The 71,080-nt window shown below is 44.4% G+C and overlaps 2 protein-coding genes across 6 annotated transcripts; one reads left to right on the plus strand and one right to left on the minus strand.

Moving 5' to 3' along the window:
* Positions 1 to 7,746: 7,746 nt before the first annotated feature.
* On the plus strand, positions 7,747 to 28,587 carry AKAP14 (A-kinase anchoring protein 14). Its single transcript, XM_032330031.1, has 6 exons — positions 7,747 to 7,849; positions 10,860 to 11,026; positions 11,610 to 11,701; positions 25,452 to 25,631; positions 27,873 to 27,925; positions 28,488 to 28,587. Exons 2-6 carry the CDS (start codon positions 10,870 to 10,872, stop codon positions 28,570 to 28,572), a joined length of 567 nt encoding a protein of 188 aa, XP_032185922.1. The 5' UTR covers positions 7,747 to 7,849; positions 10,860 to 10,869; the 3' UTR covers positions 28,573 to 28,587.
* NKAP (NFKB activating protein) lies at positions 8,357 to 54,230 on the minus strand. 5 transcript variants are annotated; one of them, XM_032330027.1, is made up of 13 exons: positions 53,706 to 54,230; positions 50,975 to 51,055; positions 40,818 to 40,888; positions 40,485 to 40,625; positions 38,355 to 38,418; positions 36,613 to 36,722; positions 36,440 to 36,515; positions 35,310 to 35,459; positions 31,506 to 31,644; positions 24,087 to 24,199; positions 12,838 to 12,917; positions 11,595 to 12,523; positions 8,357 to 9,987 (listed from the first exon to the last, which is right to left on the minus strand). In XM_032330027.1, exons 1-10 carry the CDS (start codon positions 54,089 to 54,091, stop codon positions 24,158 to 24,160), a joined length of 1,260 nt encoding a protein of 419 aa, XP_032185918.1. In that variant the 5' UTR covers positions 54,092 to 54,230; the 3' UTR covers positions 8,357 to 9,987; positions 11,595 to 12,523; positions 12,838 to 12,917; positions 24,087 to 24,157. The 5 variants fall into 5 exon arrangements, with proteins under 5 accessions (XP_032185918.1, XP_032185916.1, XP_032185917.1 ...); XM_032330025.1 differs by having other exon boundaries at positions 8,357 to 9,360; positions 9,781 to 9,987; positions 11,595 to 12,917; XM_032330026.1 differs by having other exon boundaries at positions 12,438 to 12,917.
* Between the last annotated feature and the right edge of the window lie 16,850 nt (positions 54,231 to 71,080).

Raw genomic sequence — 71,080 nt, forward strand, 5'->3', positions numbered from 1 at the left:
GCCTGTGGAAGACGGGGCGACTGAGCCACGGCTAAGGCTCTGGGGTTGTGGGTCTGTCACCTGTCTGCTGTGCCTCTAGCCGGGCATCAGCCACTAAGCTTACCTCCTCAGCTGGATTCAGGCCTGGCTCTGAAGGGCCCCAACCCGGCAGGTGGGGATCGGTCGGTCAGGCTCTGCCCCTGAGGCCCAATCCTTCACCTCCCGATTCTGTGGCGCCTGCTGTGAAATTCAGCCTCATTATTACCCCCCGCTGCCAGCGAGTGAACCCGATGAAAACCCTGCAGCTAGGAGACTGTAGTGGTGCTTTGTAGCCTGCATTTCTCTTGACTTTTTGCAAGTGCTGTCAGCCAGAAGGATTTTCTTAGAGCAGCTCTGACGGAGGTGGTCTGGCCACTGACCCCTCCCACCCACCCGTGATGCACAGGTCACTTGCTCTTAGACTGAAATGCTGTGGGACGCCTGGATGGCCCAGTCAGTTGACTCCAACTCTTGATTTTGTCTCAGATCCTGATCGCAGGGACTTGGGAACGAGCCCCGCATCACACTCCCAACTCAGTGGGGAGTCTCCTGGAGATTTGTTCTCCCTCTCACTGCCCCCCACCCCCAAATAATATATCTTTGGGGGGAAAAGATTGAAGTGATGATTGGGAAACAACACCACTCACGTGGCTTTATTCACCATCTTTTTTTTTTTTAAGATTTTATTTATTTGTCAGAGAGAGCACAAGCAGAGGGAACAGCAGGCAGAGGGAGAAGCAGGCTCCCCACTGAGCAAGAAGCCCCTTGCCAGACTCGATCCCAGGACTCTGGGATCATGACTTGAGCCGAAGGCAGCCGCTTAACTGACTGAGCCTCCCAGGCATCTATAGACACTCTCGTTAATTGTCTATTTTTTTAAATCAAGATTTTATTTATTCATTTGACAGACAGAGATCACAGGTAGGCAGAGAGGCAGGCAGAGAGAGGAAGGGAAGCAGGCTCCCTGCTGAGCAGAGAGCCCGATGCGGGGCTCGATCCCAGGACCCTGGGATCATGACCTGAGCTGAAGACAGAGGCTTTAACCCACTGAGCCACCCAGGCGCTCCCCCTTTTTTTTTTTAATTGTTTAAATACTGTATTCACATAGCTCTAACATCGAACAATATATGGTATTGAGTGAAAAGCCTTGCTCTGATCCCTGGCCCAGCACCTCCCCATGGTCACATCATCCCGAAGGGGCCCTTCGTGGGTGCATAAACAAACACAAACACTTGTTCTTCTGTCTTCCATCAAGGTAATGTGACACAGTTTTTGTCACTTGTTTCAAAGAATGGTTCTTGTTTGGAACAATATCTACAAGGCTGCTGCAGTTATTTCTAGGGTCCAGTGAAATAGTTAATAGGAAAAGCCTTTGAAAAGGATTAGAGGAAAGTCATACACATTCAAAAGGGGGAGGAAGACGATGGCCCTGCCCTTTTGGAAGCATTTTTAAAAAAGATTTTATTTATTCATTTGAGAGAGAGAGAGAGCACAAGCAGGGGGGAGTGAGAAAGGGAAGAAGCAGACTCCTCACTGAGCAGGGAGCCCGATCAATCAATCAATCAGTGGAGCCCAGCTCAATCCCAGGACTTGGCGATCATGATCTGAGCCGAAAGCAAATGTCCAACCATCTGAGCCTCCCAGGCGCCCTTGGGAAGCAGTTTTAAGTGGACTATTTATGAAAAAACATTCTGGACTCAGCAATCCAGTTTCTGAGGACCCTTAGGCATTCAGTCCAAATTCTGATTCCCCAGATGAGGAAACACAGGTTCAGAGATGGGAAGCGTTCACTTAGCTAGCTAGTGGCAGAAGTGGGACTAGTCTCCTGGTGTTTTGACTCCCAACCCAGTGTACGTTTTTTTTTTTTTTTTCCCCAACCCAGTGTACTTTTAACTGTTCTCTGGGGCTCAGTAAACACTGTTGAGTAAATGCTACCCGCCAGGGGCGCCTGGGGAGCTTAGGTCAGAATCCTGGGGTCCTGGAGCCTACTTCTCCCTCTCCCCCTGCTTGTGTGCTCTCTCGCTCTCAAATAAACAAATCTTTAAAAAAAAAAAAAAAAAGAAGAAGAAGAAGAAAAAAAAAAAGGCTACACACCAGGCGCTGTGCCTCGAATTTGAATAAGACCCAGCCTTGCCCTTCAGGAACTCACAGCAGGGGTGAAACAGGCATGTCGAGATGGGGTGCGGAGTGCTAGGAACAGAAGTTTGCAGGAGGTGCGGGGAGCAAGACGGAGGGGCTGACTCAGTGGGGGCGCGGGGGGGCGGGGGCACTGGGGTGGAGGAGGCAGGGAAAAAGGTTTAGGATAAGCTCCCAGGTGATGCCCACACCAAGCGGAGTCTCGGAGGTTGGGTAGGATTTACTAACTCAACCACCGAGGGGGGACCCCGCACGCAGAAAAACGGCCCGGCTGGGGGCACAGCCTAGCACGGCTGTGCGGGAGAGACCTACGAGCAGGGGTGGCGAACTAGAGCCAAGGGGGAGGCGGCAAGGAGGGGGGAAGAGTGACCGGAGAGGCCGGCAGGACCCAGAACCTGAAGGGCCTGGTCTGTCACCCTCAGGGCGCGGGACTCGCTCCTCCGGCAGCAGCGAGCCTCCGCAGGGCAGGAAGGGGGCGTGCGACGTTGACAGGCACACCCCTGCCGCGCTGCTCGGAGGAGCACGGACCGGAAGCCAGGACTACGCAGTAGTCTAGCCACTTTTCATGGGGTGCTACTGCCACCTAGTGGGTAGAGGCTGGCAATGCTTCTGATGCCCACGACCACCCCCTCTCTCCCCCTGACCCATGACAGTTTGTTTTCGGAAGGAAGAGGGGATGTGTGATGCAGAGACTCAGGGTGCCGGGAGGCCCACCTGGGGGCTGTGTGACCTTAGGCAAGTCGCTGCACTGCTCTGAGCCTCAGGTCTCCCGTCTCTCAAGTGAGGCAGGTATGTGCCCTGCACGGGTCCCTGAGGCTCAGAGACGGCCAGGAAGTCATGTCCGGGAGGTGGTCTGTAACTACAGCCCCTGCTCGTGGGAGGGACCGTTGCTGACACTGCAAGCACCCCCTGAAGAGCCGTCCAGTCTACTCCTCGGTTCCCAGAGGGATGTCGGGGCACCCTCAGGCCCAGCGCATGACCAAGTGCAGCGGCCCGGGGTTCCCTCCTGGGATGAATGATCACAATCAAGGTATCCCCAGAGCACTGTGATCCAAGACAACAGACACCGATTGCTCTGAAGGTGTTTTCCCTGAGAGCAGAGAGCACAATCTAGCCGAATGCCGCTGTGAGAACCGAGTGCCCCCTTGCCCCTCCAGGCAGCTGCCACCTGCCCCCTTCTATGGGAAGGTGATGAGTGGACGGGATTGAAGCCGGCCACCTCAGCAGGAAGCTTCTGGATGAGGACAGGGAGTAGGGGCTGAGAGCTGGGCGTCACTTGCTTTTCAAGATTTCCTCTCACCCTGATAACTTTTGTGATAACTTTTGTGACCCGAGAAAAATTACTATACTTTTGTGGGCACAAGACACATGAAACAGAGTTTCTTCTTCCTAAGTATGTCAATGTGGACTTTCAGGGTGTGCTCTTCCTTTCCTTTTTAGTTTTGTTTATTAGAGAGAGAACCTGAGCAGGGCATGGGGAGAGGGAGAAGCAGACTCCTTGCTGAGCAGGGAGCCCGATGCGGGGCTTGGGATCAGGACCTGAGCCGAAGGCAGACGCTTAACCGACTAAGCCACCCAGGTATCCCACTGGAACACATTTCATGCCGATTCTGTTGCCTTGTTTCTTGACAGATCTTCCTCAGGTCCAGAAACCGTGAAGAAACCAGTTATTACCTATGGGCCAGGTAATAAAGCTTACAAACAAGTAAGCAATTTCAGTGGTGATCCCAAAGAACTACAATCCCAAAGACAACAGGAAAAGGGAAAGACAGCAGAAACACTGAGCATTACGGCCCCAAGAAAACAAAAATCTTTCCCGTGTATTTAAGGGTTTCTTTAGTACCCCTTGCCCAGGCTGCTGCCTGTGCGCCACCTACACATTGCTGGGAATATCTGTTTCATTCCACAGAAAATTTTCCTTCTGGGCCTAATACCCTTGGCTTCCGGAGGCCAGAAAACAGGGCGTCTCCCAGAAGCCCCCCTCTCCTCTCTTACCTGTAAGAGCCCCGTCTTGGGGGTGGGGTGGCTCAGGTCTCCTGGGCAACCCCGGAGTTTGCATCTGGGGCCTAGAAGTGCTTATGAGTGGGGACAAGGATCAGGGCAGCACTGGCAAAAGTCCAGCTGTCCGGGAACAGCTCTGCCACTGGGCTTTTGTTCTGAGTGACACAGTGTTCAACGAGGCACTTGCCCTGTGGCAGATGTGTGTGCTCAGGGATGCCTGGAACATTCTGAGAGGACTTCAGGACAGTATGACTTTCAGGAACCTGCCAACCTGGGACGGACCAGCATTGGACTCCGGGTCCTGGGCCTTTACTGCTGGAAGACAGGCCTCAGCCTGGGAGAGTCCCCGGGCTCCTGCCTCCTCAAGCCCCTTCCTGGGACAGCCTGGTGGCCTCTCAGACCTAGAGAGCCATCATACAGCTCTGCTTGCTTAGAGCCTGCCCGAATCTGACAGGCCTTGCTACCTCTGACTTGCTCATTCTCTCTTCGGGGGGCTTTCCTTAGCTTCCCAACGAGGCCAAGTGCGTGGAGGGAGGCTGGGGGCCTTGTCCTTCCTGCACCCTCACTTGCCCACAGTGCCGGCTGCCCGTGCGCATCGCGGGGCCTTAAAAGCTCCGCGCAGGCTCTGCCTCACCTGACCGGACAGGGTCAGCGCTCAGCCCGGGCTCCGGGGAGGAGAACTGAGCGCCTTGCCAGGGAGGGAGGAGGGCAGGGTGAGCAGATAGACCAGGTGGGCTGCAGGGGAGGGAGAGGGAGTAAAAATGACTGAGGGGACATGGAAGGCAAGAGTCCGGTTCCAGGCCCAGGGTGTGGGCTCCCCCAGAGCGAGGTGCCTTCCCCTCTCCCCCCGGCGGCATGGCCAGCGAGGCCGCCTCAGGAAGGCTGCATGCACACGGCGCGGCCTGTCCCTCCTGCTCTGCCCATTGGTCTCCATGGACGTGGATGTGGACGAGGAGTGGCGGCCTGGCCCGCCGCTGGCCCAGGAGCCTCTCTCAGCATGACCTGAAGGCCCAGGCCGCGCTGTGGCAGCAGGCCAGGCTCCCCATTTCTCGGGCAAACAGAGGGGCATCACTGGACTACAAGCTGGTGTCCAAGTGGGGGCCTAGGGCCCGGGGGGCTCCGAGGAGGCAGGACGCCCTAGGTGCGGAGAGGCTCATGGTGGACTGGGGGCGGGCAGCAAGGTGGGGACTTGGGTTTGGGGCTTCCTGGCCCGCTGCATCTACTTCCTCCCTGGAACGAGGGGCTGGGCCGGGCTCCTCCTCCACTGTCCCACCTGCTCCTCTCTTCTCCCCCCCACCCCGCCCCCATCCCGGGGCCACACTCACCTGCTGGGCGGGGGGAGCAAAAGCAGAAGGACCCGCCCTCAGCTCCGCCTGGCATCAGAGGCCGCTCCATCAGGAGGGCCCAGGGCCAGGATCCGTCACTTGGGGAAGAGGCTTGGCTGGGGGGTGGGAGGGGAAGGTCAAGTTCTGGCCACAGAGTTTAAGCTCCTCATTCAAAGAGGCACCTTCTTGCCCAGCTTCCCCCATGAACGCATCTTGCCTCCAAGGAGCTTCTTGTCACTTGCCTGCACGTCCTTCTCCTCTGGGCGATTCAGAATCCCGGTGCCAGGTCCTCGGCCCACACCCCTCACCCCTCACCAGTAACCCCATAGCTTCTTGGGAAAGGTCCTGCTGCCTCTGCCCACCAAAGCCTGACACAAAGGAAGCTGGAGCTTGGCCCTTTTGGAATGCAGCTGCTGTGGGGCCCAGCAGCTCCCACTTCCCCACTGTCCCCCAGGGAGTCCGGAAGGGCAGGCCTGCTGCAGCACTAGAAGGTTTGGAGCCGCTGGTCTGATGGGCTGTGTAGGAGGAGCACTGAGGCCGGTTGTCATCACTGAGAGTACTGGCAGCTCTGGAGCCCGCGTGCTCACCAGTGAGCGTGTCACACAAGTCCTCTTCCTGGCTCGGCGCCTGGGCACCGGGCCTGCACAGCGACAGCTCAAGACACACGGGTCCCTCCTGTCTTGGGCACGTGCGCCCTGCTTTGTGGCAGCGGTGGACCCTTTCTGACCCCTCTACGTTTTGATTCTGCCCGTGGTGGCTCGTCTCCACCACGCTGACCATGGGAACTAGTGTTCATTGCACACTTCGGGTGTCTTTCCTTGTTCTGACGGCTCCCCACGGACCACCTCGTTTCACTTTATCAGGGGTCTGAAGGGACAGTAAGATCCGCATGCTCAGAGACGTGACACAACCTAAAGTCACAAAGCCAGCCTGTGGCAGAGCTGGGGTGTGAGCGCCTTGTGTAAGATCAGAGGCTCCTGCGAGCCGCACCATTCCCTCCCACAATTCTCCCCAGCCCCCATGTCACTGAGCCATCGCACTAGCAGGCTCTGTGCGCAGGACCCTCTCCCAGGCACAGCTCAGCGTTCGTCCTGGGTGAGGAGGACACTTAGCAAGTCGCTCTCTTTCTTCCCTGGGATGGAGACTGTCACAGGGTGAGAAGCCAAGCACTCCGGACACAAAGCATGGTGGTCAAAAGCAGGGCTTGTGAGACGGAGGGATTTCACAGAAAATTAGTAAAATAAAACTGGGTCTTAACACAGGGCCAACAACTTTTTTCCAAGATTTTATTTATTTGACAGAGAGAGAGAGAGAGAGAGCACAGGCGCCCAAGCAGGGGGAGCTGCAGAGGGAGGGGAGTGGGAGAGGGAGCGCAGGGAGCCTGAGGATGACAACGACAACAACTACTATGACAATGACGCTGACAATGACGAGGACACAGGGCTCGATTCCAGGGTCCCAGGATTATAACCTAAGCCCAAGGCAGACGCTTAACCAACTGAGCCACCCAGGCGCCCCAGGGCCCACAACTTTTCATTTTACCATTTAAAAAGAACACTCTATAGTACTACTGCTCTTAGTGATAATACTAGAAAAACGATCCCATCGGTGTGAAGACCGCTTCTGATGCAGCAGGCACTGTTCCCAGTCTTGACAGGAATCGCGGGATCCGGTCCTCCTGCGAACCCCTATTCCACAGGCACTATGATCCCCACTTTGCAGACAAGGAAACTATGAAACGTGCAGTAAACTGTTCCTGGGTCTAGGCTGGTAACCATTATGTCGGAAGCTCATCTGTGATTCACAAAAGACACCCCTGAAAACAATCAAGCACACAGGGAGGTCCAAGCCTGGGAATGTGGGTCTCGAGAAGTAAGAAGTTCCGTCAGTGAGGCCAGCGGCCCTGGGTCTGACACCCTGGGTGTCTCGCTGTGTTTCCCTGTAATGCAAACACTACTGGTGGCCAGCAGGCTGCCAGGAGGAGACGGAGACCACACACACACACACACACAGACACACACACACACGGCGCTGCACACAGTGGCCCAGAGAACAGACCGCCATCATCCCCACCACATGCCGGGCCGGCCATCCCTGCTCCTCCGGCAAAAGCCCTTCGAGCTCCCCCGCCGGAGGAAGCTGGCCACGAGTGCCACAGGGCAGAGGTCACAAGGTTGCTGGGATGGACTGTCCCCGCCTTCACTGGCAGAAGCGGGTGGCCACTCAGGGCTTTGGCTCCCATTGGTGGGAATGGGTGTTGCCCGGGGAGCACATGTAAACATTCTGTCTGGCAGGCCTGGGCCCGAGCGGCCGGGAAGTCTGGGGCTGACCTGGCCGGAACTGCTCCAAACAAGGATCTGCTCACTCAGGTACGGGGGTGGCGGGCTGGTGGGGGGTGGTGGGGTGCTGCAGAGAGGCCTCACACTGGTTCTCCGCAGCTGTCACCTGACCCCGGGCTCCACCACACACCTGGCCTTTCCTGCCCATCTGGCCTCTCTCCTTAGGAAGGGAGGGGAGACGAAGCATGAGGACAAGTCAGTCGGAGGGTCGCTTATGAAGGATTTGTGCCCTGGACATGCAAGGGCACGATGTGAGCCCCGCTCCCCTTTCTCCCTCCTGCCGGAGTACAGGGCTCCCTAGAGAAGGTCTTAAGGAGGTTCTTCCATTCCATGGATGAGAACCCCCCCACCTCCTCTGCCTGGTTTTGGAGGTCACATAGTTGGCTTCTGTTCAATTCATCAAGAAGCAGTTTGCTGAAACCCGAGTCACTGAGTGACCGAGTCGCCGCGTGCGCCATTCTTTAAAGGATCAAGCTGCTGTATGGTTAACTCACCGAAGCCTCCTAAATTTACCAGTTTACCAAAAAAACTCCACTGTTGTCTTTAACTACAAAGTTTATAGCAAATTGCTGTGGCCTAATTGGCCCAATTCTTAGGCTGGGGACAGCCAGTTCCCTAGGCTCGAGGGCCTTCGGACTCCCTCACTGGCCACCCGTCAGGCTCTCCTCGCTGTCTGGGACGGGCAGCCTGGGAAGACTCCGTCCTCCCCCAGTAGACGGCCTTGTCCACCCCCAGAGAGCAGCCACAGGAAACTGAGGCACATGCAAACCGAGCCACAGATGCTAATATGAAGACCCAAATGAACACAAGTCAGCATTTTCCAAGGCTTGAAAGGCTGTTCAGACCATCCCTGGACTGAGGGCCCCAAGAACTGGGCTGCCCTGGACAGCCCCCAGCCCACCCTGGAACTAACAATGAGAAAGGGGGCAGAGGGTACCTCTCCTCGAAGAGGCTCACAGAAAGCGAGTGAGCGCATTCTGGACTTCAGGAGGGCTTCGGACTCTGGAGTCCTGGGGGGAGCAGAGTGGGGTAGTTGAGTGCATCAGCCGCCGAGCCAGACAGTCTGGCCGTGAGCCTGGCCTCCTCCTTTCATGTGGTGACAAGAGTCTCTCCGTGTCGCAGGGTCCCACCAGGAAACCTGGCACACTATGAGCAGTGCAGGTAGAGAAGGGTTAAGCGAACGGAGTGTTTACAAAGGTGTGGGCGGACAGGAGGGCAACAAGGGCAAGTGCAGCTCCCCTGGGGCTAGAACAGTCGGGCTGTTCTAGAACAGGGCTGAGGGGAGAGCAGAACTGCCCTTATGGGGCTGAGAAGTGAGACTCCCTGCCCTGGGACAAGCAGGATCCGCTCCAGCCACAGGGGACCCTGAAGGCGGACTGCTCCCCAGGGAACACATCACTTGCCCTCATTCTCCTCCCTCAGCCTGGTCTCCGCATTGTGCAGAACCTTCTGGAAGCCAGAGGGAAGGGGGGAGCCCACTGACGCAGTCCAGCCAGGTCGGCCTTCCAGGACAGAGAGCAGGGGACACGGGAGGAGTGGGTCTGCAAAGGCAAATGGAAGGTGTCTAGTGCACGATTTCACGGAGTAGGGCTGAGTCAAATGAAACAAGGCACATTAAACACCCCAAAATTGGAAGCGGTAACTACAGAAGAATAATAAGCTCCTTTTGGAGAGAGACACCCACTTGGCTATTGCACCCCTCATGCAACTGACCGCAGGGATGCATAGCTGTGCTAGAAGGAAGTGATTTCTCAAAAGTGAAGAGACTTAAGTAGTAGCCAGGAAAGAAAGAGAATCCAAGACTCAAGAGGAAAGGATGGAAAAAAGACAGAAAAGGGGGCAGAGTCTTAGCACTGTGACGAACCTTGTCCACAGCCCGAAGAATGATTAAGTTTCACCATCTCCGTAGATGTTAAAAACATCTGGAAAATTTTAGTGATCATTTATGATAAACCTCTTACCAGAACCGGAGCAGAGAGTTTCCCGATGTGACACATCTGTCACCCTAAACCAGGAGCACACGTTATGATGGAACAGCAGAAGTCAGGAGGAACTGAACAGTTTTCTGCAAGTGTTCACCAAAGCAAGTACTTATGGAAGTATATTATCTCAGGAGAGGAGATGGTAAAAAATGATAGTTTCTGGCAGATGATATATAATTTGTACACCTGGAAAATCCAAGAGAAAAAAACTGAAAACCCATCCCCATCCTATGCTGTATTGCCTCTAATGATTTTAATTCACATTATCCTTAAAAAAAAAAGATTGATTTATTTATTTGAGAAAGAGAGCACGCACGAGCAGGGGGAGGGGCAGAGGGAGAGGGAGAGCATCTCAAGCAGAATCTGCACTGAGCGCCGAGCCCAACACAGGGCTTGATCCCACCACCATGAGATCATGAACTGAGCCAAAATCAAGAGTCCAACGTTTAACTGACTGAGCTATCCAGGTGCCCCAGGGCACATAGCTCCAGGTCTCTGGGTGGCTCAGTGGGTTAAGTATCCGACTCCGTTTTGGCTCAGGTTGTAATCTCAGGGTCCTGGGATCGAGCCCTGCGTTGGCTCGGTGCTCAGTGGGGAGTCTGTTTCTCTTTCTCTCTCCCTGTCCCTGGGCCCCTCCCCCTGCTCATGTTCTCTCTTTCTCAAATAAAATCTTGAAAAAAAAAAAAAGGGGGCTGGGCATGTGCTCTCAGTTGCCTAAGCAGGAATTGAGGTTCTATTAAAGACTCAGCTAGAAATCCATATTGTTAGAACTCCAAAGAAGTTCGGACTCATTCTACTACACCTTGATTGAACTGTTCATGGTTCTAAGAATCTGAAAACCCTTGGTTTTCAGGAAAAACAGATCTCTGAAGCTAGGCACAAAGGATAAAAGGTAAAGCCTCACTCCCATCCCCACCCTTAAGCTTTTGTTGCCCCCTAGAGGCAACAACCATTTCCTACATCTTATCCTTCAAGCAGTGGTCTGAACTTAGACAAGTGCTGTAGGCAGATGCATGCACACATGCGCAAGGGCTAACTTCTTGAGCTTCTTTTTCCAGGGGAAAGATAATGGATGGGACCAAAAATTTCAATATCCAGAAGATGGATGTGGATCAAAGTCCTACAAGCCAGGAGACAGACAAAGAAGAGGACAACGTTGATGTGAATGAACTAGCTCTAGAGATAGTGAAGAATGCTATCCGTGCTGCTGTTCAGAGTATGGAAGGTAGGGGCGCCTGGGTGGCTCAGTCAGTTAAACGTCTGCCTTTGGCTCAGGTCATGATCCCAGGATCCTGAGATCGAGCCCCGCATCGGGCTCCCTGCTCAACGGGAAGCCTGCTTCTCCCTCTCCAACTCCCCCTGGCTTGTGTTCCCTCTCTCACTGTGTCTCTGTCAAATAAACTGGTAGCATCATTAAAAACAAATGAAAAAAACCTGACATTTAAAAAAGGAAACCCCACATTTAAATTAAAAAAAAAAAAAAAAGACTGTGGAAGGTAGTCATCCTGCTTGGAGGCCCGAAGGACGGTCCCATTAAACAATGCCACACCAGGGCGCCTGGGTGGCTCAGTGGGTTAAGCCGCTGCCTTCGGCTCAGGTCATGATCTCAGAGTGCTGGGATCAAGTCCCGCATCGGGCTCTCTGCTCAGCAGGGAGCCTGCTTCCCTCTCTCTCTCTGTCTACTTCTGATCTCTCTCTGTCAAATAAATAAATAAAATCTTTAAAAAAAAATTAAAAAAATTAAAAAAAATTAAAAACAATGCCACACCACCAGGCAACTGACAAATTCTCACCTCCTTTTCTTGCAGAAGCTGAAAAGCCCATCAAAAGCATCAAATGGATCACACACGGTGAATTCACAGCAGAAAGGGGCCGCAAACAGATCGAGGAGTTTGTCCTGGTAAGTTAGCGGACCGCTCCGGGTGGGTATACAAGGGCGAGGAACAATGAAAAGGAGCATCTGATGAAAAGTTTCAGACCCAGAAACCCTAGATGATTTCAAAGGTGACTAAAAAGTAAACAATTGTCTCCCATCTGGGTTCCAAGATCAAAATGGTATGGCTCGACGGTGAGAGGCACAGTCGTCTTTCCTTGTTTGTATCTTCCTAACCTTACATCTCCCTCAGCAAATCTGAGAGGCCCAGCTAAGCCATTTTCCCATGCTGGCTTTCAAACCAGGAGTTCTCCCGTCACCAACTTCAGAGATCTTGTATTAATGGAGGGGATGCCAATGGATCTTTCTGAGTTGGTTTTGGAACATCATGCCTGCACACCGTGATGTGCATGTCTGTGAATTCCTATCTCTTTTCTGCCTCTGCCTGGCTCTGACCCATTTGTGTGGCTTATCTTGGAGCGGCTTACCCAGGTTGCCCTGCATACCTGGCGGGGTGGGTTCAACCATGACCTGAAATCCCTACTCGCTGTATTTCCTCAGTCCCTACTTGCCCACTCTATTTCCTCAGAAGACAGTTGAGCTGGAACAGGTGGAGGCAAACTCCTCAGCCCTCGAGAATCTTCCTGCTGTCTCTGCTTCTCAGGCTGGCCCGTCACGGCCTACAGCCCTGAGGGCAGTTCCCTAGGCCCGAGGAAGGCCCAGTGAGGTGGAAGTGAGGTGCACGGCGCAAAGTACTACTTACTCTCGGACCTCCTTGCTCTGGAGAACGTCCCCCTTTGGAGTCGGGCGAAAGCCTCTTCCTACTGCAGCCAGGGTTTGTGAGTCAGGCTGGAATAGGACACAGAACAAGCAGAAAAATTTCCCCCCAACAATGCCACCCATTACTCTGAGTAAAAGGCAAAAGTCAATCCTGACAATGGCCTATGGAGCTTGAAGTGATCCGAGTCCCCTCTTCCCTCCCAACCCAGTGCCCAGAGTCATCGCCTGCTACCTTCTCCCTTTTCACCTTTCTAACTGCAGTCACACCTGTCTCCTTCCTGTTCAACTTCCAGGCCGGCTCCCACCTCAGGGCCTTTGCACTGTCAGTGCTCCCTGCCTGGAACCCTCTCCCTTGGGATCTGTTCTCATGTTTCATACCTTACCTCTCTTGGGATCTTTGTTAAGATGCCGCCTGTTCACTCACTCTGAGAGTGACCTGAAGACTAGAAGAGCTCTTCCACAGCTAAGGATATGAAGAAAAAGCCATGTTAAGAAGAGTAGCAGGGACAGAGACAAAGTCAGGAGCTAAAGCCCTGCACAGCAACCCACACATGGTGGGTCTATCACAGGCAGGCAGGCCCTCCCCGAGGAGCGGCAGGTCCAAGTCCCACCTCTGGTACCACCCACCCCCTGGAGACTGCACTGGGAAGATGAGCCCCCTGACACCTGGCCTTGAGAATCAGCAAGCCTTCATCCCAGGGACTCTGAAAATCAGGGGGGCTGCTTGACCAGAGTATTATGGGAAGCCAAGACGGCTCTTATAGGGCCCACACGCTATCATTCTCTTGGAGACCAAGCACAGAGGCAGTGGTTTGAAAGGTGCCTGGACTATTTGTGAAGGGGATTTATCAGGTCATTTTAGGGTTATGTGCCAAAGGGGCAGGGGTCTGTAGGAACGTCCTCTGGGAATAAAAGTGCTGGTGGATACCAGTTCTGACATTTCTCCATCTACCTTGCTAGTGCTCCTGACCCCACCCTGGCAGGTGCCCCTCTGAAGGAGCTCCTGGCCCGCCACAACAGGCAGGCAGCCTCACTTGGGACCAGCATCTCCCCAAAGTCATTACCACCCTGCCACAGCTGGTGGGCAGCCTTGGCGAAGACCAGTGTCCCTCCAAAGCAACTTATGCCCCAGGTGGGGTGGAGGGGTACAGCCCTACCTACCAGCACGCCCACAATAGCCACCAGCAGGCACTGCAGCCAGCAGGGCCAAGGGCCAGCCCTGCTCACCAGCACCCCCACAGCAATCATAGCGGAGTCAAAATAGGACAGTGCAGTGGGCTGTAGCCCACACATGGGACACCCCCGGAGTGCCTGGTTCTGGTGATGAGGGCTGATGGTACTACTGGGCCCCACGGAACACCTTCTACATAAGGCTGCTACTTTCAAGACCAGGAGTCAGAGCTGATGTACCTAATACATAGAAACAAACACAGAAAGACAAAATGAGGAGACAGAGGAACAAGAATAAGACAAAATCATAGAAAAAGGCTAAAGATGTTGATAAGCAATTTACCTGATAAAGAGTTCAAAGGAATGGTCATAAAGATGCTCACACAAGAGTACAAGAGTTGGGAGATGAATGGATGAACTTGGTGAGAACTTTAACAAAGAGATAGATAATATTTTTACTCTTAATTTTTGAGAGACAGAGAAAGCTCAAATGGGGCTGGGGCAGAGGGAGAGGGCGGCAGAATCCCAAGCAGGTTCCTCACCTGATGTGGAGCCCAACGCGGGGCTCAATCTCACGACCCCGAGATCATGACCTGAGCTGAAACCAAGAGTTGGACACTTAACTGACTGGGCCACCCAGGTGCCCAAGAAGATGGAATTCTTAAGAAATGGGAATAGGATAAAGTGCCACTGGGACAACACCAAGCATACGAACATCTGCATTATCAGGGTCCCAGAAAGAGAGAGAGAAAGGGGCAGAAAACATTTATAAAAACGCAATAGCTGAAAACTTCCCTAACATGGAGAAAGAAACAGACATCTGGGTCCAGTGAGCCCAGAGAGCCCCAAATAAGAGGACCCAAGGAGGTCCACGCCAAGACACATAATAATTAAAATGGCAAAAATTAAAGATAAAGAATCTTAAAAGCAGCAAGAGAATACAAATGGTTATGTGTCTGAGAACCCTCATAAGGTGATCAGCTGATTTTTCTGCAGAGTTCGCAGGCCCAAAGGGAGTAGTGCAATACATTCGAAGTACTGGAAAGAAAACCTACAACCAAGAATACTCTACCCAGCAAGGTTAGCAATCAGAATTGAAGGAGAGATGAGTTCTCAAACAAAAGTTAAAGGAGTTCATCACCACTACACCAGCATTCCAAAAAAATGTTAAAGGGACTTGTTTAAGTAGAAAAGGCCATGATTAGAAGACAATTACAAAAGAAAAAATCTCACTGGTAAGAGTAAACATATAGTAAAGGTAGTGGGTCAATCCCTTAGAAAGCTAGTGTGAAGGTTAAAAGACAAGAGTAGTGTCTCAATTATAGCTACAATAATTACTTATGAGGTACACAAGATAAAAAGATGTAAAATATCATGTCAACTACATGAAATGGGAAGGGAGTAAAAACGTAGCACTTTTAAAATGTGTTCAAAATTAAGTGACCATCAACTTGAAATGCACGGCTCTATACAGTGTGTTATATGTGAACCTTCTGGTAACCACATCCCCAAAATCTAGAATGGACACACAAAAGACACAGAATCTGAACATAACAGTAAAGAAAGTCACCAAGTCACAAAGGAAGAAAGGAATAGGGAAGAACTACAAAAGCAACCAGAAGACAATGAACACATTAATCAGAAGTACATGCCCAGCAGTGATTACTTTAAATGCAAAGAGACTACATGCTCCAATTGTATGACACAGGGTGACTGAACGGATTAAAGAAAACAAAACCCAGGGGCACCTGGGTGACTCAGTGGGTTAAAGCCTCTGCCTTCGGCTCATGTTGTGATCCCAGGGTCCTGGGATTGAGCCCCACGTCGGCCTCTCTGCTCAGCAGGGAGCCTGCTTCCTCCTCTCTCTCTGCCTGCCTCTCTGCCTACTTGTGATCTCTGCCTGTGAAATAAATAAATAAAATCTTAAAAACAAAAACAAAAACAAAACCCACCTATAGCTATCTACAGGAGACTCAGTTCAGACCTCGAGATACATACAGACTGAAAGTGAAGGGATGGGAAAAGATATTCCAAGTAAATGGGAGAAAAAAAAAATGAAAACAGGGATAGCCACACTTATACCAGACAAAATAGACTTTAAAACAAAACCTGTAACCAGAGGCAAAGGACATTACATAACGATAAAGGGGTCAATCCAACAAGAAGATATAAGACTTGTAAATGTCTATGCACAGGAGCACCTAAATATATAAAGAAAATACTGACAAATATAAAGGGAGAAATTGACAGTAGTTCAGTAATGGTAGGGGACTTTAACACCCCACTAATATCAACAGATCATCCAGGCAGAAAATTAGTAAGGAAAGTGACTTTGAATGACACATTAGACCAGATGGACTTAACATATATCCAGAACATTCCATCCCAAACCAGCAGAATACACATTCTTTTCAGGTACACATGGGACATTCTCCAGGACGGATCTTGTGTTAGGCCAGAAAACAAGTCTCAAACTTAAGAAGACTGAAATCATATCAAGCATCCTTTCTTAGCACAATGGCATGAACGTAGAAACCAATTACAGGGCACCTGGGTTATGCCTCTGCCTTCGGCTCAGGTCATGATCCCAGGGTCCTGGGATCGAGCCTTGCATCAGGCTCTCTGCTCAGAGGGGAGTCGGCTTCCTCCTCTCTCTCTGCCTGCCTCTCTGCCTACTTGTGATCTCTGTCTGTCAAATAAATAAATAAACTCTTCAAAAAAAAAAAAAACTTAAAAAAAAAAGAAACCAATTACAGAAAAAAACTGGAGAAACACTACAAACTATAAACACCTGGAGGCTAAGAATGATACTAAGCAATCAATGGCTGAACCAAGAGGTCAAAGAGGAAGTAAAAAAAAATACCTCAAGACAAATGAAAATGGCAACAACAGAGTACAAAATCCAAGCGATGTAGCCAAAGAAGTTTTATAGGGAATTTTTTTAAAAGATTTATTTATTTAGGGGCACCTGGGTGGCTCACTCTGCCTTTGCTCAGGTCATGATCCCTGAGACCCAGGATGGAGCCCTGCATCAGGCTCCCTGCTCAGCAGGGAGTCTTCTTCCCCTTGTGCCCGTCCCCCCACTTGGGCGTGTTCTCTCTCTCTCTCTCTCAAATAAATAAAATCTTTTTTTAAAAATTTTATTTACTTATTTATCTGAGAGAGAGAGAGAGAGAGAGAGAGAGAGAGAGAGATCACAAGCAGGCAGAAAGGCAGGCAGAGAGAGAGGGGAGAAGCAGGCTCCCTGCCGAGCAGAGGCTCGATCCCAGGACCCAGAGATCACGACCTGAGCCGAAGGCAGCGACTTAACCCACTGAGCCACCCAGGCACCCCTCAAATAAATAAAATCTTAAAAAAAGATTTACTTTATTTGTTTGAGGGGGTAAGGGGCTGAGGGAGAAGGAGAAAGAAACTTAAGCAGACTTCGCGCTACGGGAAGTTTATAGCACCACAGGCCCAACTGAAGAAATCTGCAAATCTCAATCTAATCTAATCTTGCACCCAAAGGAAGTAGAAAAAGAACAAAGCCCAAAATTAGTAGAAGGAGGGAAATAATAAGTATCAGAGAGAAGATAAATAAAAGAGAAACCTAAAACATTAGAAAAGATCAATGAAACTAACAACTGGTTCTTAGAAAAGATAAAACTGGAAAACCTTTAGCAAGACTCATGATGAAAAAAAGAGAGAGGACTCGAATGAAAAAAATCAGGAATGAAAGATATCATAACTGACACCACAGAAATCAAATGATTGTAAGAGACTAGACTAGTCTGAGAAATTATTCGTTGCAAACAAATTAAACAACCTAGAAGAAATAGATAAATTCCTAGAAACAATCTTCTAAGACTGGAATCAAGAAGAAATGGAAAATCTGAACAAAATGTTAATAATGAAATTCAATCAGTACTCAAAAACACAAGATGTCTGGGACCAGATGGCTTCACAAGTGAATTTCACCAAATATCCATTTTTAAAAAGATTTTATTTATTTATTTGAGAGAGAGAGAGAGCATGAAGGGGGAGGCAGAGGAAGAGGCAGGAGCAGACACTCTGGTGAGCAAGGAGCCCGATGCAGGGCTCGATCCCAGAACCCTGGGACCCTGACCTGAGCTAAAGGCAGACGTTTAACCAACTGAGCCCCTCACCAAACATTTAAAAAGGAGCTGATACTTATCCTTCTCCAACTATTCTAAAAAATTAAAGAGGAAAGGCTGCTTCCCAATCACTCAATGAGACCATCATTACCCTGATACCAAAACCAGAGAGACAGACAAAAAGAAAATTCCAGATCAATATTCCTGAGAACATAGATGCAAACATCCTCAATGACATATTAACAAACTGAATTCAACAATACATTAAAAAGTATCATATAAACCAAGATCAAGTGGGATTTATTCCAGGGATGCGAGGATGATTTAATATTTACAAATTAATCAATGTGATATACCATGTTAACAAAATAAAGGATAAAAACAATATGATCATCTCAATAAATACAGAGAAAGCACCTGACACAACTCAACATCCAAATATGATAAAAAACTCTCAAGGAAGTGGGCACTGAGGAAACATACCTCAACATGAGAGAGGCCAGATATGACAAATTCAGGGCTCAAGAGTGAAAGGCTGATGGGGTGTCTGGGTGGCTCAGTGGGTTGGGCCTCTGCCTTGGGCTCAAGTCATGATTCCAGGGTCCTGGGATCAAGTCCCGCATCGGGCTCTCTGCTCAGCAGGGAGCCTGCTTCCTCCTCTCTCTCTGCCTGCCTCTCTGCCTGCTGTTGATCTCTGTCTGTCAAATAAATAAATAATTTTTTAAAAAGTGAAAGGCTGGGTGCCTGGGTGGCTCAGTGGGTTAAGCCGCTGCCTTCGGCTCAGGTCATGATCTCAGGGTCCTGGGATCGAGTCCCGCATCGGGTTCTCCGCTCCGCGGGGAGCCTGCTTCCTCCTCTCTCTCTCTCTGCCTGCCTCTCTGCCTACTTGTGATCTCTCTGTGTCAAATGAATAAATAAAATCTTTAAAAAAAAAAAAGTGAAAGGCTGAAAGCATTCCCTCTGAGATCAGGAACAAGACTAGAATGCCCACTCTTGCCCCTTTTATTCAACATATACTGCAGCGCCTAGCTGTAGCAATGAAACAAGAAAAGGAGATAAAAGGCATCCAAATTGATAAAGAAGAAGCAAAACTACCACTGTTTGCGGACATCATGATACTATATATAGAAAACCCTAAAGACTCAACCAAAATAGTATTAGAACTAATAAATGAATTCGAGGGGTGCCTGGGTGGCTCAGTCATTAAGCGCCTGCCTTTGGCTCAGGTCATGATTTTAGGGTCCTGGGATGGAGTCCTGCATCGGGCTCCTTGCTCAGCAGGAAGCCTGCTTCTCCCTCTCCCACTCCCCCAGCTTGTGTTCCCTCTCTCGCTGGCTCTCTCTCTGTCAAACAAAAACAAAATCTGTAAGAAATGAATTCAGTGAAGTTGCAGGATATAAAATTAACATGCAGAAACCTGTTGTAGCATTTCTATATGCTAATAATTATCAGAAAGAGCCACTGAGAAAACAATCCCCTACACAATTGCATCAAAAAGAATAAAATACCTAGGAATAAATTTAACCAAGGAGTTGAAAGATGTGTATTCTGAAAACTGTAGGACAGTGATGACAGAAATTGAAGATGACAAATAAATGCTCATGGAATGGAAGAATTAGTATTTTTTTTTAATTTATTTGTTGGACAGAGAGAGAGATCCCAAGTAGGCAGAGAGGCAGGCAGAGAGAGAGGAGGAAGCAGGCTCCCCGCTGAGCCAAGAGCCCGATGCGGGACTTGATCCCAGGACCCTGGGATCATGACCTAAGCCAAAGGCAGAGGCTCAACCCACTGAGCCACCCAGGCGCCCCAAGAATTAGTATTATTAAAATGCCCGTACTACCCAAAGCAATTTGCAAAATTCAATACCATCCCAATAAAAATACCACTGGCATTTTTTCATTTTAGAACAAATAATCCTAAAATCTACATGGAACAACGTAAGACCCTGATTAATCAAAGCAATCTTTTTTTTTTAATTTTTTAAAAAATTTATTTATTTGTCAGAGACAGAGGGAGAGAGAGTGAGTGAGCACAGGCAGACAGAGAGGCAGGCAGAGGCAGAGGGAGAAGCAGGCTCCCTGCCGAGCAAGGAGTCCGATGCGGGACTTGATCCCAGGACCCTGGGATCATGACCTGAGCTGAAGGCAGCTGCTTAACCCACTGAGCCACCCAGGCGTCTCAAAGCAATCTTTTTTTAAAAAAAAAGATTTTATTTATTTATTTGACAGAGAGAGAGACAGCAAGAGAGGGAACACAAGCAGGGGGAGTGGGAGAGGGAGAAGCAGGCTTCCTGCTGAGCAGGAAGCCTGATGTGGGGCTCGATCCCAAAACCCTGGGATCATGTCCTGAGCAGAAGGCAGATCCTTAACGACTGAGCCATGCAGGTGCCCCCAATCAATGCAATCTTAAGAAAGAAGAGCAAAGCAGGAAGTATTATGCTCCTGGATTTCAAACTATACTACAAAGCTATCGTAATCAACAGTATGGTACTGGCACAAAAACAGACCCATACATCAAAAGAACAAAACAGAGTCCAGAAATAAACCCACACTTATATGGTCAATTAATCTATGCCAAAGGAAGCAAGAGTATACAACAGGGAAAAGACAGTCTCTTCAATAAAAGGTGTTAATAAAAATGGACACCTACATGCAAAAAAAAAGAAAGAAAGAAAGAAAGAAAGAAAGAAAGAAAGAAAGAAAGAAAAGAAAATGGAGGGGTGCTTGGGTGGCTCAGTCAGTTGCATGCCCGACTCTTGGTTTCAGCTCAGGTCATCATCTCAGGAGATCATCTTGTGAGATGGAGCCCTAAGTCAGGCTTTGCACTTGAAGCACAGTCTGCTCGAGATTCTCTCCCGCTGCCCCTCCCCCTGCTCATATGCTCGCTCTCTCAAGTAAAATCTAAACAAAACAAAAACCAGACCATTTTCTAAAACCATATATAAAAATAAGCTCAAAATAGATTAAAGACCTAAATGTAAGACATGAAACCATAAAAATCCTAAAGAAAGCATAGGAAGTAACACTTGGAAATCAGCCTTAGCAATATGTTCCTCGGTGTGTCTCCTCGGGCAAGGAAAACAAAAACAAAAATAAACAACTGCAACTACGTCAAACAAAAAAAACCTTTGCAGAGCAAAGGAAACCACCAATAAAAGAAAAGGCAACCTACTAAATGTGAGAAGATATTTTACAAATTATATGTTTGATAAAGGGTTAATATCCAAAATACATAAAGAACTCCTACAACTCAACACCAAAAAAGAAAAAAAAAATCCATTTAAAAAATGGGCAGATGGCCTGAATAGAAACTTTTTCTGAAGACATACAGATGGACAAGAAACACATGAAAAGATCCTCAACGTCATTTATTATCAGGGAAATGCAAATCACAAGAACAACATCACCTCAGACCAGTCAGAATGGCTATTATCAAAAAGATAAGAAATCACAAGTGTTGGTAAGGACATGGAGAAAAGGGAAGCCTTGTGCACTGTTGGTGGGAATGTAAATTTGTGCAGCCTGATAGAAAACAATATGGAGGGGCGCCTGGGTGGCTCAGTGGGTTAAAGCCTCTGCCTTCAGCTCATATCATGATCCCAGGGTCCTGGGATCCAGCCCTGCATCGGGCTCTCTGCTCAGCAGGGAACCTGCTTCCTCCTCTCTCTCTGCCTGCTTCTCTGCCTACTTGTGATCTCTGTCTGTCAAATAAATAAATAAAATCTTAAAAAAAAAAAGAAAAACAAAAAAGAAAACAATTTGGAGGTTCCTCAGAAAATTTTATATAGAAATATTATATGATCCTGCAATCCCACTACTGTGTATTTTTCCAAAAACAAAAACACGAACTTGAAAAGATATACGCTCTCCATGTTCATTGCAGCATTATTTGCTTTACGTCAAGATGTGGAAGCAACTTGAGTGTCCATCAGTAGATGAATGGATAATAAAGATGTGATATATATAAAATAGAATAGTATTCAGCCATGAAAAAGAATGAAGTCTTGCCCATGGATGGACCTAGAGGGTATTATACTAAAAAGTAAGTTAAAGAAAGACAAATAATATATGATTTCACTTACAAGTGGAATCTAAAAAACCAAACAAATGAACCACCAAAATGAAACAGAAACAGACTCAAATATAGAGAACAAATTGGTGTTACCAGAGGAGAGAGAGGGGTATGATTTGGGTGGAACAAGTGAAGGGGATTAAGAAGTGCGAGGTTCCAGTTATAAAATGAACTAGTCACAGGGCACTCTTGGCTCAGTTGGTGGAGCAATGCCGCTCTTGATCTCGGGGTTGCGAGTTCAAGGCCCACACTGGGCACAGAGATTACTTCAAATCTTTAAAAATAAATAAAATAAAAAAAAATAGTCATGGCGATGGGGCACCTGGGTGGCTCAGTTGGTTAAGTGTCTGCCTTTGGCTCGGGTCATGATCCCAGGGTCCTGGGATGGAGCCACGCGTCGGGCTCCCTGCTCGGCAAGGAGCCTGCTTCTCTGTCTCCCTATCCCTGTTGTTCCCCTACTTGTGCTCTCTCTCTCTCCATCAAATACATAAATAGAATCCTTAAAAAAATACTCATGGGGATGAAAAGCACAACAGAGAAAGTAGTCATTATAGTGTCATAATTTTGTATGGTGACAGACCTAACGTGATCATTTCATAACGTACATCAATATTAAATCACTATGCTGTACACCTGAAACTAACAGAACACTGTATGTCAACTATAGCTCAACTGAAGAAAGATTCCACCTGCTCACTGAGGCCTTTCCTGGTCACCTCATCTAAAAGTGCAACCCGTTCTCCTGCCCTGATTTACTTTTTCCCTTAGCATTCAGCTCTACCTAAGATACTAGATTTTACTTACTTACCCTTTGCCTTTCTTCCACCTACAGATTATATAGACCATAAGGGCAGAAGCTTTTATCCAATTCTCTGTCCCCAGTTCCTAAAAGGTCACATACACAGAGATGCTCTAAAATATGTGTTGAATACATGAACAGATTTGTTCTTTCCATACCATTATTTGTTCACAGATGAAGAGCTTACCTACTGCGTAGGACCATTATGAGGATAAGATGATTAGAAAGTAGAAAGTTACCTGAAAAGTTAAAAGCTCTATAAAGCTACTGACAGAAAATCGAGCCCTGGAAGCGATGTCTGTCCTCCGGGGGTCAGACATCGCTGACGGAGAGCTTTCTCAAGCTTATTGCAGATTTCCCAGAATTCACCGTACACCAGGGGATCGCAAATGAGTAGTTACCATTTCCTGAGCATCACTGTGTGTCGAGTACTAAGTACTTCACATGCATGATCTCATCTAATCCCCACAACAGACCTGCGTGTAGGTACATGAGTGTACCCATTTTACAAATTAGAAACCCTGAGGTTCAGAGAGGTTGGACAATTTGTCCAAAGTCTTAAAGACTGTATTTCTTTATTTATTTCAGAAAGAGAAAGTGTGTACGAGCGAGGGGAGGGGCAGGAGGAGAGGGAGAGGTAGAGAATCTCAAGCAGACTCTGCCCTGAGCATGGAGCCCATGATGGGGCTTGATCCCATGACCCTGGGGATCATGGCCTGAGCCAAAACTCAGTCAGACCCTTAATCGACGGAGCCACCTAGGCGCCCTGGTCCTAAGTCTCTGATCAAGCAGCAAAATAAAGTTTTGATCACAGGTCTGATATACTTTGGCCACCGTAGTAGGAAAGTTCTTTCTTTTTTTCTTCAAAGTAGGGAAAGTTCTTTCTTTTTTTCTTCAAAGATTTTATTTATTTGAGCGTGTAAGAAAGTGAGCGAGCATGAGTGGGGGGAGGGGCAGAGGGAGAAGCAGACTCCCCCCTGAGCAGGGAGCCCGATGTGGGACTCAGGGCTCTATCCTGGGACCCTGGAATCATGACCGGAGCTGAAGGCAGACACTTAACTTACTGAGCCACCCAGGTGCCCCTGAAAAGTTTCTGATGACAAAAATAATGCAGAGTTGTACTATCAGTGAAAAATGCAAATTCACAAGATTCTGAGGTATTACGATGTGAATAGGAATGATGAAAGCTGGTGTCCAAAGGCTCGTGTGTTTTGGGGAGGGAATAGGTACAATTATGTATTGCCAATGGTCACAATCAGTTTATTCTCTTAAGGAACACAATCTGGCAACAGGAATATACAAATAAGTTCTTTATATGAGAAAAGTTGGAAAATCCCCAATGCCTACCACCAAGTTAAAATAATTTTTATAATAAAATAAGACATTATAAAAAAAAAAAACCAAAAATTCCCCAGTGAGCAAAATGACACAAGGTAGAAAATGAAAGCCCCCCTTGACCCCCACAATACCCAGTTCTACTCCCTTGAGCGTCACTTACCATTGATAAGAGTTTTGGGCATGTACTTCCAGGTGCCTGTTGATTTTGAGTGTCCAATAATATGTAATTGGCTAAGCCATCCATGGGAGAGTAGCACAATGAGAAATTGTTTCCTGGAAGCGAGTATATGAAGCAATGTTATGTAAAAATGACAAAATACAAGATTCACACACACTCACTGGAGCTACGTGAGAATCAGCTGCCTGAACAGTGATAAAAATGGGGACCCCTCCGATGGTACAAGGTCTTTGGTGGTGTAACAGATTAAACATTAGGGCTGAAGAAATATATTCACACAGGAAGGCTGGAAAGAAAGGCATGCTCCAGTGGGTCGCCAAGGGTTAACTAGCGAGCTCCTTCACTAACAGGCATGACAATCTGTGTAAAATACAATCCTGATCTCCAGGAATCTAGAGTCTGGGGCTCCTTCCTGTCTGGGTGACTGAAACAATCAACTTAAGTTTGAAAGAAAGTAAACTGAGGGAAAACGCCAACCTGTTTTTTTTTTTTTTTTAAGAGGGCCTGAAATCTTTTAGCCATCTCCCTCTGACTGGCCCTCCGCACATCACTGAAACTGTTAGACCATCCTACTTCCTTCCTTCCTTCTGTGGCCCTTCAACTCAATTCAGGGTTTTTTGTTTTTTGTTTTTCTGTGGAAGCTTCCTGTGCCCCCAACCCAAGGGGCTTCAGTCGAATTGAACTTAGGGTGCTGGAGCTGTACTGTGACTTCTCCAGGCCCTAAGCGCTAGTGAGATTTGTGCTTTTGAGAGAAAAACTTCTCCAAGGGGGTCAAACAGGGATCCGAGGGGTCTGGAGGATCTTAGCGCCTGCCTCATTCCTTTCCTAAACTTAACTTTGTATACCACCGATGGCTGCACTGAAGTGAGTTGGATTTTCAGAAACAGCTTGTGAAATCGGCCCCATTACTTTCCAGTCACACCTTTAGGGCTCCCAAGGAGTGAGCAGAACACAGGTTCCGATCACATTCACATTACTCTCCAGTTAACCACGCTTGTCTCCCGAGTTAAGGGCCCAGAGGGAGGTCGCATGTGCACGTGTGTGTGGCGTGCGTGAGGCGTGCGTGGGGCGTGCCTGCGCCCCTACGCATCTGAGCGTGGCCTCTGTGTTCCAAAGCCCGATCTCCAGGGATGTTGCATTCGTCACTCATGCGGGCTCCGCCTTTGCTCTCCTCCACTTGTGGAGATAATTGGGAGTTGACTCTAGTTTGAATCCCAATCCGAAAGGGTAGAAATGGATGCCCGAAGCCAGGCTGTAACCCCTCCTGTTGTGTGTTGCCTTTACCTAGAGGACTCGAATGGGAAGTTTGCTTTTCTCCATGTGCTCTTTCTCTTTTATATGAAACAGACGTGGGAGTATCAGGACCGCTGGGTGCACTACACACAGTTTATAGAGCGGGAAGACCGGATTCACAGCTACCACTACATCTACTGTGTACGCTGGAGCATTCCAACCGCTAAGAGACCCATGCCGCCAGTCACTGCCTCTGCCTTCTTCACCATCAAGATCACCAAAAACAAACCTCCAGTAAGCTCTTCCTTTTCTCCCCCTTTCACTTAGATGAGACCTCAATGAAAATGGAGACGTCGCTTGTCAAGGTCATCGATGACCCCTTCTTTGTAAAGCTCAAGTCCTATTTCTGTCCTCATCTTGCTTGGCCAATCTACAGCACTCGCCAGAGCTGCTCACTCCTAGCTTCATGAAATGTTCCATTTGGCTGCTAGAACCACACACTATTTGGGTTTTTCTTCTGCCTCACTGCCCATTCCTTCTCAGTCTCTACTGGTCTTGAACCTGTCCTCCATACTCCTCTCCTTGGTCTTACTGCCTCCTGGCTTTAAATGCCACCTCTAGCTTATGCTTCCCACATCTGACCTCCAGCCCAGACCTCTGCCACTCGGATGTTTAATAAACATCTCACTTAAACTGAACTTCCAATTTACCCTTCCCAACCTGATCTGCCCGCAGACCTCTCATTTCCATTTGTGGCCCAAATCCTTGGCATCATCCCTGACTCCCGTCCCTCATATCCAACACATTAGGAAATCCTATTGGCCCTATCTTCAAAAATAGGTCCTGAATCCAGCAACTTCTTACCACTCCACTTCTACCACCTTGGTACGAGACACCATCATCTCTTACCAAGACTGTTCCAATGGCCTCTTAATTGGTCTCCCTGCTTCCACCCTCGCCCTTGTCGTGTAGCTTTCCAAAACAGCAAACGCCTGCCAGAATGAGCCTGATAAAATGAAATTATGTCACTCCTTTGTTTAAAATGTTCCCATGTCTTTCTCTAACTCCGAAGTGCATGCATGTTAGCTGATCTTGTTGAAAGGAAGATTCTGACTTGGCAGATCTGGGGTGGGGCCTGAGACTCTGCATTGCTAAGAAGCCCCTGGTGGTGCTGCTGCTGTGGGCCCGGAGTACACTGAGCAATGAGGGCCTCTACCGGGCCTTGTGAGGCCTGGTCCCTTGTTATTGCTCCTCCCTCTTCTCCCTCCCTCCCTCCCTCTCCTCCAGCTGCTGTGATCTCACGGCTCTTTAATAACCCAGATAGAGACCCACCTCAGGGCCTCTGCACCTGCTGTTCCTGCTGACCTTCTTCCCTAGGGACGCTCTTACGTCCTACGTCACACCTTCTTCCCTAGAGACCCAGATAGAGACCCACCTCTAGACAGAGACCCACCTCTATCTTCCCTAGATAGAGACCCATCTCAGGGCCTCTGCACCTGCTGTTCCTGCTGACCTTCTTCCCTAGGGACGCTCTTACGTCCTACGTCACACTTTATATCCCTTCCTCCATGCTTTCACTTTTTCTCCCTAACACTTTTGACCTACTGTTGGTCTACGTGATTGTCTGTCCCACCTACTAGAAGGTAAGCTCCGCAAACACACGAGTTTTTGTTTTGCGCTTTGCTGTAAAACAAGGCCTGGCAAGTAACAGGCACTCGAATACTTGAAGGAATGACTGCGTGTAGCTGCCAGGGAGACCATGAATATGAGACAGGCTGATAGCTGGTGTGAAAGGAGTCCAAAGAACATCCACGAATCCAGGGTTAGGGTCAGCAGAGAAGTGGGTCTGGTTCCAAGCATGATGCCTGGAATACAGCCGACCTAAACATGTTACTCCCCGCCTTGCCGTCCAACCTTTCACAGAAGTTATCTGGGGCTCTGTCTGCCTCCATGAGCTCTCGCCGCTCCTGGTCACCTATCCTGCCATCAGCTGTCTTGCTCACTGGCAAGGTTGGAGACCGGGAAGTAAGGCTGCTGGAGGAAAGCAAGACTGTGACCAGAGCCTGTATACTCAGGGCTTAGGAGAAGGGCTCTGGCTTGAAATTCCAGGTAGAATTTTGGAAGGGAGTATGGGAGGGGCCCACAGAGACGGTATTATAACCTCCACTGCTGCTCTAAAAATGTTTTCAAACCTTGCTTATCTGTATTATTTCATTCTTATGCTACTTCCGAGAGGTAAATACTGTCAACTGAGCAGAGTGGAACATATCGAGAAGGTAAATGAGTATTTGCGAGGAGCACAAGCCTTTCCTGACTTGTTTCCAGTTCTGCAGTGATCCTTCAGGTATTTGTTGCCAAAAGGATCTTTTGGGGAACAGAGATTTGAAGTGACAAAGAACTACCACCTACAGACATCCCAGTAAGGAGGATGAATTCTAGCAACTTGAGAGTATACGTAAGCATGAGTATAGGTATGGAAGGAATTATGAGTTGGTATGACTGGTATAGGCTAACGGTTATCCTTTTCTCTCTTAGGATATGCCCATTGAGATCTCTTATATCTTTGAGGGCCTTTCGTTAGTTCACAGGTAATGAACATTTGGAGACTTTTTTTTTTCCTTTTGGTACTCTCTACTCCCAACGTGGGGCTAGAACTTATGGCCCCAAGATCAAGAGTCGCATGCTCTACTGACTGAGCCAGCCAGGTGCCCCGGGGAGACTTATTTTTTAAAGGGTGGTCACTCTTCTTCTTTGGCCCACCCGTCCCATCAGGAGCTCAAGGGGTTCTGCCATTGTTCTCGAAAATTTTTTTTAATGTCTCGTTTTTCAGTCATTAGAAACTTGAGGATTAACCGCTAAAGGAGGGTGGGGGCAAAGTGGATCATGTCTATTGTTTCTATGGGAAATTCAGTTACAGGGAATTAAGTCCTATATAATAATCTTTGATTTGTACAGCAGCTCTTTTAAAGAATGTTTACATAGAAATGCACTAATCCTTTTACTGATCGGGCCTATGGAATAGAGACAACCTTTGCTCCCCACCCCAAAAGACTTCTTGCTCACTAGGAAAGTAACAGAATAAACAGGGAATCCCTGGCTCAATGTTTTATGTTAAAAAGTTTTGGTTTGTTTGTTTTCCTTCCTCTGCAGACCAGGAATGACTCGCTTTCGAGAAAAATGGCTGAGGGACATTATTGAGGCCAAAAATATTTTAATGGAGTCAATTCCCTTCTAATTCAATTGTGTCTAATTCTTACAGAATGTTTTAGGATTAGACTTCTAATCAGAATGTATTAAAAATACAATACTGCACATCAAACCACAGAATATTTATTGAATAATAAACTTGTGGCAAACAATCCGGCTGCATTTTTTGCATTCATTCATTCACTTTCCATTTGGCAACTTCCATCACATTAGCAGAGTAACCAGTAAGCTGTTTTCCATTTCTAGGTGGTCATTCCCATCACTGTCTACATCACTTGAGTCTTATAGGTACAGAAGCCAAGTTTAGAGATTTGCTAAAATTCACCTGTCAGGGTAAAAACTGAGAGTGTTACTTGGCTGCTTATTCCCCCATCTGAGCCTCATTCTCTAGTAGACACTCCTCTTTAATGGGCATAACTGGGGAAAAGAAAAATGGTGACAGTTCTGCAGCACGTAATATAGCCAGTCTAAAGATCTGCCCACTCACAAACCCCTTCACGCAGGGTGACGTAAGCCTCACGGTTAGCCAGTACACTCCCACACCGCCACCGGGTGTGCTGTGCACCACACAGTATCACAGCTGTGATGGCAGCGCGGCGGCTTCCTGACAGGCGGCAATCAAACAGGGAAGGGCTGACTGCCACCCTTACTTATTTCTGGTCCTCTTTCCTTCCGTCCTCACACCAGATCACCACTTGTTCCTACCATCCCTGGGGAGGCTGTCTTGCCTGACTGTAAAGGTTTAAAACACCAAAGACAAGATTACATTGTGGGTGATTACTTACAGGCATGTCAGAATACATATTTATGCAGACAAGCACTGGAAGGGAACACAGAATACTAAAGACAACTGTGGTAAGACTGTGGGTAATTTTTCTTCTTTAACTGTTACATTTGTGCAATAAACATAAAAGAAGGGAAAATCTTATCAGAACAACAGGCAAGGAGGTGGACAACTAGATAAGTCTTCCTGAAGAACAAAACAGACATTTCAAATACAATAGGTCCCCTATTGGACTTATGGCTCAGATGACTCAACGCAGTCTGAAGCAGTAACTCTCATGAGCTCAAAATAAAATACTTTCAGCCCTTTTATTCTACCCTCCTCTTTGCCAAAGAACATGCTACTGAAGTTGTTCTTTGGCAGATCTTTCCTGAACAAACCCTGATGAAAGAAATGACAAAGTTCTGAAATACATTAATATGCTTTCTTTCAGTTACTGAATATCTACTCTGTGGAGGACACATGAAAACCCAATAAAAACCCACAATAATCCTCTATCACAGAGTTGTTGCACTTAAGCAGCTTTGCCTACTGAAAATAAGAGTGCAAACTCATTCAGTCTCTAGGAGCCAATAACAAAAAATAATGTTCTTAGAGAACAAAATTCTTAAATAAGGATTATAAATTTAGGTTTTATTATGCAGGGAAGTAGATGGATTATAGCTCATAAATTTGGAATCTAGCTTCCTTTTACCTTTTGGAAATAAGATATTTATCAGGTTAGGCAGCAACGATGATAAACAGAAATCACTTCAGATTCAGGGGTCATAAATGTTGCTACACGCCAAGTGGTTTAGGTCCTCAGCTGTGGGTTAAAGGCAGACACTTTCCTAGAACACATGTTAAATAGTAAAACTTCTTATCTATGCTTTGAAATATGACTGCCTTATTTTAAAACTCAGGGGAAAAAACACCTTAAACTATTACAGAGAGGGGACGTTTTATAACCACAGAGTTAAAACTTCCCCATCCCCTAGGTAATTTAGACTTACTCTAGATACATAACAACACAGCTCAAAACAACCTTAACAGGAACAGCCAAAGCTTCCACTGTCCCCTTTCCCTTCACCTAACAACTCAAATTGAACAAAATAATAGGAAGAAGAAGGATCACGAACTGCTAGTCCCATTTCTCCAAAACTTAAAAGTTCAATAGCAGCCATAAAAAAAGTGATAAAGTGAGGAGTTCTATAAAAAGTTAAACCAAATGACAGATGTAAAAAGTAAACTGAAACGTTTAACAATGTTTAAAATGAAATATGCTTATTACATAAAGCACAGTTAAAATATATTTAATATCCTTTTAACTTCATCCTTACAAAACTAAATTAAAACCAATGCTTCAGTATATTTTTCCTTATTAAAACTCCTAACCATAGTTGACTCCCATTTATTTTCAGTATTCAAATCCATAGCTTAGATGGATAATGTACTTATATTGGCACAACTGTACATCTCCCAGTATTTTATATTTGAAGAACCATTTTTAAGAACTCAAAATTTTAAGAACTTAAAACTCTAACATTCACATTTTCAACTCAGTAAATCTGTGGGTTAGTCTTTTTGGCTTGTTTGTTGGATTTGGGGTAGAGGTAGGGACTAAAACCAAAATACAATACTTCCAGGGCAGACTATATATTATACAAGTCGATTTTCAAATTCCAGATTTGCTTTTTTCAGCAATGCCTTCAACTTGTTAACAAAAGTGGACTCCTGTATGTTTCTATCAAGTCCATTTGTAACACATTCAACAGAGAGGAATGACGACTTCCCACCAGTTCAGTGGGGGTGGGGGTGGGGGACGGGCATCACGTAGAGCTAATAGGAGCACTGTCCCATGATTTGAGAGTTGTTTCTGATCTTACTGACACTTTCTCTCAATGCCACCTCCCCAAGTACAGTATGATTTTATTTGTAATTTGGATTTTTAAACCAGAAAGTTATTATGGTCAATCCAAAAATAACCCAAAGAACTTGCTAAAATTATATCAATAAGCAGCTTTTTATTGAAGGACTGAAAGAGTTTAATAGAAGGCACAGGAGCACTATAAAGCTTTTTCAGATCATAGTAATCTTTTTGTATGTATATATGGAACCCAGACTTTTTTGTTAAAAATGTCTGCTGAACAATCAGAAAATGCCTATTTGTCATCTTTCCCTTTAGTTTTTCTGTATACCATCTCTCGAAAACTGGCCAGAATCTTGTTTTCTCTCTTTCGCCTCTCTTCTTGGTTAAAGGACGCCAGGGCTCTCTTCTCATCAGCACTATAGATCTGGTTCTCTTTCCGCAGTCGCACGGCCTCCATTCGGCGATGCCTGCAGATAATTTTATTTTTGGCTTAATTTCTCAGTAATTATTCTCATAGTACTTCTGCACTTACCCTTCTTAATACAGAGTGGTCTATTTAAAGAACTGATAAAGAGAAATTGTTTTGGTAATGGGCTGGATTTTCAAAAGAGCATGCATTTTATCTGCCAACGTGTGCTCTGATTCATTTCCAGTATTCAAATAATGATCTATTGTTCTGTCAACATCATGAATGTTACTAATTTCAGATACCAAGGTCATAAGTCTAGTTCTGTTGTTTCTACTAAAACAACCAGAAACTAGCAAATTATTAAATTTCTTATGTGCTATGTGGAATCTGCCTTTGGGGAATGGATAGTAGGACAGAAGAAAGGTTTAAGTTGTCATCAATCAGGTAGAAGTTCCTCATGGTTCTAATTTATTGTACAACCAAAAGGACTAGGTCTAATACCGTAATAGAACTTTTTGATGAGTTTTGTGAGTGGATTTAACTTCCTCAGGATCCAGGAGCAGCTCAAAGAAGAGATTTATCACAAAGGCCAAATCAGGAGTATAGGGGGCAGATGGAAACTATGACATTATCTTCAAAGGGTCTGCTAAATTAGAGAGAAAACTCCATGAAACTCTTTTAGGTATATGTAACCCAATCCTACAAAGTCAGTTTGATATAAGGCTTGACCTATGTCTAGAAAAATCGAGAAAGCGGACGGAGTAAGGAAAAGAGGGGAAACTCATGCAAGATTAGTGTGACAGTGGGGGAGCAGCGGGACGGAAGGACAAGGAGAGGACACTGTACTGCTCACTATACAATGAACAGACGGGTTTGTTTAGAACATCAAGTGCTACGTGAACAATGTCGTAAAACATCTATGAACGCGTCTCCTAGTACACAGGAGAAGAGTTCCTCTTGGGTATCTAGGAACAGAGCTGCTGGGACATAAAGCTCACGAACGCTCTACTTTTCAAGATGATGTCAGACTGTTTTCCAGAGTCGTTTACCAATTTATATCACCACTAGCAGTATTTAAGAGATCCTGTAGATTTACATCTTCTCCAATGCTTGCTATTGTTAGAACTCTGAACTTTTGTCCATCAAATAAATGTAAAATGGTATTTTAGCATGTTCTTGATTTCCATTTCCAATGAAAATGAACATCTTTTTATGTATGTGTAGGCCATATATTTTTCTTCTTCTAACAAATGTTTGTTTGTGTCCTTTTCCAATTTTTCCTTTGGGTTTTTTGTAGTATTCTTTAAATACTCTCAATACTAATTGTCAGTTTTAAGATCCTATCCTGGCTTAAAACTTGTCTTTTTCTTATTTTAGATGTCTTCGGATAAACAAAAGTCATTTAACCTAGGCAAATTATCACTATTTTATGATAAGTACATTTTTGGGGATTCTTCCTTAGGAAACACTTTCTTACCCCAAGATCTATTAGGTATCTACTTATACGTTACACTAAGAGTGTTAAAGTTGTTTTTTAACGTTTTATTAAAAAAATTTTTTTAAGTAGGCTCCACTCAGTGTGGGGCTTGAGCTCACAACCCTGAGATGGCCTGGTTTAGTGAGCCAGCCAGGCACCCGCAGTAGCACTGGTTTTTAAATATGACCATGCAGGGTTCTACATTCATCTTTCTCCAAACAGAAAACCAGTTTTGTCCTGCCCCATTTACTGCAGAGTTCCTTCTTTCCCCAGTGATATGACATGCAATCCCTTTCATACAACTAAGTTCACACATGTATGGCTCTGCCCGAGCTTCGTATTTTATCCCACTGAACAAGTCATTTGTTCTCCTATACTTTCTAAAGTTCTGTAAGCTTCATAGTAAGTCTTCATACATGGTAGGCCAAATCTTATCTTCCTGTCCTTCTTCTAAGGTGACAGGGCTATTCTTGGCCTTCTAGTCTAACATAAATTTTAGAACCATCTTATTGGGGCACCTGGATGGCTCAGTCAGTTAAGCATCTGACTTCAGTTCAGATCATGATCCCAGAGTCCTGAGATCAAGTCCCACATTGGGCTCCCTGCTCCACAGAGAGTCTGCTTCTCCCTCTCCCTTTGCTGCTCCCCCTGCTTGTGCTTGCTCTCTGTCAAATAAATAAATAAAATCTTTAAAAAAAGCCCCAAACCACCCTAAGTTTCACAAAAAGCTCTTCTGTGAGTCTGATTGAACTACATTATATACAGACCAATTTGGGGAGAACTGACTTGATATACTGTCTTCCTGTATGAACATGGTATCTCTCCACTTACGCCTTCTTTAATGGCTCTCTTTTTTTTAAAGATTTATTTGAGAGACAGAGAGAGAGTGAGTGGAGAAGGGGCAGAGGGAGAGGGCACGAATCTCAGGCTGAGTGTGGAGATCGACACGGGGCTCAATCTCACCACCCTGAGATCATGACCTGTCCTGAAACCAAGAGTCAGACGCTTAACCAACTGAACCACACAGGCGCCCCTTTAATGTCTCTTAATGTTTTCTAGTTTTCCCTGTAGAGGTCTTGAACATTTCTTGTTAAGACCTATTCCTAAATCCTTCATATTTTCTGATACTATTATAAATGTTGCTTCCTTTTTATTTAATTACATTTCTAACCATTTCCTGGTACACAGAAATCCAACTGATTTTCATGTATTAACCTTATATCCAACCACTTATTAAACCCTCCTATTATTCAGAATCATCTGAAGGTTCCTTAGGATTTTCTATGTAAAAAAAAAATCACATCATTCACAAAAAATGAATTACATCCTCCTTTCCAATGCCTATGACTCTCCTTTCTTTTTGCCTTTTCTTTTAAGATTTTATTTATTTGACAGAGAGATAGAGCCAGAAAGCGCAAGTGGAGGGAATGGCAGAGGGAGAGCACTGAGCAGGGAGCCTGACGCACGGCTCCATCCCAGGACCCCAGGATCATGACCTGAGCTGAAGGCAGACGCTTCACCATCTGAGCCACCCAGGCAGCCCTCATTTTGTTTTGTCTTACTGTGCTGGTCCTCCGAATCCCAACATTCTGGAGGTGCTTCAGGGGATTTGCAAATACCTGCTTCCAACATTATTTTAAAATACTTACTTCCTTTAAATAATTTATAAAGTTTTAAAAAATCCAAAATTCAATTTGATCTTTGTACTGATGTCCTATTAGTTTACTCTCCTCATTCTTCCTGGTACTTTGCTTTTTCCTCCACAATTTTCTCTTCATTTCCCCATGCTGTCATAATCCTTTCCTGCTCTCCATTCTCAGAGTCCACAGAGAATTAGAGTCCAGATTCTCTGCCTCTACAGAGAACTAGAGGCAAACTCCAGAAACAGGAAACACTATCTCATGAAAATGATTTCCTACTACCAGAATGCCATATTCCTTGTGGGGCAGTGATAAATAATTGAATTAACTATATCCTCCAGAAGATAAACTGTAAGTACCAAAATACAAACTAGGACAGGACAACAGAAAGACTGATTCTCTGAAGTTGGGACTTTGAGGCTGAGCTGCACATGGAATTCTAGCCAACCATGTTTGTATCAGTAAAACCAATATTAAACCAAAATTTATACCCTACTTTTCATTAGGAATGATCACTTAATGAAAATCAATTGCCAAAATATAATTCTGGTAGTGAGAAAGGAAAAGATCTAATCATGGAAACTGACCTCGATGCCAATAACTTACCTGCTACCACTCATTACATAACCCGAACATTCAAATGATGCAATTTCTTCACTTGTCAAGCCAATTTCACCTCTTCTTGGGATACGTTTCCCTGCTTTCACATATTCAGCCATAGCTGCACCCTCACCAGGTAACAGCGCATGGCCATAGCTACAAAGTAATTCAGAAAAGGTTCATTATAAAAAGCTCATCATCTAAAGAGAGCACAAAAAGATTTTCTCTCAGAAAACAGCACAAATAATGGCTGCTGAGTGGGAGCATCCTGGGAAGCCCAATGTGAATTACTTTAATTAGTGAACACTGCACTCTGATCTGCATAACAAACCCAGGAATACAGACATGCTTTGGAGGAACAAAAGAACTGATGTGAATGAGTCTAGATTCATGGTTTACGATTATGGATCAATATATCCCTACAGGCACTGCCTTTATGGCTTCTGCCTCCAGTGAATTCCTTTTTCCCTTCAAGAAAAAAAAGAGAGAAATAATCTATCTCAAATTAACATACTTTTTAGAGTTATAACGAGTAATACTACTATACAGTAACAATTACCTATTAACTTTCACTCGAGAGGACTTTAAAAACTACCATCCCTTCCTTCAATTCATTCACTGTATCTTTAATACCTATTAAACTTAAAGCTTGTAACACAAAAATGATCTCTGTTCTTATGGGATTTATATACTGATGGGGACATAACTACAATACAAGGTAGAACATAAAAAACACTCTCAAAAGAAGCAGAAAATACTGTGAGGACTAGAGGATTAGAGAAGGGTAGGAATCCCATATACTTGTGGAGGGAAGGTCCTGGGAATCAGCACATGACCCCTCCTTTTGAAAAGAACTTTGAAAGTTGGTAAGGATTTTAACAGGAAGAAATTGGGAATAGCAAAGAAAAAGGGCAGGGCAAAGAAGGGAGGGCATGCTGGGGGAAGACATAAGGTGAACAAGGCACAATGTGGGCAAGTGCACAGTCAATACAGGAAGCCCTGGTTCAGCTCAGCTGGAAGCTGGCAGGTAAATAAGGGCGTACAGGGCGGGGGATACAGTTGGAAAGGCAAGTTAGGGCCTTTTAGGAAGGAACTTTTAGGAAGGAACTTTAGGTATTTTAAATACAGTTACTTACTTCAAAGGTTTATCATCCTGAGAGGCAAGTGTTTTTGGAGCCTCTGGGCCAATTAAGTCTGAGGGTTCTTCAGGCTCTGCAGGAAAGAGGTTCAGATACAGATTCACATTTTGACTAATCACTTAATTTAATGTTTTATCTGTTGTGAATCAAAGTCTAGCAGAAGAACCTACTTGATCGATCCTTCCAGGGATTCTCCAGAAACTCTTCCTGGGAATCTTTAGAGCTTGAATCACTGGAATCTTTTCTATTCTTCTTAGACTTCTTTTTCTTGTATTTCTTCCTGTAATTATAATTTGATATAAATATACTTAATAGTCCCACATTAAAGGGACTCTCATTTTTTAAGGCAATGAAAGACTGATGAAAATGATTTAAGTTCTCAGCTGATTACAATTTTTAGAGCAGAATTTTAATTAAAAGATTTCAACTTATTTAACCAAATCATGTTTCACTATAAAAACAGATCTCTCAAGGGGACAATGAAATAGTTCTCATGTTGCAGAAAGATAATAAAGCAGTTTAAAAAACAGCTCTTACCAATTTGAGCATCAATAATTTGAAGTGTAATGGGTTAAAATACATCAAATATGTTTGAATCCATGGGTTCATAACAATACGAAAAGAAGTCCAACTCATTATTTTGAAAACTCATAAAACAAAAAAGGTTAAAAAGAAATTATCCTGCCTTCCCTATACAAACTGTTACTTCAGAGCAACCAAACAGTTGATGAGGGTAGGTTTCTCTTATAGAATTATTCTACCCAATAAATGAAGAGAGCAAGCCAGAAAGAAAAAAAAAAAAGAGACAGAGAAAGAGAACCAGAATTAGACTATCACAACTCTGCAACCCCTAATGAAATAAGGGATCTAGGCAATGACCATCCATGGCTATTAACATGGCAAATGGAGACGGCCAGACATTAACTGCCTCCTGACGAAGTACACAGCACCACCTACGCAGTATGTGCACCAAAGACTCAAATCTGAACCTCATCAAGTCTCTAGACCTTACTATCAATATATAGGAAATAGACAAGACAAAGACCATGTTAAAACCACACCATAAAAATACAGTCAGGAGGGGCGCCTGGGTGGCTCAGTGGGTTAAAGCCTCTGCCTTCAGCTCAGATCATGATCCCAGGGTCCTGGGATTAAGCCCCACACTGGGCTCTCTGCTCAGCAGGGAGCCTGCTTCCTCCTCTCTCTCTGTCTGCCTCTCTGCCTACTTGTGATCACTCTCTCTCTCTGTCAAATAAATAAATAAAATCTTTAAAAAAAAATACAGTCAGGAGTGTTTGGCTGGCTCAGACAGTAGAGCACATAACTCTTGCTCCTGGGGTCCTGAGTTCAAGCCCCATATTAGGTGTACAGATAACTTTAAAAAAATCTTTAAAAATAAAGAAATAAAAAATTAAATATAATCAGCAAAATCTATACTGCAGGAAACTCTATATGTAAATGATTTGGTTTCTTTAACAAATAAACTGCAAGAACAAAAATGGAAGGGAAACCAACTAATTTAAAGATATAGGAGACATACCAACCAATCATAATTTATGGGCATTATTTGTATCCAGATTTAAACGAACTGTATAAAAACCTGCTGAGAATTGAGGAATTGTTGCTAAATATCTTAGGCATGATAACAGTATTGTAGTTATGATTTCTTAAAAAGAATGCCTATCTTTTAGAGAAACATGCTGGCTTATGGACAAAATGATATCTGGAATTGGTTTGGAAATAATGGGGGGGCAGTGGAGATTGTCCAAGAGTTGAAATTATTAAGCTGGGTGATGGTTACACAGGGGATCATTACACTATTTTATTGATCATTATTTACTTATTACTTTATCTTATATAATTTTATATATATTTTAACTTTTCCAAAATAAAAATTTAAAAGAAAACTAACGATCTATGTTTCTTCTTCTTTTCCTTTTTCTTGGCTTTCTTTGCTCTTCTTTTTGTATCTTCATCTGGAAATTAAAGCAGATTTTAATTAAAAACAAAAGTTTAATTTTAAAACCCCAGTAATTTTGAGTAAATATCCTACTGCTGGCCTATTTGTTGTTACAGAGAAATTAACCAATTCAAACATTTATTGCTACTCATCAGGGTATGTACTAGGCGCCAGGGACACAGAAATTAAAGTTCTACTAAGTCTTCAGTGATACAGAGTATATTGGGTGAGATAATAGTATGGGTAAGCAGGAAAATGTCCTTGTTTTTTAGAAATGGGCACGGAAATCTTTAGGGTGACAGTGTGATATTGCTAATCTATTTTTAATATCTCAGCAAGAAAAATGATATTTAAAGCAAATGTCAAAATACTAAAAATTGTTAAAATCTAAGTGATATATAGTATAATACTACCCTCCTTACTTTACACTGTTTTGAGCATTTTCACGATGAAAAAAAGAAAAAAACCCTATGTGTTTGGGGCCAGGGACATGCCTTCTAGGAGCTCAGTCTAACAGAGGAGACAGAAGTAAGAGATAAACAGAATCCAGAGTGCTACAGGGAAGCATGGGGTGCTCTGGGCGTACAGAGAAGTCTCATTATCAGGCTGGTTTGGGGACAGTATTTAAAGAATGGTGCCTCTTAAGCTAGTTCTTTTTTAAGATTTTTAAAAATTATTTGAGTGAGAGACAGACAGCACAACAGAGCAAGCAAGCACAGAGCAGCAGGGAAGGGTAGAGGGAGAGGGAGAAGCAGACACCCCACTGAGTAGGGAGCCCAACGTGGGGCTCGATCCCAGGACCCCAGGATCATGACCTGAGCCGCAGGCAGACGCTTGCTTCATTGACAAGCAACCCAGGTGCCCCAAGCTAGTTCTCTTTAAAATCAGTTTTATTACGAAAGTACTGCATGCCCACTGTTGAGGAGAGTAAGCCAAGCCGTATGCAGGGAGAGACTGGCACTGCAGGCAGATGGACTCTGTATCAAGTCACAGAAGCAAGAGAAAGAACATGGAAGACTGAGGAGACAGTCGTTCTCGGGCTAAGAGGATGCTGCAAGAGGGAGACGGCATGTGCGATCAGAGAGGGATCAATCAGGGTCCGAACTTCACCCTGAACACGACAGAGAGCTGCCGAAGGACTTTTAAGTAGGAGACAGATGTGCTCACATCTGTGCTCTCAGAAAGTTCATCAGGGGCACCTGGGTGGCCCCGTCGGCTAAGCGGCTGCCTCTTCATTTCAGCTCAGGTCACGATTTCATGGGCTGCGGGATCCAGCCCTGTTGTCAGGCTCCATGGTCAGTGGGGAGGTCAGCTCCAGATTCTCTCCGTCTGCCCCTCCCTCCCACCTGCACACCTGCACACGCTCTCTAAAATAAATAAATCTTTATTTAAAAAAAAAGATAGTTTACTCTTCCAGCAGTGAGGAAGAAAAGCAACAACAGGAGCCAGGAAACCCCAGTGACATGAGGGGAAAAGACACCTTTATGCAATGTCCCCAGAGGCAGGGGGTCAATCATCCTGTCAATCATCAGCCAGGAGAAGGCACAAAAGGTGGCTTTCTGTGAGGCACCACGCCACTGGGGGGGGGGGGCCCTCCATAAATCAGCTGCCAGCCGGCAGGGGGTCCTCTGCAGTGTGACTTTTGGAAAATGGCACAGAGGTGCCCGCTGAGTGTGAGGACGACACAAGAGAGCTGCTCCCCAGGCCTGAAGCAGCCCCATGGGGCTGGCTCTGCTGCCGCACGTCTCCCAGCCCGACCCCTCCTCGGTTCGGTTTGCCGCCACGACATGCCCTGTACAGCTGGACAACACCCATCTGGGGTCACAGCGCTCGGGTCTGGATCTCAGCTGTGTGAGCCTGAGTGCAGTGTCATAACCTGCTCTGCACCCTGTTTCCCCATCTCTAAGCCACATGTGGACTGAACAGCACTGAGAACACCCAGCGCTTAGCGGGGCTCCTGGCACGGAGACGGCCAGCGCTCAGCACCTCTCGGCTACTGTCCTTAACCTTCCTCTGAAATCAGTTCTACGAAGTAAAACGAGTTTTGAAGCCAGGCTTGCAGAGCGATGCCGGCCTTCTTACCACTGGAGTCTGAGTCAGAGTCAGAGTCACTGTCGCTGTCATCAGAGTACTTCTTGTGTTTTCTTTTAGAGGATTTCTTCTTTCTCTTTTTCTTAGACCTCTCTTTTGAATGATTAGACTTCTTCTTCTTCTTCTTTTCTTCTACATGAAGTACAAATACAAAATTAACTTCTAGGCAAGTATTACGATTATCAATTTTACTGTATCTGAAATACTGAAAAAGAACAGATGACAGGCAACTTGATTTGTAAAAGCAAAGTCTACTGTTTGACTATTTATAAACATTTTTTTCAACTTCTCAATACAGCAGCTCTGTAGTAGTTAAAAAAGTACCTTCTGAAGTAGAAGCTGAACTGGTGCTTTTCTTTGGCTCATCGTCCTCCACTGGTGTGTGTTCATCAGAGCTGAATTTGAAGAAGACGGTTTTAAGAATCAGAAAACTGATAAACCGTGAATCATGGAGTATAAAAATACAGAATCACAAAATTTCAGTAATGACCCTGGTTGTCCAAGAACCATTAAAAGCAAACACTGGAATAACTTTGTAAAGGTACAGTTCAAGAGTGTACCACCTTCAAAATAACGTAATAATCATTTAGATTTGCATTCTTTAGCATTTACAAAACACTATTCAAACTGAAAGCAAAATATAAGATTTTTCAGAATCCACAAGATGAATGTAAGGAAAGATGAAAAAAATAGAGACAGGAAGACCAAAGGAAGATTGCATTTATTGTATGTGTATAAAGGACATACAGTAGAGCAACAACCATTCTGTCCCCATAGCAAGAAGAACTTAACACACTACAATATAAGCAGATTTCATTCTATTATGATAATTCTGAAAATGAGTACTATTAAAATTCTATAATCATTTAGAAGAGGATGGGGAGCCTGGGTGGCTCAGGCGGCTGAATGGCTAAAACTTGGTTTTGGCTCAGGTCATGATCTCAGGGTCCTGGGACTGAGCCCCACATCCAGCTCTGTGCTCAGCGGGGGGTCTTCTCCCTCTCCCTCTGACCCATTTGCTCTCTCTCTTAAAATAAATAAATATTTGGGGCGCCTGGGTGGCTCAGTCAGTTGGGGGTCTGCCTTTGGCTCAGGTCATGATCCTAGAGTCCTGGGATAGAGTCCCACATTCGGCTCTCTGCTTTGCGAGTACCCTGCTTCTCTCTCTCTCTCTCATGAATAAATAAATAAGGGGCGCCTGGGTGGCTTGGTGGGTTGAGCCTCTGCCTTCGGCTCAGGTCATGATTTCAGGGTCCTGGGATCAAGCCTCGAATCGGGCTCTCTGCTCAGCAGGGAGCCTGCTTCACCCCCTCTCTCTGCTTGCCTCTCTGCCTACTTGTGATCTCTGTCAAATGAATGGATAAAATCTTTTAAAAAATGAATAAATAAAATCTTTAAAGAATATATTAAAAAATAGATGAATCTTTTTTTTTTAAGATTTTATTTATTTATTTGACAGAGAGAGAGAGGTCACAAGTAAGCAGAGAGGCAGGCAGAGAGAGAGAGGGAGAAGCAGGCTCCTTGCCGAGCAGAGAGCATGATGCGGGGCTCGATCCCAGGACCCTGAGATCATGACCTGAGCCGAAGGCAGAGGCTTAACCCACTGAGCCACCCAGGTGCCCCCAAAAATAGATGAATCTTATAAAAATAGTTTAGAAGAGGAATTTTCATATCATATAATCTTAATCTGAAGACCACATCTGTAGTAATTTAGATATTGCCCGGAAAATTATTTGTAGTGTTCCTTCCAACTCACTTTTAGTTTAGATTCTTTGATCATTTTCGATGTATCTATAAGAACAAGTTTCAAATAATAATGCTATCACCCTGTCATAAAACACAAGTATACCTGTCAAGCACATTGTTTCAACTCAAAGTAGACTTAGAAATGGAGGAGAGGGAAGAAGAACCTTAGGAACAGCACCAAAGGGAAAAAAGAAAAGAAAAAAAAAAGAATTAGGCTGTCAGATACTATTTAATACACGAAAACTAACCAGGAGTGCCTGGCTGGCTCAGCTGGTGGAGCTTGAGACTCTTGATTGTGGGGCTGTAAGTCTGAGCCCCATGCTGGGCATATAGATTATTTAAAAAGAAAATCTTAAAAAAAAAAAAAGAAAAGAAAACTAAACAAAACTGTATTGATATATTCATTTTTTTTAAATCCCTGTGGGAACAGACTAGAAAGCCCAAAAATAAACCCATGCATATATGGGCAATTAATCTATGACAAAGTAGTAACAATATACAGTGAGTAAGAACACCCTCTTTATTAAATGGTGCCGGGAGAACTGGACAGCCACATACAGAAGTATGGACCTGAGCCACTATCTTACACCATACACATAAATTAACTCAAAATGGACTAAAGACTTGAAAACAAAAATTTACCTAGAAGAAAACATAGGCAGTTAGCTCCCTCACCTCCTTGTGGGAGTTGTGCAATGGTTTTCACATTTTTTTTTTTTTTGGTTTTCACATTTTTAAAAAAAGATTTTATTTATCTGTTTGAGAGAGTGAGCAAGAGAGAGCACAAGTAGGGTAAGTGGCAGAGGGAAGGGGAGAAGCAGACTCTCCCGCTGAGCAGGGAGCCTGACGCAGGCTCAAGCCCAAGACCCTGGGATCATGACCTGAACCGGAAGGGAGGTGTTTGACTGACTGAGCCACCCAGATGCCCTGGTTTTTATATTTCCCGATAAGAACAAAGGTAACAGGGGCACCTGGGTGACTCAGTGGGTTAAGCGTCTCCCTTCAGCTCAGGTCATGATCTCAGCGTCCTGGGATTGAGCCCCAAAACAGGATCTCCACTCAGTGGGGAGCCTGCTTCCCCCCCACTCCCACCTGCCTCTCTGCCTAATTGTGATCTCTGTCAATTAAATAAATAAAATCTTAAAAAAAAAAAAAAGAACAAAGGTAACAGGGGCTCATAGGTGGCTCCATCAGTTAAGCATCCAATTCTTGATTTTGGCTCAGGTCATGATCCCAGAGTTGTGAGACCAAGTCTGCTTTGAGCTCTGTGCTGAGTGTGAAGCCTACTTAAGATTCTCTCTCTTCCTCTGCCCCCCAACCTTCACCTCACGCACACATGCTCTCTCTCTCTTAAAAAAAAAAAAAAGGCAGAGTATCTGAATAGATGTTTTCCAAAAAACATATAAATGGGTAACCAGTAAATGTAAAAATGTTCAATATTACTAATCATCAGGGAAATATAAATCAAAATAAAAAATCAAGGGGCGCCTGGGTGGCTCAGTGGGTTAAGCCTTTGCCTCCAGATCAGGTCATGATCTCAGGGTCCTGCGATCAAGCCCCGCAACATGCTCTCTGCTCAGCAGGGAGTCTGGTTCCTCCTCTCTCTGTGCCTGCCTCTCTGCTTGTGATCTCTGTCAAATAAATAAAATCTTTAAAAAAAAATCGGTAACACCTCACCTGTTAGAATGGCCATACTTGAAAAGACAAGAAATAACAAGTGTTGGTGATGATGTGTGACAGGGAACCCTTGCACACTGTAGGTGGGAATGTAAATTGGTATAGCCACTACGGAAAACAGTATGGAGCTTCCTTAAAAACTAAAAATAAAACCACCAAATGATCCATTAATTCCACTTCTGGGTATTTATCCAAAGAAAACAAAAACAGCAACTTGAAGTTATATGTACTCCCATGTTCACTGCACATTACTTACAATAACCAAGACATGAAAACAACCCAAATGTCTATGGAAGGATATAGAGATGAGGAAAATGTAGTACAGGAGAGGGTACCAACACGGTGGAGTAGGCAATTCCTGAGCTCACCTCCTTCCACAGACACACCAAAACCTACCACTACATACAGAACTGTCTCTGAGAATGAACTGAAGACTAGCAGAACAGATCATATGCAACGAAGGATATAAAGAAAAAGCCACACTGACAAAGGTAGAAGGAGAAGAGACACAGTCTGGTTAGGACCCACACCCTCGGCATGGCGACCAGCAGCGGAAGGGATATCATAACTGTGGAGTCCCTCACTGAGAAATAAGAGATCTCTGTTCCACACCAGCCTCCAGAGCCTGAGGGACCTGTACCAGAAAGACAAGCACCCATAATGTCTGGCGTTGAACACAAGTGAGGCTTATGTCTGGGAGAGCCAAAGGACAGTGGGAAACTGAGACTTCCCCTTAAAGGGCATGCCAGTGCAGAGGCATTAGTTTGAAAAGCACCTAGGTTAGAGGTGAAGGAGAGATCCAAAGAGACTAAGCTTAGGGTGTGTGTGGAGAAGCAGGGATCTGTCTAAACATTCTCCAGAGAAAAGTATTGGCGGGACCCATTTTCTTTTAACTTCCCTTCCATCTAGCTGGTCCAGCGCTGGCGGGTGCCATTTCTGACACTCTCCATCTCCTGTGCTAGTAGTACTGGCACAGCCCAAGCAGACTCGCTCCACCCAACCCACCTGCCCTGGCCTGGCACTCCTCTCTAGCAGCTCTGTATCCATCATACCAGCAGGAATCCTCAGCCAGGACCAGCAGACCTTCCACCCAAGGGCTCCTCCAGGGCTCCTGCCCTGGAGGCTCAATCTGACATACTAGAGTGCCTGCATCAGTTGAAGCTAGACCTTGCAGCCAGCTGCACTGAAAGCCTGCTCTATTCAGCAGTGTTCATGCCTCTCACAAGCAAGCCTTACAGCCAGCTGTGTCAAGAACTGACCCCACACACCAGCATGCCCACAACAGTCGCAACCAGGCCTGTCAATGAGACAGGCCAGAAGTCTGCCCCACTCACCAGCATCCACAAAGTAGTCATAGCCAGGCCTAGCAGACAGCTGCACCAGGAAACAGCGCCACATACCAGTCTATACCAGTCTACACAAATTATGACCAGCCACAAGAGGGAGCACAACACGGCCTACATAGGAGACACTCCTGGGCTACCTGGCTTGGGTGACCAGGGGGGTTTGTGCTACTGAGCCCCACAGACACCTTTGGCTAAAGCCTCTCCTCCAAGTCTGGGACAACAGCTCTTCTACCTGAAACAGAAACAAACACTGTGACGCAAATGAGACAAAACAGTATGTCCCAAGTGGAAGAAGACAACAAAACCTCAGAAAAAGAACTAAACAAGACGCAGATCTAGCAGATGGCATTCAAACTAATGGCCATAAAGATGCTCCCTCAACTCTACTGAAGAATGGATGAACACAGTGAGAACTTCAACAAAGAGAGAGAAAATATTTTTTAAACCAATCAGAGCCAAAGAACACAATAACTGAAATGAAGAATAAAGGGCATCAACAGCAGATTACAAGATGCAGAAGAACAGATTAACAATCTGGAAGACAGAATAGGAGAAACCACTGAATCTGAAGAGCAAAAAGCAAAAGAACTGAATAAAATGAGGTTAAGTTTAAGGGACCTCTGGGGTAATAGCAAGTATACTAACAGTCATACTATGGGGGTCCCAGAAGGAGAAGAGAGAGAAAAGGACAGAAAGTTTATGTGAAAAAATAATAGCTGAAAAATTCCCTAACGTGGGGAAGAAAAGACATCCAAGTCTAGAAAGCAAACACCCCCAAATGAGATGAACCCAAAGAAACCAAGACATATTATAATAAAAGTGTCAACAGTTAGAGATAAAGAATCTTAAAAGCAGCAAAAGGAAAACAACTAGTTGCATACCAGGGAACCCTAAATCTATAAACTGGTTTTTCAGCAGAAACTTTATTTTTTTTTAAAGATTTTATTTATTTATCAGAGAGAGAGAGGGGGAGAGAGCGAGCACAGGCAGACAGAATGGCAGGCAGAGGCAGAGGGAGAAGCAGGCTCCCCGCTGAGCAAGGAGCCCGATGTGGGACTCGATCCCAGGACGCTGGGATCATGACCTGAGCCGAAGGCAGCTGCTTAACCAACTGAGCCACCCAGGCGTCCCTCAGCAGAAACTTTATAGGTCAGAAGAGAACAGCATGATATACGCGAAGTGCTAAAAGGAAAAAAACTTACAAGCAAGATTACTCTACCCAGCAAGGTCATCTCTCAGAAGCAAAAGAGAAACAAGGAGTTTCTCAGATAATCATAAGCTAAAGGAGCTCATCAATACCAAACCAGCCTTACAAGAAATATTAAAGGGACTTAATTTTAAGTAGAAAAGACAAATCATAACTACAACTAAGAAAATTATAAAAGGAGGGGCACCTGGCTGGCTCAGTCAGTGGAGTACATGACTCTTGATCCTGGGGTTGTGAGTCTGAGCTCCATGTTGGGTGTAGAGATTACTTATTAATAAATTCTTTTAAAAAACGAAAAATCATTAAAGTTAAAATCTCACTGGTAAAGGTAAACATAGAGTAAAGGTAGTAGATCGACCACCTACATAGCTAGGATGAAGGTTAAAAAACAAAAGCAGCAAAATCAGACCCACAATAATTACTCAATGGAAACATAAAATAGTAAGATGTAAAATGTGATGTCAAAAATAAAACACAGTGGGGGGATGTAGTGTTTTTAGAATGCATCTGAACTTCAGTGGGCATTAACTTAAAATAGATTGCTATATACGTAAGATGTTATATATGAACCTCATGGTAACCACTGACCAAATACCTGTAACAGATAAACAAAAAATAAAAGAATACAAACATAACACTAAGGAAAGTCACCAAATCTCAAGGGAAGAGAGCAAGAGAAGAATGGAACAGAGAAGACTTCCAAAAACAGAAAGGGTGCCTGGGTGGCTCAGCTGGTTAAGTGTCTGCCTCCGGCTCAGGTTAAAATCCCAGGATTCTGGGATCAAGTCCCACATCTGGCTCCTTGCTCAGGAGGGAGACTGCTTCTCCCTCTGCCTGCTGCTCCCCGCTTGTGTGCTCTCTCTCTCTCTGACAAATAAATCTTTAAAAAAATCAGAAAAAAAATCAACAAAATGGCAACAAGTCCATACTTATCAATAGGTTTTTTTAAATAATTACTTTAAATGTAAACTAAGTGCTCCAATCAAAACACACACAGTAGCTGAATAGATTAAAAAAAAAATACCAAATACCAAAAAAAAACCCCAAACCAAAACAACTGTTTAAAAAAAACAATATGCTGCCTATAAGAGACTCACTTCAGACACAGACTAAAACTGAAGGGATGGAAAAAGATATCCTATGCAAATGAAAACAAACAAAAAGCTGGGGTAGCAATACTTATATCATACAAAACATTCTAGAAAACAAAGCCTGTATCAAGACATGAAGGACATTATAGATGATAAAGGGATTAATCCAACAAGATGATATAACATTTGTAAATACCTATGCACCCAACACAGGAGCGCCTTAATACATAAATCAAGTATTAACAGACATGAAGGGAGAAATTGACAATAATACAATAACAGTAAGAGACCTTAACACCCCACTTACATGAATGGATAGATCATTCAGACAGAAAATCAATAAGGAAACAGTAGCCTTGACCAACACATTAGACCAGATAGACTTAACAGATATACACAGAACATTTTATCCAAAACCAGCAGAATACACATTCTTTTCAAGTGCACATGAAATGTGCTCCAGGACTGATCCCATGTTAGGCCACAAGACAAGTCTCGATAAATTTAAGAAGATTGAAACTGTATCAAGCATCTTTTCAGACTACAATAGTATGAAATTAGAAATCAATTACAAGAAAATTAGAAATCAATTACAAGAAAACTAGAAAAACACAAACACATAAAGGCATAACAACATGGAATTAAACAACCAATGGATGGGTGCCTTGGTGGTACAGTCGGTTAAATGTCTGACTCTTGGTTTCAACTCAGGTCATGATCTCAAGAGTCATGAGATCAAGCCCCATGTCAGGCTCTCTACTCAACATGGAGTCTGCTTGAGAGTCTCTCTCCCTCTCCCTCCAACCCTCCAACTTGAGTATGTGCTCTCTCTCTTAAATAAATAAATCTTTAAAAACAACCAACCAACCAATGGGTCAATGAAGAAATCAAAGAGGAAATGAAAAAATACCTTGAGACAAATGAAAATGGAAACACAACAGTACAAAACCTATCAAATGGAGCGAAAGTTCTATGAGGGAAGTTCACAGGCTCCACTAAAGAACCAAGAAAAATCTCAAACAATCTAATATTACAGCTAAAGGAACTAGAAAAAAACAAAGCCCTAAGTTAGTAAAAGGAAGAAAATAATTAAGATCAGAGTGAAAAATAAATGTAAAAGAAACTAAAAAGACAACAAAGGATCAGTGAAATTAAGAGTTGGGGGCGCCTGGGTGGCTCAGTCAGTAAAGCATCTGCCTTCAGCTCAGGTCATGATGCTCAGGTCCTCGGATGGAGTCCTGTATCAGGCTCCCTGCTCAGTGGGGAGCCTGCTTCTCCCTTTGCCTCTAACCCTCCCCGCCTCTGCTCATGCATGCTCTCTCTCACTTGCTCTCAAACAAATAACTTTAAAAAAAAGAAACTAAGAGTTAGTTCTTTGAAAAGATAAGATTAAAAAAAAAAAACTTTAACTGGATTCATCAAGAAAAAAAGAGAGTGCCCATATAAATAAAATCAGAAGTGAAAGGGGAAAGTTATATCCAATACTACAGAAATTGAAAAAAACTGTAAGCAACTACTAAGAACAATTATGTGCCAACAAATGGAACAACTGAGAAGAAATGGATAAATTCCTAGAAACAACAATCATCTAAATCAGGAAGATTACAATACAGACTGATTACTACTAATAAAATTGACTCAGTAATCAAAAAATTCCCTACAAAAGAAACTCCAGGACCAGACGGTTTCACAGGTAAATTCTACCAAATATTTAATGAGTTAAGACCTGTACTTCTTTTTTTTTTTTTAAAGATTTTATTTATTTATTTGACAGATAGAGATCACAAGTAGGCAGAGAGGCAGCCAGAGAGAGAGAGGAGGAAGCAGGCTCCCTGCTGAGCAGAGAGCCCGATGTGGGACTCGATCCCAGGACCCTGAGATCATGACCTGAGCCGAAGGCAGCGGCTTAACCCACTGAGCCACCCAGGCGCCCAAGACCTGTACTTCTTAAACAATTCCAAAAAACTGAAGAAAGAACAAGTTCACTCTATGGGGCCAGCATTACCCTGATACCAAAACCAAAGACACCACAAATAAAAAAAATTATAAGACAATATTCCTGATGTGTGTAGATGTAAAAATCTGCAACAAAATATTAGCAAATCAAATTTTATACTATATTAAAAAGATCATATACCATTCTAAAGTAGAAATTATTCCAAAAATGCAAGGATAATTCAATATCCACAAATCTATCAATGTGGATATACCACATTAACAAAATAAAGGATAAAAATTCTAGGATCATCTTAATAGATGCAGAAACAGCATTTGACAAAATTCAACATCCAAAGAAGATATAAACTCTCAACAAAGTGAATATAGAGAAAATATACCTTAACTTAAGAAAGGCTATTTATGACAAACCCATAGCTAATATCACACTCAACAGTAAAAAGCTGAAAGTTTTACCCTAAGATCAGGAACAAGACAAGGATGCCTATTCTCGCCACTTTTATTCAACACACTACTGAAGTCCTAGCTACAAGACAAGAAAAATAAAAGGCATCCAAACTGGTAAAGAAGTAAAACGGTCACTATTTGCAAATGATATATATATAAGAAAACCCTAGTCTACCATCCATATTGTTTGTCAATTGTACCTCAAAAAAAAAAATCCCTCTGTAAGGCTAACTAATGTGACATGTATTCTACTATTAGTTTGAGAAAAAACAATTCAAAATAATAAAAATGTATTTGTCTTAATACTGTACCCTTCCAGGAATAGGAAATTAGTACCAACATGAATTACAATTTAAAAAGAACAATTAAGGGGTGCCTGGGTGGCACCCAGTTGGTTAAGTGGCTGCCTTTGGTTCAGGTCATGATCCCAGGATCCCAGGGTTCTGGGATCGAGCCCTGTGTCGGGCCCTCTGCTCAGTGGGGAGCCTGCTTCTCCCTCTACCTGCCGTTCTGACTACTTGTGCTCTCTCTCTGTTAAATAAATAAATAAAATCCTTAAAAGTAAGTATCTTTTGAAAGAACAATTAATGTTAAAATCCACTAGCAACATGTTTTATTATTTATTTTTAAAGGGTTTTATTTATTCATTTGATGCAGAGAGAGAAAGACAGCGAAAGAGGGAACACAAGCAGGAGGAGCAGGAGAGGGAGAAGCAGGCTTCCCGATGAGCGGGGAGCCCCATGCAGGGCTCGATCCCAGCACCCGGGGATCATGACCTGAGTCATAAGACAGCCACTTAATGACTGAGCCACCCAGGCACCCCTAGCAACATGTTTTAATCGTTAGGAATGTTCAGTGTTTTTAAAATTCTAAGGGGTAGAATGGCACAAATCACAAAAAGAAGAGAAAATGTGAGCTGTACTTAAATGTTCATTTAACAAAAATTTTGACCAACAGTCTTTGGATTTAAACAAATGTTACATTTTTATGAAGTATTTTTTAATCACTTACTCTGGTTCTGGATTCTTTGGAGAAAGTCCCCATACTTCAGGAGCTCCCAGTTCTCCAATTCTTTCTCTTTCACTTAATCTCCTAGAAGATATAGGCATATAAATTGTAACTCCATGGCTAAACTGTTTTCCAAATATATAATCAATTCAAAGGAGTCCAGTTAAGTCTTATTTTCCTTTTTTAAAAGTTAAATTAGTAAGTTAATACTCATTATAATTTGATGATCTTAGTACAGACTACAGGCAACCTGAGGCCAGGCCAGAAATACAGCTTAAAAAGCCATCAAGAGCATCTCTTCTGCCTCCTGTATGACACAGTTCTTAATTGTTCATTTCATCTTCTGCAATATGTGACACAAACAGTTCTGTATTTGGAAATAAATTCCTTTACACACATTTATGAGAGTAAAGAGCAGCCTCTCCTTTTGATTTAGTCAAACCCGTTTTCAGAAACTCCGGAATACAGAAAATAAAAATTAAGCATTAGAAATAGAAAATAGAGAGAGGTCTGAAAATGAAAGAAAAGTTTTGTCCTCAATGAGATACAGGGTTTGTTTTCTCTGTTTTCCCTTTAGTTCCTTTTTTGGAAAAGGACTATATACTCTATCTACTCTCGGAGGACAGGAAAAATTTATGTTTGTGATTTTTAAAAATTTTGCTCACAAAATACAAAAAAAGAAGGCTCAATTCCTCAAAGTTTAGCTGCTTTTATTCCATTTGTTTAAACACACACACACCAAACCCTTACAAAATAAATTGGTTTGATTGCTTGAATATACAATTTTTTACTTCTTTATTCAGGAGAAAAGATATTATAATCATGCAGAATTAGACTCCGGTTTCCCACCTGAAGAGCCTGAAAGGGTTATACTTACCACCCAACTTGGAATCCATATGCAGGGGAAAGAATGACAGGCTGTAAAAACAGTTAAGTTCTCATCCCTGCTGCCACCAGCTTCATCTGCACTGTCTTTTTTTTAATGTTTTGTTAGTCACCATACCATATTCATCTGCACTCTTAAGATAAATTATTCACCTTCTAAATGTACAAATGCAAATTTCATCCAAGAAGTTTTGACACCTTTTTGATGAGGATTGTCTAGTAGGATGCTGGTTGCTTAGGAGGTAAATGTCTGAAAAATTCAATTTGGAGAGGTAGGTCTCCAACCTAACTCAGTTTTTTTATTGTTTCTGCTTCTATTCAGGAAGCCTAATGGCTAACACTCAAGTACTGTTCCAGGAACTAAATCATCACAACACTAAAAGCCTTGGCGCCAACTTTATCCCTTTTTAAGTGTTTACAAAATAAAGCTCAGAGAAGTTCAGAAACTTGCTCAGGGTCACACAACCATCAGGCAGCAAAGCATGATTTCAAACTCAAGGCAGTCCAATTCTGGAGCCTGTCCTCTTCATCACTATCCTTTATTCCCATTCTTGGAAAAAAAGATTTATGGAAGCCCCTCAATGCCTGTGATACTCTTAAATTTCTTTTCTAACACAGGGGACATGTAGGGGCGCCTGGGTGACTCAGGTGGTTAAGCTTCTGCCTTCTAAGGTCATGATCCTAGGGTCCTGGTATGGAGCTCCTTGCTCAGAGGGGAGCCTGCTTCTCCCTTTCCCTCTGCCTGCTGCTCCTTCTCCCTCTGCTTGTACTCTCTCTCTGTCAAATAAATAAGTAAAATCTTTTTTAAAAAAAGAAAGAAAGAAAAGATTAAAAAAAATCTTTTTAAAAAAAGATTTTATTTATTTGACAGAGAGAGAGATCACAAGTAGGCAGAAAGGCAGGCAGAGAGAGAGGGGAGAAGCAGGCTTTCCACGGAGCAAGGACCAGATGTGGGGCTCAATCCCAGAACCCTGAGATCACGACCTGAGCAGAAGGCAGAGGCTCAACCCACTGAGCCACCCAGGCGCCCCAACAAATAAAATCTTTAAAAAAAAGAGAGGACATGTAAAGCCCCTAGTACAATGCGTGATAGAATTTAACACTCAATAAGCATTAGATATTAAAACTTACATGGCAATAATTATAACCCTTTTCCTTTCTCCTCTTTAAACTACCCACTTTTCCACTCCAATACTCATTTCCGAGAGTGAATATCATTTTTCACCGTCGAATTAAGACCATTTAACAAGGCCTTTTTTCAATGTAGCTTAATCAACAGTTTGGCAGATCACTTTTCCCGCGCCCAATCATCTGGTCTCAGAGGGTTTTCTCTCCTCGGATTTAAACTCTTCCTCTCCAACTTTCCCGACTCGCCCCACAACATTTCCACCGTGCACATTCTATGACCTCAAATCCGTCCAATCATTCAGCAAGCAACGGTGGCACGCCTACCAAGTGCTAGGCACTGCTAATTTTGTGATCAATAAAACAGGTCTCTTCTTAGCCACGAGCTCAACGGAGTGCAAAATAAAAGCGCGCTTCCAAATAATAAAGACACAAGCGAGCGGGTACTATAATTCGGGCAGGTCTGAGGCTCCCGACAGAACCGCTACAAGCCAGGAGGCAGAAGTAATAGCGGAGACACCGGAGCACGGTAAGAAGGGGCCCGAGGACGAGCGACAACCCAAGGGGAGAAAGGGGCGGAAAAAGGCGTGTTTTTCTGGAGGGCGGGGGGGGGGGGGGCTGAAGGGATGGATAGAAAGGGGCGCTGGGCAGAGGGCGAAAAGCGAAAGTCCGACTGCGAAGTCGCGTGGGCTCCCGCAAGAGAAAGTGCGCCCGCCTCACTCACTTCTGCCGCAGGCTCTCCTCCCTCTCCTTGTCCAGAAGGCTGGGCCACGGCTTGTCGCTCCCGTAGGGGCGCGAGTAGCCGCCATAATACGCGGTCGAGGAGGCTGAAGCGAAGGTGCTGCCCCGCTGCGCCGAGGGCCGCTCCCGGGAGCGGGACCGCGAGCGGGAACGGTAGGACTGGTTTCGCGAGCCCTGACCGAAGCTGCCCAGCTGATGGCTGAGACCATTCCGAGAGCAAGAGTGCGAGCGAGATCTCGAGCGCGAGCGACGGCCCCGCGGGGAGCGGGCGGATCGGCTGGGCTTAGGGCTCCTGGACGAACTGCGACGCTTGCCCCCGGAGCCCGAGGCCGATCCCTCAGGGCTGCGCGAACCCGACACAGGGGCCATTGCGGCCGCTGGGTCCCCTAAACCGCTAGAGAAGGGGGCGTTCTCGCGAGCCTAGGAAGATCTCGGTCGGTTCGCGTCTCTAAGCCGCCGTCGCGCCACCGCCCGAACCCCAGGAAACCTTGGTAACAGTTCCGGGTACGTCGGCAAATCCCTTCCCCGGACCTAGGTGGTCCTGCCCACGGGACGGGGATGTGTGTATCGGTGTAAAGAAGTCCGTGGGGCAACCGGATCCACTCACCCTTCCGGTCCCGAGTGAGGCTGCTCAAATCTCAAATGGATTTAGAGAGCGTGTTTTTTATCCTCGAGTTGAAATACCTGAAGAGAAGGGCGATAGGCTACAGGAGACATTTCACTGAGCGGCCTTGTGAATAACAAAGTCAACGTAAATAAATATATCTGTGTGTAGGAGTACACCCACCTCCCCACACACAATTTTTTCTTTTTCTTTTCTTTTTTAAAGATTTTTATTTATTTGAGAGAGCGCACCAGCACGAGCGGGTGGGGGGAATGGGGCGGGGGTGTGCAGAGGCAGAGGAAAAAGCAGGCTCCCCGCTCAGCTAGGAGCTGGAGGTGGGGCTCTAACCCAGGACCTGGGGATCATGATCTGAGCCTAGGCAGTCGCTTAAGGGGGCCACCCAGGCGTTCCCACACTTTTTTCTTTCTACTCTTAAACAAAATAAGGAGGGTTTATCGAAATTGGTGGTGAGCTATATGATGTCTAAGCCCCATTTTGCTCAGTTAGCTTAGAGGGCACAAATTCTTTGTTAATAATTTGAGCCTGATATGCTACAGTAAAGTTCGCAGCGGAGAGAAAACTGCTTATTTATTCCCCAGAAATTCATCACCACTAATATGCACCAGCAAAAGGAATTTGTAACCCCCTTCTTGACTGGCCCCTTAAACTAGTACTATCATATGCTAGCTCAGCAATACATGGTTAATAGTTATTCTGTTCATTTTATACTACTTTTATTTTATTATTTAAAGATTTTATTTATTTATTTGACAGAGAGAGACACAGTGAGAGAAGGAACACAAGCAGGGGGAGTGGGAGAGGGAGAAGCAGACTTCCCACTGAGCAGGGAGCCCCATGTGGGGCTGGATTCCAGGACCCTGGGATCAGGATCTGAGCCTAAAGTAGCTGCTTAAGTACTGAGCCACCCAGGCGCTCCTTATACCGCTTTTAAATGAAAGAACATCTGAACACTAATTCTATTGACTTTAATTTTTGAAGGTACAATGAGTGTGCTACGGAAATTCAGAATCCAGTCTACTAGGAGCTAGATGGCCTTATGGGCCTTTCCTTGTAAGAAGTAACTTATCAGACCATGAAAACTAATGCTGCCAATTATTGGAAATCTCCTTTTTTAGAAGTTAAGGGAAAGATGCTAACAGAATCTAAATAGGAAAAGCGGACAGCACTATTGGATATCTTCTATGTAAAAACAATTGATGATGGGATGAGGGCCAAGGACTGAATTGAGTAGGAGAAATTATATGATTTGGGATGGGGATTTGCAGAAATTTCTAATAAGAAATTAATCTAATTACCTAATCTAATTAATTGATTAAATTAATCTAATAAATAATTAATCTAATAAGTTTTGGATGGGGGTGCCTGGGTGACTCAGTCGATTAAGCATCTGCCTTCAGCTGAAGTCATGATCCCGGTGTCCTGTGATCAGCCACTCTTCTAGCTCGGGGCACAGTGGAGAGCTGCTTCTCCTTCTCGTTTGCCAGTATCTCTGCTTGTGTTCTCTCTCTCTCTCTGTCAAATAAATAAATAATAAAATCTTAAAAAAAAAAAAGAAGTAAGTTTTGGATGGAAAACCTACACCTAACTTTTGTGACACTAGGCTGTACACTTTCACACCTACTGCCCACAAAAGCCAGTTTGGCAACAGCACTTGGTATACCTGCCCAACGGCTGGTAGGCATGCACTTTAGTTCCAATGACAAAACCCATACCCCAGCACCTCTGGTCGGGATGATACTAAAAAATAACAAAAAAAGTTTTTTAAAAATAACCCGTTTAGCGTGAAGTGTGAAGCCATCTGGTCCTGGACTTTTGTTCATTGGGAGTTTTTTGACTAGGGATTCAATTTCATTATTAGTAATTGGCCTGTTCAGATTGTCTGTTTATTCATGATTCAGTCTTGGAAGAGTGTATGTTTCTAGGAATTTATACATTTCTTCCAGATTGTGCAATTTGTTGACATATAATTTTTTGTAGTGCTCTCTTACAGTCCTTTGTGTTTCTGTGGTGTCACTGGTAAGTTCACTTTCATTTCTGATTTGATTCACCTGAGTCCCCTCTCTTTTTTTCTTGTTGAGTCTGGCTAAAGGTTTATCAATTTTGTTTATCTTTTCAAAGAACCAGCTCTTGATTTCACTGCCTTTCCTATTGCTGTTTTAGTCTCTATTTCATTTAATTCTGCTCTGATCTTTATTATTTCTTTCCTTCTATTAACTTCAGGCTTTGTTTGTTCTTATTCTAGTTCCTTTAGGTACAAGCCTATTTATTTGAGGTTTTTGTTCCTTGAGGTAGGTTTGTATTGCTATAAACTTCCCTCTTAAAACTTCCTTTGCTATGTTCCAAAGTTATCTATCTATCCCTCTGACAGAGACAGCGCAGACGGGGAGTGGCAGGCAGAGGGAGAAGCAGGCTCCCCACCGAGCAGGGAGCCCAATGCGGGGTTCCATCCCAAGACCCCAGGACCACAGCCCGAGCAAAGGCAGATCTTAACCGACTGAGCTACCCAGGCAGCCCTTTATTTTTAAATTTTTCCTTTTTTTCCCCAAAGATTTTTAATGTCATTTTTTCACTCAAAGTATTTTTTATTTCCTTTGACCATGCTTTTGCCCTAAAGAAAGTTCCTACAGATGTCTGCCTCTCCAGCACATACCCTAAAATTTGTCAATAAATCCTCACATAAGGCACAGGTGCTTTTCAAACTGTTGCCTCTGTGCTGGGTCTGGGTTTAGGCACCAGGCCTTTAGTAGTAGAGCCTCAGTTTTCTACAGCCCTCTGGCTCCCCTGGAGTTATGGCCCTCTGATTTTCAAAGCCAGACATTACATAGGGTCATCTTCCTGGTTCAGGTCCCCAGGGCTGGAGGTGCCTGGATGATGGAGGAGCTCTGCACCTATGATAGCCTCCCGCTTGTGGGTCACTGTCGTGGGGGTGTGGGTCCTGAGCACACTGCATCTCTGTTCCTCCTTCCCTTCTTGATGCCACTTTTTCTTTATATCTTTAGATGAGCAAAAGTTGATCGGCTGGCCTTCGGGTTGTTCTCAGAGAGTGTGACTCTCTATGTAATTGCAGCCTTGCTGTGTCCGTGGGGGGAGCTGAGTTCAGGATTTCCCTATTCTGCCATCTGGATTCCCCATCCAGGGGCACACATTTTTAATTCTAATGAAGTCCAAGTTCTTAGTTCTTCTTTCATGGATTGTGCTGTTGGCGGTGTATATATATATTTTTAAGATTTATGTATTTATTTCAGAAAGAGAGACGGAGAGCGAGAGTCTGGGGTGTCGGGGGTGGAGGGGCAGTGGGAGAGGGAGAGAGAAACTTTAGCAGACTCCTCACGCTGAGCATGGAGATGCCCGTTTGAGGTCAGAGACAGCGCAAATGGCGAGTGGCAGGCAGAGGGAGAAGCAGGCTCCCCACCGAGCAGGGAGCCCAATGCGGGGTTCCATCCCAAGACCCCTGTTGGTGTTGTATTTAGAAATCCTTTGCCGGGGGCATCTAGGTGGCTCAGCCGGGTAAGGTCAGACTCTTGGTTTCGGCTCAGGTCATGATCCCAGGCTCCTGGGATCGAGCCCCGCATAGGGCTTCTTTTTCAGCGGGGAGCCAGCTTCTCCCTCTCCCATTCCCCCTGCTTGTGTTCCCTCTCTCGTGTCTCTCTCTGTCAAATAAAAAAAATAAAATATTTAGAAATAAATAACTAAATTTTACATTTCAGTTGCTCACTGCTGGTATACAAGAAAGTGACTGACCTTTGCAGAGTAGCCTGTGCCCTGCAATTTTGCTATATAACCATTTATGCATTCCAGGAAGATTTGTTTGGTTGTTTTCTGTTTTTAAACAATTCTTTGGGAATTTCTACATAAACAATCATGTCATCTGTGAATAAAGACTGTTTTATTTCTACCTTCCCCATCCACATACCTTTTTTACTATGTCTTACTGCATTAGCTAGGACTTCCAGTATGATGTTTAATAGAAGTAGTAAGAGAGGACATCCCTGCTTTCTTCCTGATTGTAGTAGGGTAAAAGCATCTAATTTCTCACCACTAAATATGTTAATAACCGTAGGTTTTTCATAGATGTCATTTATCATGTTGAGGACCTTCCTTTATATTCCAAGTTTGCTAAGTGTTTTTTTCTTTTTTTAAAGTTTTTTATTTATTTGACTGAGAGAGAGAGAGAGCACACGCACAAGCAGGGAGAGAGATGGGCAGAGGGAGAGGGAGAAGCAGGCTCCCTGAGGGGCAGGAAACCCAATGTGGGGCTGGATCCCAGGACCCTGGGATCATGACCTGAGCCAAAGGTAGTCATTTTACCAACTGAGCCACTCAGGAGCTCCTTGCTGAGGGTTTTTAATATGAATTGGTGTTGGATTTTGTCAAATGCTTTTTCTATATCTGATGATATGATCATATCAGTCTTTAGGGATTGTTGATGTGATGGATTACATTAATTGACTTTTTGGGTGTGACCTAGCCTTGCATACCAGAGATAAATCCTAGCTGCTCATAGTATATAATTCTTTTCAGACATTGTTGGATTTGATCTGCTAATATTTGGTTGAGGATTTTTGCATCCATATTCATGAGAGGTATTGCTCTTTGGTTTGCCTTTTTTATAATGTGTTGTCTGGATTTAGTATTAGGGTAATGCTGACCTCAAAGAATAAGTTAGGAAGCATTCCCTTGCTTCTATTTTCTAAACCAGATTTAGAGAAGTCATATCATTTCTTCATTAAATTCTTGGTAGAATTCCCCCAGTGAACCCATTTGTGCCTGGTGCTTTCTGTCTTGGAAGGTTATTAATTATTGATTCAATTTTAAAATAGATTTAGGCCTATTCATATAGTCTATTTCTCTTTCTATGAGTATTGTTAGATTGTTTTTCAAAGAATTGGCCTTTTGTTCCAGGTTATCAAATTTGTGGCCACAGAGTTGTTCATAATATTCTTTTATTATTCTTTTAATGTCAACAGAATCAGAAATGACATCCCCCTTTCATTTTTGATGGTAGCAATGTGTGTCTTCTCTCTTTGTCACCTTGGCTAGCCTGAATAGATACCTATCACTTTTATCAATATTTTCAAATACCCAAGTCTTGGTTTCATTGATTTTTCTCTACTGTTTTCTTGTTTTCAGTTTCATTGATTTTTGCTTTGATTTTTATTATCTTTTCTTTTGCTTACTTGGATTTAATTTGCTTTTCTTTCTCTAGGTTCCTAAGATGGAAACTTAGATTATTAATATTATTATTTTTTAAGATTTTATTTATTTATTTGACAGAGAGAGAGAGAGGGAACACAAGTGGAGGGAGTGGGAGAGGGAGACTCTGGCTTCCCGCTGAGCAGGGAGCCCAATGCGGGGGATTGATCCCAGGACTCTGGGATCATGACCAGAGCCAAAGGCAGACGCTTTAACGACTGAGCCACCCAGGCGCCCTGGAAACTTAGATTATTAATTATAGATTTTCCTTCTTTTCCATTTTTGACTCACGTATTTTGACACTGTGTTGTTAAGCGTGTATACATTAAGGATTAGTGTCTTCTGGAAAACTGAGGCTTTTGCTGTTACATAATGCCCCTCATTATCGCTGATAATTTTCCTTGCTCTGAAGCATGCTTTGTCACAGATACTCCAGCTTTCTTTTGCTTAGTGTTAGCATGGTATATCTTTCTGAATATCTTTACCTTTAAGCTATCTGTGTCTTTATCTTTATTTTTTTTTTAAAGATTTTATTTATTTATTTGACAGAGAGAGAGATTACAAGTAGGCAGAGAGGCAGGCAGAGAGAGAGAGGAGGAAGCAGGCTCCCTGCCGAGCAGAGAGCCCGATGCGGGACTCGATCCCAGGACCCTGAGATCATGACCTGAGCCGAAGGCAGCGGCTTAACCCACTGAGCCACCCAGGCGCCCTTTATCTTTATTTTTTAAAGATTTATTTATTTATTAGAGAGAGAGAGAGAGCACAAGTAGGAGGGCAGAGGGGAGAGAGAATGTCAAGTGTACTCTGCACAGAGTGTGGAGCCTGACTCCGGGCTCCATCTCACCACCCAAGGGGTCACCACCTGAGCTGAGACAAAGAGTTGGGCACTTAACTGCATCACTTGGGCGCCCCTGCATCCATTTATTTATTTATTTATTTATTTATTTGAGATCGTATTGGTTTATTTGAGAGAGAGAGAGAGAGAGCTCACAAGCAGGGGGAGCAACAGAGGGAGAGGGAGAAGTAGCCTCCCAGCCAAGCAGGGAGCCCAACATGGGGCTTGATCCCAGGACCCTGAGCCCAAGACAGACACTTAACTGATTGAGCCACAAGGCACCCTGTATCTTTATATTTAAAGTTGGTTTCTGGGGTGCCTGGTTGGCTCAGTCAGAGGAGGGTGTAACTCTCGATCTCAGGATTGCGAGTTCAAGCCCCATGTTAGGTGTAGAAATTACTTAAAAATAAAATCTTTGAAAAATAAAAAAAAATAAAAATAAAAATAAAAAATAAAAATAAAGTAGTTTTCTTGTAGGTGATATATAGTTGGTGTTTATTTATTTATTTCAAGATTTTATTTATTTATTTGACAAAGAGAAAGACACAGCGAGAGGGGGCAGAGAGAGAGGGAGAAGCAGGTCTCCCGCTGAGCAGGAAGCCCAATGTGGGGCTCAATCCCAGGACCCTGGGATCATGACCTGAGCCGAAGACAGATGCTTAACAACTGAGCCACCCAGGGGCCCCTTATTTATTTATTTTTATCCAAACTTACAATCTGTATCTTTTAATTGGCGTTTTTAGACTATTCACATTTAAAATTATTATTGGTATATTCTGATGAATATCTACCATTTTTGTAATCGTTTTCTATTTTTTGTCATTGTTCTTAGTTTCTCCTTTGTCTTCCACTCTTTTTCTGCCTTCTCTGGTTTTAATTGAACTTTTTATTATGATTCAGTTTTCTCTCCTCTCTTAACATATCAGTAACACTTGGAAATTTTTTTTAGGGGCTGCCCTAGAATTGGCAAAGTACGTTTACGACAAATAAGTCCACTTTCAAATAACACTAGATCATTTCACTGGTAGCACAAGTACCTTACGCACAGTAGACCCAGTTCCTATCTTCTGTCTTTCATAACAGTGCTGTCATTCGTTTCACTTATCCATATACTATAATCACTGAATACATTTTTGCTATTACTATTTTGAATAAACCATTATCTGTTAGATCAAATAGGACTATTATAAATAGGGGCACCTGGGTGGCTCAGTAGGTTAAGCATTTGACTCTTGGTATTGGCTCAGGTCATGATCCCAGGGTCTCTGCTCAGCAGGGAGTCTGCTTCTCCCTCTCTCTCTGCCCCTCCTTCTCTCTAAAAATAGATAAGCAAATATTTAGAAAAAAGAGTATTATGAATAAAATATCTCATCTTACCTTCACTTATTATTTCTCTAATACTTTTCCTTTCTTTATGCAAACTGAGTTTCTGACTTATATTATTTTCCTTGTCTCTAAGCATTTCTTGCAAAGCAGGTATATTGGTGACACATTTAAAAGTTTTATTTGTCCAAGAAAGTCTTTATTTCTCTACACTTTTGAGGGATAATTTTGATGGATACAGAATTCTAGGTTAGTGATATTTTCCCTCCAATGCTTTAAATATTTCACTTCACTCTTCTTGCTTGCATATTTCCTGAAGAGAAGTCTGATATGATTCTTACCTGTTCCTGTATAGGAACAAGTTTTTTTTTTTTCCCCAATTTGGCTTATTTCAAAATTTTTCTCCTTGTCTTTGATTTCCTCCACTTTGAATATGATAAGGCCAAGTATAGGTTTTTTTGTTATTTATACTGCTCGATGTTCTTTGAACTTCCTTGATGTGTTGCTTGGCGTCTGCCATTAATTTGGAAAAATTCTCTGCCAGTATTACTCTTTTATTTTTTTTTTGGAGGTTAAAAAATTTTTTTGAGTATGGTTGACACACAATGTTGTATTAGTTCTAAGTGTACAGCATAGTGGTTCGGTGCAATCCCTATCAAAATACCAATAGCGGGGTGCCTGGGGAGCTCAGTCAGTTGAGCATCTGACTCTTGGTTTTGGCTCAGGTCATGATCCTAGGGTTGTAAGATCAAGCCCTAAGTTGGGCTCTGCACTGGGCAGGGAGGCTGCTTAATATTCCCTCTCTCTCCTTCTCCCTCTGCCCCTCTCCCCTGCTTATGCTCTTTCTCTCTCTCTCAAAAGAAAAAAAAAATAGCAACAGCATTTTTCACAAAGCTAGAACAAATAATACTGCAATTTGTATGGAACCACAGAAGATTCCCAGTAGCCAAAAGCGATCTTGAGAAAGAAAAACAAAGCTGGAGGTATCTGGAACAGAACAGAGAGCCCAGAAGTAAACCCATGCTTATATGGTCAATTAATCTATGCCAAAGGAGGGGCGCCTGGGGGGCTCAGTCAATTATGTCTCCAACTCTTGATTTGGGCTCAGGTCATGATCTCACAATTGTGAGATTGAGCCCCAAGTCAGGCTCTGTACTGGAGTGTGGAGCCTGCTTAGAATCGTCTCTCCGAAAAAAAAAAATCTATGCCAAAGGAGACAAGAATATACAATAGGGAAAATGGTCTCTTTAATAAATTGAGTATGGAAAACTAGACAGCAATGTGCAAAAGAATGATAGGTGTAGAGTTACATAACTTATTTTTTTTAAAAAAAGGCAATTTTCAGGGGCGCTTGGGTGGCTTAGTTGGTGAAGTGTCTTCCTTCAGCTCAGGTCATAATCCGGAGGTCCTGGGATAGAGCCCTGCATCTGGCTTCCTGCTCAGCGGGGAGCCTGCTTCTCCCTTCTCTCTCTCCATCAGCCCTTCTCCCCCAACTCATGTTCTCTCTCGCTCACTCTTTTCTCTCTCTCTCTCTCTCAAATAAATAAATAAATAACCTTTTTTTAAAAAAAGGCCTTTTTCAGTTCTGTCACAGTGTTTTTGATTTTTAGTATTTCCTTTTGATTCTTTCTTAGTGTTTTTATCTCCTGGCTTATATTATTCATCTGTTCTAACATGTGTCCACTTTTTTCAGGAAAGCCTTTAGCGTATTAACCATAGTTATTTTAATCCCAGATCACATAATTCCAAGATTTCTGCCATATTTGAGTCTGCTTGAGAATGCTTTGTCTCTTCAGAATTTTTTTTTTTTCGGTTTTTAGCATACCTTACACTTTTTTGTTGAAAGCCACACATGATGTATTGGATAAAAGAATTGGATAGTTTTCAGGAGGAGGTTTTCTGTTTATCTGGCTGGGAATGAGGCTGTGTTCACTGTTGGCTGTAGGTTTCAGAGGCTAAAATGTCCTTTGGTGGTGTTGGTTTTGTCTCCACTGTCTTGTTTGAGTTTTCCTAAACACTTGTCCTTAGACGGGGTAAGAGGCTTACAGTTCCTTTAGCTGTATCCCACTGTTATTGTAATGGAGCACTATTGATTTTTTGGTGGTAGGTTAGGTGTATAGTCCTACGATTAGATCTCTGTCTTTTAGGCAGCCTGTGTCCCTAGGCTGGGGCCGTTACAGTGCTTCCCAGCTTCCCATGCTTTCCTTTAGCTGAAACAGGAAGGCTAGAGGGGACCAGAGCTGGGTATTACCTGTCCCCCCACCCCAACTAGGCTTTGGGAAAACCCACGTCTCTGAAGCTCCGGTTAGTTCCCTTTCAGGGCAGGCCTTGGTTGAGAAAAAGAGAGCGCTTTAGACATGTTTTAAAACATCTTTCCCCTTGGGCACCTGGGTGGCTCAGTCGGTTAAGCATCTGCCTTTGGCTCAGGTTATGATCCCAAGGCCCTGGGATTGAGCCCTGCATCACGTTCCCTGCTCAGATAGGAGTCTGCTTCTCCCTCTGCCTCTGCCTTTCTCTGCCACCCCCCCCCCCACCTGTGTTATCTCTCTCTCTCAAAATAAATAAATAAGTAATATCCTTAAAATATTTTCCCTCTTGGGGCTCCTGGGTGTCTTAGTCGTTAAGTGTCTGCTTTCAGCTCAGGTTTTGATCCCAGAATCCTGGGATCAAGCCCCGCATCAGGCTCCTTGCTCAGCAGGAAACCTGCTTCTCCCTCTCCCACCCCCCACCCCCCCACCCCCGCTTGTGTTCGGTCTCTTGCTGTGTCTCTCTCTGTCAAACAAATAAATAAAATCTTTAAAATATTTTCCCTCTCTCTCAGCTATAAGCAAGAGTGGATATTTCTCCAATTTTTACAGTGATAGCTCCTCTGAACCCTTCCCCTGCCAGAGTATTAACTCCTCAAGGTTGTCCATACTGAGCTTCTCAAATTTGCCAATTACAGTTTAATGTGTCCCAGCTCATACCGGCTCCAGCTGCTTGAACTCACTCTGTCTTTCAAATAAATAAATAAGATCTTTTAAAAAATAAAGTGGGTACAGAAAAGAAAGGTATGTGGCTTGGAAGAGCCACATGATATGATAGGACTGGTTCTCTGTGGGTGCCAGCCTTTTACTGCCAGGCCAATGAATATTTGTCTCACTTGCCAAATTAAGAAATCCCATGAGAGAGGTCCACAAAGGTAGAGGAGAATATGCTTGCTAAGAAAGATGATCTGGGGGGCGCCTGGGTGGCTCAGTGGGCTAAGCCTCTGCCTTTGGCTCAGGTCATGGTCTCAGGGTCCTGGGATTGAGCCCCGCATCGGGCTCTCTGCTCCGCGGTGAGCCTGCTTCCCCCTCTCTCTGCCTGCCTCTCTGCCTACTTGTGATGTCTCTCTCTCTCTCTCTGTCAAATAAATAAATAAAATCTTAAAAAAAAAAAAGAAAGATGATCTGGCTAAGGTAAGGATTAGCTCTCACTGGAACACCTTATTGCTTTGGCTTAATGGGAGGAGGGAGTGTAAGGAAAGTCTCAGAGGAATCCCCAAACAAAAGTAATAGCACATGGCATTCCTAGGACCAGGGGTGTGTTACCATAGCAACTGACTCCTGAGGTGTCCACTCAAGGTTTTGAGAACCCCAGTCTTCATCCTGGGCTATAGCAAGTCATTTCGCCTTACCTACTAGGAAAGGCCATGAAGGACTCTGTTTTAGCTCCATTATTCCACGTCTGGGATCCCAACCCTCCCTAGAAATGTCACATCAGCACCAAATGACTGCATGCTAGGCCAGTCCATGCATGGGGTGCTCAGAGTGAACCCAGTGATAAGCACAGCACCCCATGATCAGAACTCTGGCAAGGGCGCATGCGCTCTCTCTCTCTCCCGGACAAATAAATAAAATAAAATAAAATTTAATTTAATTTAAAAAGAACTCTGGAAAATGGGGACACCTGGGTGACTTAGATTGTTAAGCATCTGGTTCTTGATTTCAGCTCAGGTCATGATCTCAGGGTCGTAGGATCAAGCCCTGTGTCAGGCTCCCCACTCAGCACAGAGTCTGCTGGAGAAGCTCTCTCTCCCTCTGCCCCACCTCCCACTATCTCTCTTTTTCCTCTCTCAAATAAATAAATCAATCTTAAAAAAAAACCTCTGGCAGATGTATTTCTGTTCTTTTTAAGAAAACTCAGAATAAACCCTGTTCCCCGACTTTGTATACAACTGCAGTAACTCTTCTCTTCATTGAAAAACTTACTTTTCACACTTATCTCGAGGGAGACTTTGTTTGACGTGAAACAACTTTAGAAAGAAAGAGCCAGAATTTTTATACTACTGTAAAATGCTGAAATGACTGCACTCCTCCTGAGATCGTGTTTATAACTTATCAGCCAAAACTAACATCCCAGAGAGTGGGAAAGGTACTCATTCCTCTTCGAGGCCGTCTGAGCATAAAACAAGAAATGTTGGTAGCGTCTCAGACTAGACCCGAGTGTGAAGTGCAGGATATGAGCTGAGGACTGTTGGGCCTTCAGTCTCAGCGTGGCAAGGCCACGTGTTTGACTAAAATTGTTTCTTTCTCAGAATCTTCTGGTGAGGATGACAGTGGGCATGCACAGGTGCATTCCAGAACGTTCCTCTCAGTCTGGGGCCTGGGGGTAGCATTAACCTCCTCTCTGCAGATGGCACACATGACAAGCAACTGCTTTGCTGACATCTGACACCCACACATGTGAAGGGAAGAGGAAAAGGAGTGGACAACACAGCACAAAGCTCATGCTTTCCCAGAATGAACCAGAGCCTCTCTTTCCATTGGGAACGTATGGTCTCTGTGAAATCGGTCTTTCATTAACCCCAGTGAGAGGAAATCTTGAGGTAGTGAAGGTCCCTTCACTTGGCAACCACTTCATAGCAGGACCTTGGTGGTCATGATTCCCCCCTTTTTTTGAAAAAAGATTTGATTTACTTGACACAGGGAGAGAGGTAGTGAGAGAGCACAAGCAGCCACTTTTAACTAAAAACTCCCTTAAAGAAGCCTTGCCCTGCTCCAGCCGGCTCAAGGCCAAGTTTGTACTGAGAAGAATGCTTTTTAAAAAGCAGGCATGGGGGACTTGGGTGACTCAGCCGGCTGAGCGTCCCCATCTCCGTTTCAGCTCAGGTCACGATCTCAGGGTCCTGGGATCCAGCCCTACATCGGGCTCCCTCTCCATCTGCCCCTCCCTCCCCCTACTCCTGCACATGTGCAGGAGCTCTAAATAAATAAATAAATAAATAAATAAATAAATAAATAAACTCCCATCCAGGGGCACCTGGGTGGCTCAGTCGTTAAGCATCTGTCTTCAGCTCAGGTCATGATTCCAGAGTCCTGGGATTGAGCCCCGCAGCAGGGAGCCTGCTTCTCTCTCTCAGCAACTCCCCACCGCATGCTCTCTTTCTCTGTCTCTCTCAAATAAATAAATAAAGTCTTAAAAAATAATCTGTATGCTATTAAAGCCATTTGATGCACAGACACAAACATGCTGAGAATCTCCCTCTTTACTGAAACATACAAAAATGTGCCCTACTCAAAAATGGGTTGGGGGTGCTGGGTGGCTCAGCCGGTTAAGCATCTGATTCTTGGTTTTAGCACAGATTCTTGAGGTCAGGAGACCGAGCCCGTGTTGGGCTCCATGCCCAGTGTGGAGCCTGCCCGGGATTCTGTCTCTCCATCTCCCTCTGCTCTTCCAGCTTGCATACGCACACTCTCTCTTGCTCTTTCTCAAATAAATAAATAAATCTTTAAAGAAAACAGCAATGCACTGACTTTGTTCCTTTATTCACTCATTTAACAGGCATTTGAGGTACTCTCAACGCTGGGCTATGCACAATTAGAATCTGGCAGAAAAATACTTTGGAAAAACTGTCACGGAGACCGTACCTTAGTAAAGAGGGACTACAACATGCTGCTGCTGATGGGGGCCCATTCCAGGCCAAAGGGAGACCAGGACAGAGGAGAAAAGGACAGCATAGGCTGCCCAGGCGACAGTGGGTCCAGAAAAACCCATTTCCAGGTGGGCTCCAGAACAAGGAGGCATTACAGAGTCTATCCAAGATCATGCCCACAAGGTGGCCCCATGTGATGGGGGGCCATATTTCTGTATATTAATGCCCTCTGACATCTCCACTTGACCCTTCTATTCTTAAACCAAACCTTCAATCAGAGGGGGAAAAAAGACTGGTTTAGTATATTGAGAAATTACTTTCATAATTTAAAAACCCTGGGGTGCCCGGCTGACTCAGTCAGAGGAGCATGTGACTCTTGATCTTGGGATTGGGGATCATGAATTTGAGCCCCACAATGGGTATAGAGATTACTAAAAAATAATAAAAATAAACTTAAAAACCCCATAGGGGCACCCTGGTGGCTCAGTTGTTTAGCGTCTGCCTTTGGCTCAGGTCATGATCCCAGGGTCCTAGGATTAATTCCTGCATCCGACTCCTTGCTCATCGGGGAGCCTGCTTCTCCCTCTCCCTCTGCCACCGTGCATGCTCTCTCTCTCTCTCTCTCTCTCAAATAAAATCTTTAAAACAAAACAAAACAAAAGAGGGGCACCTGGGTGGCTCAGTTGGTTAAGCATCTGCCTTTGGCTTGGGTCATGATCCAGGGTACTGGGATCGAGTTGGGCTCCTTGCTCAGTAAGGATCCTGCTTTTCCTTCTCCCTCTGCCTGCTGCTCCCCCTGCTTGTGCGCGCACGCTCTCTCTCTCTCTGTCAAATAAATAAATGAAATCTTCAAAAAAAAAAAAAAAAGAAAGAAAAACAACAACAAAAAGACAAACCCACAATATACAACTCTTTATGCCATTGAGATATTAAACTCCGGAGGGAAGCTAATTTCTTTTTATCAGTAAAATATCTTAGGAAAGTTACCACTGCAGCCCCTTCCCTTCGGTTTACCCTTAGTGAGTATCTACTATGTGCTAAGCTTTCGGCTAGACTTCCTGCTTTATCTCTCTCTTCCCACCTTTAATATTCTTTAATGGTTTTTCCAGCTCTTGGATGTGGGTCCAGCTGATGAATGACACCTGGTACGTGCTGCTGCTAAGCCTGGTAACAAGACAAAAAAATGTCGGTATCTTGACAGCAGTTCACCAGGGACCCGCTGCCCCTGCCCCCGACTCTCTAGGGACAGTGTTACCCTGGTTGTGGGGGAAGCTGGTGAAAACTTCTGGAGTCGAAAGTAAATATTCAATAGGAGCAGATTGGATTTTTAAACAGGTTTCCCTCCAAGGTATCTAAGGGGTTATTCATCCTCTGAAACCTCTTTTGAGAGTTAAAAAGATGATCTGACAAGGAAGGTCTGGGCATTGTGGCTTCTTACTAGAACAGAAGAGTTGCTGATGCCCTGAATACTGCCTTGATATTTTAGCCTGTAGAGTTAAGGACAATTTAGATAAACTGGGTCTAAATTCACTAAACCTCAATACTGCCAGATCTGAATCCCAATTCCATGACTGCTCTCTTACACATACCATGGGACAAAGCTAACTCATCCTGCATTTTGGTTTTCATCCGTACTCTCTCTTTTTTTAAAGACTTTATTTATTTGACACAGAGAGATCACAAGTAGGCAGAGAGGCAGGCCAGGGGGTGGTAGTAGCAGGCTCACTGCTGAGCAGAGAGTCCCATGCGGGGCTCGATCCTGGGACCCTGAGATCATGACCTGAGCTGAAGGCAGAGGCTTAACCCACTGAGCCACCCAGGCGCCCCTCATCTGTACTCTCTTAATATAACTTACGAGTTTCTCTGGTCTCAACTGGTAATCTTTTGACCTACAAATCAGACATCACTGCCTGAACAAATGAAAAAGTATCTTAAAGATTTTATTTATTTATTTGACAGAAATCACAAGTAGACAGAGAGGCAGGCAGAGAGAGAGGGGAAAACAGGCTTCCCGCTGAGCAGAGAGCCTGATGTGGGGCTCAGTCCCAGGACCCTGAGACCATGACCCAAGCCGAAGGCAGAGGCTTAACCCACTGAGCCACCCAGGCACCCCTGAAAAAGTATTTTATATTGACATATGCAAGACTCTGGCCTAAATTGAAAGCCTCTCTACCAAAACCAAATTTCATAAAACCCACCTCTTCAAAATAGTACTGTCAAAAAAATATATCCTTGGGGTTAGAAATTCCATGAGAATATTCACTCCCAGTTTGATGTGTGCCGTATCTGCAAGGCTATGTTTGTACGCAATTCTTTTCTAACATTTTCACCCTGCTTAGCTCAGTTGAAACTTTTTTCAAAATTGTTCTTATTTCCCGTTTTAGCACCAAAAGAAAATTGTTCTCATTTGCTTCCATTTTTAGACAAATGTCCAGTTTCCTCCAACCCTCCACTATAAAGTGAGTATTTTAAGCAATGTTTTCAGGCTGACACATTAAAGTATTTCAGAAAATTAAAAGGTAGGGCTACCACTGTCTACAGTGCTTTACCCAGACTAAAACAACAACAGGAGAACTAGGCACTCAGACTTTAAAAGCTTTCTCCCTGTGGGGCACCTGTGTGGCTCAGTCAGTTAAGAGTCTATTGGTTGGTTGAATCTTGGTTTCCACTCAGGTCGTGAACTCAGGGTTGTGAGATGGAGCCCCGCATTGGGCTACAAACTCAGCCGGGAGTCCGCTTGAGATTCTCTCTCACTCTCCCCCTCTGCTCCTCCTTTGGTTCGGGTGCTTGCTCAAATACATAAAGTCTTTACAGGCGCCTGGCTGGTTTGGTCGGTTGGGCGTCTGCCTTTGGCTCCCGTCATGATCCTGGGATCATGGCTCCCATGATCCTCATCCTCATCCCTAGATGAGCCCCACGGCGGGCTCCCTGCTCAGCGGGGTGTCTGCTTCTCCCTCTGTCCTTTACCCCTCTCGTGCTCTCTCTCAAAATGAATAAATAAAATCTATTTAAAAATGAAGTCTTTTAGGGGCGCCTGGGTGACTCAGGGGTTTAAGCCTCTGCCTTCTTCTCAGTCATGGTCTCAGGGTCCTGGGGTCGAGCCCCGTGTCGTCAGGCTCTCTGCTCAGCGGGGAGCCTGCTTCCCTTCCTCTCCCTCTGCTTGCCTCTCTGCCTACTTGTGATCTCTCTCTCTGTCAACTAAATAAATAAAATCTTTAAAAAAAAGTTTAAATAGGGACGCCTGGGTGGCTCAGTTGGTTAAGCAGCTGCCTTCGGCTCAGGTCATGATCCCGGCGTCCTGGGATCGAGTCCCACATCGGGCTCCTTGCTCCGCAGGGAGCCTGCTTCTCCCTCTGACTCTGCCTGCCACTCTCTCTGCCTGTGCTTGCTCTCTCTCTCTCTCTCTGACAAATAAATAAAATCTTAAAAAAAAAATAAATAAATAAAATAAAAATAAAAAAAAGTTTAAATAAAAAGAAGTCTTTT

The sequence above is a fragment of the Mustela erminea genome, chromosome X (genome assembly GCF_009829155.1).
Source record: "Mustela erminea isolate mMusErm1 chromosome X, mMusErm1.Pri, whole genome shotgun sequence".
NCBI lineage: Eukaryota > Metazoa > Chordata > Mammalia > Carnivora > Mustelidae > Mustela > Mustela erminea.

What these genes read in the sequence shown, in the direction of transcription:
- AKAP14 (XM_032330031.1), top strand. Translation starts at nt 10,870, where the DNA reads ATGGATGGGACCAAAAATTTCAATATCCAGAAGATGGATGTGGATCAA. An exon ending in TGCTGTTCAGAGTATGGAAG is followed by an intron (nt 11,027 to 11,609) that starts GTAGGGGCGCCT and finishes CTTTTCTTGCAG; the next exon opens with AAGCTGAAAAGCCCATCAAA. An exon ending in TCACCAAAAACAAACCTCCA is followed by an intron (nt 25,632 to 27,872) that starts GTAAGCTCTTCC and finishes TTTCTCTCTTAG; the next exon opens with GATATGCCCATTGAGATCTC.
- NKAP (XM_032330027.1), bottom strand. Translation starts at nt 54,091, where the DNA reads ATGGCCCCTGTGTCGGGTTCGCGCAGCCCTGAGGGATCGGCCTCGGGC. An exon ending in CCAAAGAATCCAGAACCAGA is followed by an intron (nt 40,889 to 50,974) that starts GTAAGTGATTAA and finishes CTTCAAATTCAG; the next exon opens with CTCTGATGAACACACACCAG. An exon ending in CTCTGACTCAGACTCCAGTG is followed by an intron (nt 38,419 to 40,484) that starts GTAAGAAGGCCG and finishes TTTAATTTCCAG; the next exon opens with ATGAAGATACAAAAAGAAGA.